Source organism: Tinamus guttatus, unplaced genomic scaffold (assembly GCF_059628265.1).
Source record: "Tinamus guttatus ecotype Peru unplaced genomic scaffold, ASM5962826v1 Tinamus_guttatus_pri_ptg000266l, whole genome shotgun sequence".
NCBI classification, from domain to species: domain Eukaryota; kingdom Metazoa; phylum Chordata; class Aves; order Tinamiformes; family Tinamidae; genus Tinamus; species Tinamus guttatus.
The window spans coordinates 85113-146060 of NW_028288800.1; the positions used below are offsets into that span (position 1 = coordinate 85113).

Consider the following 60948-nt stretch of genomic DNA (forward strand, 5'->3'; position numbering starts at 1 on the left):
ATTTTGAGGCGGGTTGTTTGCCGGTTTAAAAAAGCTAGTTCAGATTCACTGTAGATAAACAGTATGCGGACAAATCACTTCCCAACCTTGTTAACTCAGACACACCTCCAAGGTACTACAGGCAAACAAGAGTCGCCCTTTACCTCCACATGACAAGTGCCTTTCTATCATCTCATGTGAAAGAATTTCAGGCAGTCTAGGCCTCCAGAAAGTGTTAGGTGCTCTAGTCTGAAATGATGCATCCAAAGGTCTAGTGAATTTTGTTCCTCAAAAATGCTCTAGCAGTATGGTTGAAGAAGATCCCACATAGCTTCTCCATTCTTAAAATTATTTCAGAGTCATAATTTGTTTAAATGAGGAATATTCAGCCACATAAACTCTTCATCCTAAACAAGAACTGAAAATAAGAAACAATGCTTTACCTCACAGGCCTCACTCTTCCAACACGCATAAATAAAACACCTGATTCATAATGACAAGAAAGGCATTTAGAAGTTTGTCACTGGTGTGCATTATTTATAGCTCCACTCAGAAGGACACACTGTATCATCATCACAATTACTGTACTCCAGACCTCATGATGCTTTTGATTTCAGCCTTCCAGTACACACTGTATGAACTTTTCTCTTCACTGCCCTCTGTGGATCATAGTTTAACAGCAGATCATAACATCTGTGAAATGAGGGGATGAAGAAACTGTAGAGATTCCGTTTCTTAGAGCTTTTTTTTTGTTTGCTCCTGCCTATAATACTTGAACCTGCCTCAGGATCTAGAAACAGTCTTTGAGAATAAAGACCTCAAATGCAGCTACAGATAGAATTTTTTTAATAGCATAAAGCCTTTGCTGTTGTGAAAGGAAATGTCACGGAAAACAGAAAAAAAATAACTGTTTTCTACCTGCTAGAAAATTTTCAGTGATAATGTATTTAGAAGAATTAAAAATCCCATATTTACATTTTCAAAATCCCTGTTCCAACTCAGAAACCATTTCTCTTTCAGTCATAAAGATACTTTTTAGTTCTTAATAATTCTCAGCATCAGCACCTTTTATCATTCATCAGTATCAGTTCATCAGCAAGTTTACACTTATTTGAAAAACTGAGTAAAAAAGAAAAAAAAAACAGAAAAAAATTAAAAAAAACTCTTGTATGAGTTTCACAGTGAGAAAAAAACATCTTTTAGAGAACCCATCCTTTCAGAAAAGCATGACTACTAGTTATTTTCAAAGGGAGCTAATATATCAGTCCCCAACTAAAGCTGCAGTTTAAATCTTTGGATCTTCTTTACTTCATCTGTTTGAAAGAGATGTATATATTAGTGTAAATGTATATAGCAGTGCTATTTGTGGTATTACTCTCATTTTGCCACATGAGGGCAGTCATTTAGTGCTCTCTAACAATGCTGATACTAAAAGCAATTTTTCATCTTTGCAGTTAAGCTGTTCTGAATCACTGTATCATTTATATACAGAAGCATAAAACACACAAAATAAATATTTGCATTATAAACCACAATAATAAATATCATCCATTGCTTCTGAATAGGCAGCATGATCTGAAATGCATCTAAGTCAATTGATGGGAGAGAAAATTAACAATCAATGTTGGCTGTCACAATTAAAATCGATAATAAAGGAATAAGTGCTTAAACGAGATTTTTTTAAAAAAAGAACAGTATAGAGAATACTGAGATAAATCAGATGCTTTTATTCAGCTGGGCCGCACAGATTTCCCTGAAGTATTTAAGGCACTAGCTGAACTAACTTCAACATCATTAGCAGTTGTATTTGGGAAAAAAAAAAAAAAAAAAAAAAAAGTGAAAAAAAAATAGGAGTTCCAGAAAACAGGAGAAAAGTCAAACCATGAGAACTCATGAAAGCAGTGCAGAACTAGGCGAAGCAAGACAGTACAGATCTGCCAACTCATTTCAGAAATGTGATATAATGAAATAACCAAGCTCTTGTAAGGTACAGAGTAGATGAAAAAATACTAGCCTATACTGTCAAAGTAAAAACTTGTCACACCAACTTAATTTTCATACATGATATAAAAGATGGTCATGTGCAAAGTAAAGGAGACATCTTGACATATATCTTGGATTTTGTTAGCTTTCAACAACGTCTCAAATGACTTTAATGAAAGAAAGTTAGGAAAACACGGTTTAGCTAGATCAATACCTGAGATAAAATATGCTGAAAAATGTGTGTTTAAAGAATACTTACCAGCGATTTACAATCAGACTGAACTGATGTATGAAATAGCATTCACAAGCTGACATCTTACAAGAAGATGGGAGAGTTAATGCAGTCAGTCACATGGTCTTTCTTAATTTCTTTGCAAGGCTCCTCCACACTCTTCTCACTTTCAAGTTCTTTTTAAAAATCCACTTCTGCTTTACTGTCAAACTCAGACCTTAGTTTGCAGAACAAATTCCCCTAGCAATTCTTGCTGCCTGTGCACTTGACCTTCTTAAGGCTTCTTACACATCTCGAGGTGAGTCAAACAAATGCCCTCATTAGCCATTTTATTATGTATATACTTTTACCCTGAGATTCTTATTTTAATTAATGCATATGAAGTATATTAATTTTTGGCGCTCTCAATAGAAAGATATATTAATTCACAATATAGTCAGCTTTTTAAACAAATGCAAAACTTGCAATTTTGGAAGCAATTAAAAGATTACTCTTCTAGTTCATAGTTCTCAGAGATATAAACAAGAAATACTTGTGTGTGATAAATGTAAGCTATGCATATGCAATGAGGATAATCCTTGGATTTCATCAGTTATTTTTTTGTGTATGGAAGTTATTTAAAGACCCTATAGACACTACTCACAAGGAAGGCAGATATAGGAGGTGAATGGGTGAAGGGCACTTTATTTTAGTGACAACGACTGCCCTGAACTTTGATCCTGCCCTGTAGCTTAAGAAGTGCTAATTCAGTTCCACTAATAGAAATGAGGAAAACTCACACAAACCTACTAAAATATCAGAACTGTACTGAAAAGAGAGAGTGAAAATTTTTTCATCATTTAAATATACAACATCCTACAATATGAAGTATCAGTCGATAAAGAAGATGTTCAGGTTTTTGATTTTTATAATTCCTTAAATGACATTCAAACAATGTGTCTGAGATACCCCCTTTCTCTTGAAAGAACAAAGGAAAGCTTGTGACCATGTGAGCTCCACAAGATCTCCAGAAGGCTCTTCCAGAGCTTTGGTCTCTAAGGGGTAGCTCTTGGTTGAAGACAGCATCACATTTGTTGACACTGCAGATACTTGCTGTTGAAAAAGATTCAACGATCTGAAGTGCTGGTCAGGTTGTTAAGGTTTTCTTTTGTATTTAGAGCTTCCACTTAATACAAAGCAGGAATATTATTAAAATCTATTTTGAACTGAAGGGGAAGAGAGGAGAGAAGAATTGTTTTTTCTTGTGGTTAATCCCACATCGAAATGAACTGAAAATAACTTCAGGCAATCTAGCCCAAAGCCTGAGGTGCTACCCAGCTGTAACCACGGGGACCAAGCAGATCAGAAAGACCTGGAGGCTATTACCTTACCCAGGAAAAAATTTGACATAGTGATTTTAAAGAATTACACTTTCTGAGCTGACCCAGTTGTACCAATTTATTTCTAAAAGAAGAGCTCAGCGGTCCAAAATGCTTCTGAAGAAATTTTGCAGTTTTCCTGGAGATCAAGGAAAGTGACTGCTGAGCTTAGAAATGGGCTCTCTGAAAGTCTGAACAGGGGTGAGAAGGCTTTGTTAATTTTATTTTATTTTATTTTTATTTTAAATTTTGGACTTAATGTTTCCCTAGTACAGTACTTTTTCACATTTTACAGAAATATCACCAAATATGTACTCACACGTAACTACTGGTTTTTTGGTTATTGATGGTATGTGTGTTTGTATTTTTCTATTCAAGTTAAATAGAACTCGCTGTAACTGTGTGACAGAAATATATCACCATTGTTAGTAAAACTGATATATTACCTTTGAACAGTTTGACAGCATTCTTCTCAGGATTTTTGAAGAGAAATGTGGTGTTACTGGTTTAGATAGTTAGCTAATATAAGCCTATCTCATTTTAGGATGGCATTCAATAGTTCTCAAGCGGAGGCATGCATTACCTAGTGTTAAGCAAACTTGACCAAATTGTAAATTACTTAAAGGAAAATGTAGCTCATACTGTCTGAAGATGAGCACATATACCATTTGCAGCCAGGCAAAATATAATTTTCAGAGAGAAAATTAATACCTTTCCTACTATTAAGTCAAATGTTTCATTAATTAAAAACTTGGTAAGAAATGAAGAACAAAGTAAATTACTGGATTCATTATGCTAGAGGAAGATGTTAGGTTATTATATACTGCAAGAGAACCATCAGCTTCTAATGCACTTTAGTGAAGAGTTGGGCTTTTTTGGACTAAAGCAAAATTTTAATGAAAGAATGAAAAGCCCATTAGCCTCCAAGTTATAAATCATTCACTTGAATATATTACCAGGGAAGCGGTGGAGTCACTGTCAGTGGCATTGTTCAAGAAACCTGTAGATGAGGCCGCTAGGGACATGGTTTAGCAGGCATGGTGGTGATGGGTTTACAGTTGGACTCGATGATCTTGAAGGTGTTTTCCAACCGTAATGGGTCTATGATTCTACGATATCAAACTCTTTGGGCCAGGAACAATCCCATTCAACGTCAAACTGCCTGTGGAAGGCTAAACATTGCCAAGGCCCAGCTCTGATGGTTTTCTGCCACAGCCCCGCAGGTCCTGGCTGCTAGCATGCTCCATGACATTGTTTTGGCTGGATCCAGCCTGCCCTTTCCCAGACCTTGCACAGGGACAGTCTAAGCCAAACTGGCAGAGCCCACAGACCAGCTTATGCCAGGTTCAGATACAGGTATATTTAGCAATAATTGGTTGATAACAAGAACATGAAACAAAAATAAAGTAAGCATAGTCAATGGTTTATTAAATGGGCTGCACCCTCTATGGAAGCATTATAATGGATTTGGAATCTTTCTTCATTTGTTTAGGTCCTGCAACATCACTATTTTTCCTCAGGAGCACACCTGCTTTGTTTCGCTCAGCAACCATTCTGAGCAAGATTCTGAGAGATCTGCTTCATTTGTTGTCCATACTCTAAAAGAGGAACTTTATTTAGCAATGAGCTTCAACATATCACTTAACTGGCTTTGTGCACAGATACTTAAATTATCTTCCTCCTAACTTCATTTACCTGCCTGTGTCTAAATCCACACACCTATAAAACAAAATTCCAAGGGTATATGACGATACTATAGACTATTGCTGATCAGTCTTCAAAGTGTTTTGTTGTACAGCATTACCTATTGCTGTACAGTGCAGTGACCTATTGTCCTCTTTTTGAAGGACTTATCTTTTTATCAAGAGATCACCTTTATTTCGTCTACTGTTAGTATGAGGAGAGGGAAAGCTGTATCATCCCTGGTTTTGCAGTATACCCAGACATGCATATTGTCTGAAGTCAAATGCCATCTGCTTGATATTGAATAATATTTCATATATATACATTTCTAAAAGACTGGGAACCCTAAAATTCTTTAGAAACCTAACAAAGAAATAATTAAAACCATCATTGAAAAGGATTATTTTAAAAATAGATTTCCAGAATCACAAAGCTGTAGCTGGGATAACCCTATACATTCAGCCCATTAGTGTTAAATATTTCATTTTTTATATTTATCATAATAAATTATGACAAATACTTAAATACTACCTATATAGATTAAAATAACTGGAACTGTCTATCCAATATCAATGGATTATGGCGTGGACAAAGAACAATAAGGCAGAGTCTTTTATTATTATTATTATTATTTGGTCTTGGGTTTCAAGTTAAAATCTCCCGTGGATCACATCTACGATGTTGGGAAAATGTTATGAGGGCATGTACTGAGTGGAATATATACCTCCAGAAGGATATGCTTTGTACTTTCTGTAATCACAGATATTTTGTATGGTAAACATAGTTATACTCCTTACTACATTTTATGCAGAGGTATTTCTATTGCTTGCTTATAGAGGACTGTCTGAAGCAGGTTAGCTCACAACCAATGCAAATCCTACAAATAATTCTAGGTATCTAGGAACAAAGGTCTTGGTTTTGTGTTTTTGTTCTTCTTAAAAAAATGGTAATATGCACATGCACAAAAGGTGATGCAAAATCAGCATAACTATACCATCACGTCGTCTGGAATTAATCACTTGGATCATTTGATTGTACCACCAAATTACATAGGATGGCCTTCCAACAGAACCCATGTCTAAAATGTTACCTCTTGGTATGACCAAACTTTGTGTGTGATAAACAGACTCATAAAAAACAGTTGAGAAAAAGTATTCTCCCCTACCTAATGCTATTTCAAGGAAGGAAAATATAAAATGATTTCTGATAGTGTCACCTTATTAATGTTTAAAGGAAAAACAAATTCACTGCTTGATGCATCGCTTTTATGAAATGTGAAAATGAAAATGTAAAAATTATTCAATAAAAAGTAAAAAAACATTCAACCAGTCTTCACTTGGATAAGATCTGCAACTGATAATGTTAACACTGGGAGATATTATTCTGTCTGCAAATTAATGGAAAATACCAATATTTGCTTCCGGCTAATTGCCCATTTTCTACACAGTAAAACACACTGAGTCATATATTGATCTTGCTGATGATGCAATAATACCTTCCAGATACCTTCCTCATCTTCCAAAATTTCAGGATAATGGGAACTATATCACTTTGTCAGCCTCGAATACCTAGAAATGATGTGTATGTCCCTGTATGTGAACAGAAGTTCCTTACAGCTAAACTGAATTTAAAATATTTTGTGACCTTCCAGTATTAGATTTGTACAATGAGAAGAAATTGCCAAGACGCAATTTTTAGCCTCTCTGCTAAAATTAAATAAACTTTCCATGACTAAGAAATATGCCTGTTCCGTTTATGATGTAAGGCATTAATTCACAGTGAAGTAACAAGAGAATTTTGATGACCAACTATTTTTTCAGAAATTTAGTTCACCTATAAAACCATAACAAAATAAAATAAAAATAAAAATAAAATAAAATAAAAAAATGAAAGACATTTATTACAGCAACATATATTGCTCTCAAATGCCTAATTCGACATTCAAGTTTCAGGAAAAAAAACTATTCTGTCTAAAAATATTCTATGTTTATTTTACTTCTCAGGAAATCATTAGGATTATCACAGGGCTGGAGTCTGACAGAGGGCTTAATATAAATTGTTTGCATATATTTTTAATTGAGAGACTCAAAAGACTGTGTAAATTAGGGAATTATTTTTCTGTAAGTCAGATTTTCTCCATTTGTTAACTTTATTTTTAGAATTTATTGTGTATTTCTTACCCCAAATAGAGTATTCAAAATAATTCTTTTTATTGTAAATTGTCTTGCACAGATTGCATAAACTTGCTAAATATTGTTGAATGTCAAAATTAATTTCAATTACATAGATAAACAAATAATTTGACTTTTTAAAGTACTGAAATGTATCAAAGCTGAAAAACATTTAAAAGTAATTTGAGACATGCTGACTTCTATATATGAGAGCAAGAAAATAAGCACAAGAAAAATAGTTAATAGTTTAACTATATTAAAATAGTTAAATTTTAACTATAGTTAAAATAGTTAAATTTTAACTATTTTAATAGTTAAATAGCTGAAGGAAATGGTGTTTTTTTTCTAGAAAGTCCCCTTAAATAAAAAGCATTCTTTAATTTTCCTTGTAGTTATTTTTTTCTATCCCCCCAAACTTTTTGCAAGTTCCCATTAGTTCTGACAGAAATTTCTAAATGCAGATACTGATTTTCAGTCTTTTGTGAAACATGTACCTGGCAATGACATTTCATTTGTGCTATTCTGTAATTTAGCAAGAATAAACACAGATCAAACTCTTATTTTACATTTCTTCTTCCTTAATACGAATGTCCATTAGCTCACTAGATTATATATAACAGGGATGAGGATAAGGTTTGTGTAAAACCATTTTTTACCATAAAGCTCATAGCTCATTCCAGTTTGTAATAAGAGGGACTAATACTACGGTGCATCAATATCCACTGTGGTGCATAAAGTTTATAAACTAACAACTTAGAATGCTTAGCATTAAGAATCTGTATTAACAAAGTCCGCTTGTCTCTTTTAAAATATTTACATAATATATGTAAATAAGTAAAGAAAAAAACTGTAAAGTTAATCAACAGACTAGGAATTAATAAACATCATGTAACTAGTGAGTATACTTTGCAAATGAATCAATGAATAGCTTAAGCATAAACAACTTTTCCTATTAATATTCTTCCAAAAAGAAGTTGTCATATTTTAATTCTGAAGGTTGGAATTATGTACTTCTTCCTCACTACAGAATTTCTTCTCTATTTTTTTTCCATCTATTTTGGTAATCAGGATATTTGGAGATTCAGGTTATTATTTATGGGATCCATGGAGCACGTATTTCTGTTACATGCTTATCGTCTATTAGGTGTAACTGCACCACAATAATTTGTGTAATTTACCCCAGTAAGCTATAAAATGTATCTAATTTCTTTTTTTTTTTTTGCTTTTTTTTAATCATGCATTTTATATCCCTGAGAGAAATGGGCTGTTTCTAGCAAATTGGACTTGTGCCTATTAATTAAAAACTATCTGTTTTAGGCTACTTTTCTAATAGCCTTTTGCTGCCCTGGTGCTATTGCTCCCAAAATCTCTTGTGACCTAGAAGATCCTCTTTTGTTTCTGATTTATATATTCCGCTGGCTCTGGCAGCTGATGAATCCCTTGCAGTTATTCTATCATTTTACAGATATCAACATTGTTCTTACGCTGATCAATGTGATTTGTCAGGAAGTACTAGTCTGTCACATATTTAAGGTTTGAGCTTTGTCTCTCGTTTTGTTTGGACTATCTTTTTTGATATTTTTGGTCTTCTCCCATGTTCATGCTAATCAAGAACTTGACTTTTCTCATTTCCTGTGCTTGGCAAATTTTAATTACTCCTACAAAAACTAGTCTTTTGTTTCAGGGATCTGGGACAAGTTACAACCTGATCTTCCATAAATCCTCCAGCATTCTTGCAACATTAGGTCAGTTCTACACCCTCTTTCTGTCTTCTTTTTGTATGGACTCTTAAAAGTTTCCCTTTTATGTATATTGCTTTCAATGTGTTTCAGTGTACTGAGTGCTTTAGATACTGGTTCTTCAGAGGTAAATTTGTTTTCTGACTATTCTGCATTTTGTTGACATTAATGAGAAAACAACAATTCATCCTGTTTTAAATTCCCCATATTTCAAGTTTTCTGTTCTTCTGCGTAAGGCCTTAGTCCCATCCCGGTATCACGCATTGCCGGCAGCTATTTAGAGCCTAGCAATCTGACAGTTCTGATTCACTCACATCTAAAAACTGAATGATATTGAGCCTTACAATACACAGTTCTGAGCATGAGTATCTTCATCTTTACTCTTTCGTGGATAGTAAGAAAGAATGAAAATGCAGTGACCCATGACATAAGGGCTGGCCGGGGGCTTGTTTCATATCTATCACAGCTACAAGACCCTTCAGCAATGAAGAAAAGCTCCAGCCTTCATAGCTGTTCATAAACCCTGGCTTCTTTCTGTTGTTTCAGCTAAGACGGCCACAACACGTGTTTTATCATCAGTCTTCTTTTAAAATATAGGAGAGAGTTTTTCTCTTGAAAGTCCAGTGGGACCTACACAAGAACCTATACTACCACACCTCTGCTAAGTAGGAAAGGCTGAAACAGAGTATAACCAAGATACTTTCTTTTGAGGGACTAAGCAGCTCAAATATCTCTGATACGCCTCCAAAATTTTCTCTGCTACTGGTTGTTCCAGTTTGCTTTTTTGCACTGTGTGACAGATATTTTTTGGAACGGTTTGCTAATTCAGCTTTTCTTACTTCACTAGAAAGTAGTTAAGTACTGTCTTTCTAGAAAAAAAAGAAATCTTTTGCCAGAATAAGAATTTATCATGCATATATCTGCGAGATGATAGAGAAAAAAAATCATGCATGTTTTGTTCCTTTTGATGAAATGTGTTCAGAATAAAATATAAATTCTGTGTAAGTAAAACTGTCAGAATGGTAAGGCACTAGATGTACAGCGTTCAAGACAAAGACAAAGCATGTACTGTAAAAATATTCATGCATAGTGTTCATACAATGCATATATTGTAAATCAAACAAGGAAGGAAAGAGAGCTGCCCAGTTCATTTTAACAGCCAAAAACAGAATGCTATTGTTTTTCCATGGCATTGTTAGGGACAAAGAATGCTGACTAAGTGATCTTCGAGTCATTAAATGCATGAGCTCTATTTCCAAATTCCAACAGTGAACTAGATGCTTTTCACCTACCTTTCCAATTAAATATTCTTCCATGATTCTCTTTCACATAATGCAGATTTTAATGCCAGCACACAGCACCTACCTATCATAGAACAAGTGGGTGTTTTTTAATATCATACTGTTTCACATCAGCATCATGTGAGATATCACAAGCCATCAAAATTATGCTTATGTGACATGACACATCATAAATTAATGCGAAATAACCTAAGGAAAAGAAAAGTTCTAAGTCTTTTAGTTACTTATTTCTGGCATCATCCAAATACTTTCCAGTAATGTCAGGAGAAAATGCTCTAAGGGTTTGTTCATTTTTTTTTCTCTGAACAGTAAATAAACAAACAGAGGAACAGAAGAGACAAACCTTGCTATTCAGAAGAAATAACATGTTAAGGGAATGACTTCTAAACAAGTAAGGGCTACCAATTATTCACAAATACATGTCCACAATTATATTTCCTACTGTGAACTGTATCAACAGTACTTTTTACTTGCTCAGTTTTAGTTTTCTCCCCTCAAGGTATTCTCTGTCAAAAGAATAAGAGAACACCATAAAATTCTCCACTAACTTGCAGGTTTGTCATTTTGATAAATACCTTTCCTTCATAGGGAATATGACCCACATTTAATTAGTCTGAGGCATCCTGGTCTCTATTTCACATGCAGAATCAATACAGAGATCCATCCACCATAGCCCTCTTACATAACTGTTTCCTTCCCTGAGGCTGTATTCAGTTTAGAATTGGAATAAGAAAGAGTCAATAGAGGCTTGGTAGGGACAGGAAGTAATGGATGAATTTTTGCCCTGTCATGATTTTTGTTTTGGTGATCTTTTGAGAAAATTTTTGCAAAAGCTTTAAATTCATATCCACCTTACCTGGCAGACTGAAGCAAAAATTTTCAACAGTTCCCAAACTTTTAGTGGCGAAACACTTACTAACAACACAGAAGCAATCTGAATGGTTGCTACCTCTTATAAAAATAAGGACTGAATGTCCTCAGTCAATGAACTTCTTATGTCATAAGGCACAAGCATTCAACAATTTTTTGATAACTACTCTCCATCTGTAAGCGACGACTAACTCCACAATATTGTCTTTCATGATGCAAAAATAGCAGCTGTTGAAAAACTGAAATTTAAACAGCAATGCAAATAGCACTTATGGTGAAGACAAATACAAGTCTTCTACTGATAACTGTTAGAGTGGGGAAAAAAAAAGAGAAATGTAGAAAAACAATCAAACGACAAACCCACACATCTAATGGAAAATAGCGGTTAAGGCACTCAAAAACCTCAGTTGTTTCTAGCTTTGTCACAGATTTATTGTGTGACTTTGGTTAATTGCTTTCAATGTGCTCCAGTTCCCCATCTGTAAAATAAGCAGAAATGAAAAATGCCATCTCTTTTTCTTCTGCATTGATGATCCAGACTATAAAATATCTGAGATCATAGATATCACTATATATACACTAATCACTTTGTAGAGCAGCTGTGTACCATGACACACTTTTTAATGACTCCAGAGCTGTCAGCATCAGTTAGCTGTTCTCCAGGCTATACAATTCCCTTTCCACACAGGCAAGCAGACAAACAAATTCTAGATTGAAAGGGCTTAGGGAAAAGAAAAGCCTCTCTGTTCTAAAGGAAGGCTGTTGAGGAACATTCCCAATGACTAACTTGTACAGACAAAGAATTCTCAGGACAGTCAGGGAAGGTCAGTTGGCTTTGGAAAGTTTGTGTGGACAGGATCTAAGTGTAATGTAGACAGAAGCATGAAAGATGAGGAGTTTTAAAGCCTTAGCTCTCCACAGATGCCTAACGGATACTTTGAATTAACTTGGCCTACACATGGTGCATAAAAGCAAGGAAATGGTTTCTTAATCACTGCAATACATTCTCAACTACATACATTTTAGATTTTTTTTTTTTTAATACAGATGTGTCTCTGTGATCACGGTTCTTTTGGAGAGTTCTTTTAGATACTTGGATTGGTCTACCTACATCCACGGTTCAGTCCAGCTGTTTCCTAAATACAGTTTTTAATTACAAGTGTTTAAATCTGTAAACACCTAAATTCACTGGACTCCACTGTAAATCTAGAAAGAGCATGTTGGAAGGAGCTTAATTCCTCAAAAGGCAGAAGGAGGCAGCAGTGCCTAAGGTACTTTCCAAGCCTCCTCCAAGGATGAGTGCCCAAATCTCATAGCTCTATTCTCCAAAGTTCCCAAAGGGTTGGGTTTTTTCCCCAGGGTCAGTATCTTTTACTCTAATTGAAAGTCACAGCCTACTGACACAGTACAACAATCAAGCAACAGTTTATCAATTATGCTGGTTATATATATTCATAGAACATCAGTGAAGATTGTTACAGCTGCAAAATAAACTAAAGGACATTAACTGAGCAAAATGTTTGCTCCTAACTAGCATTAACCATACAGATGTATAGAAATCTTGGAAAAGACTGTCTTTAAACTTATCTGCTAGTTTCCATTAAATTTAATTGATGTTTCATAACAAATGTAAAAATGTAATATTACAAAGAAGTGCCATTTGTGGTATACTTTAAATTTAGAGAATATGCTTTCTACAGTGATTAGATGGATGAAGAAGAGGACAGTGAGTCCAGGTGTCTTAGAAACATTTAAAATAACAGAAACACTTGTCAAAATTAAGATTTTTATTCTCCAAGTAAGGATAACTGTCAGATAAAAAAAGACTGCAATGTAGTAGTAATATAACTAATAAATCCCCCAAAACTCTTTCAGAGTCTGTCTTCAGAACATTTCTAAAACGTGCTGCCTATGTAGCTACGCAGCCAAAAATCTTATTTAAGTTCTTATGAATTACTGTATTTTTTTTTTGTTTTGACAAACACCCTGCTTGTGCAAAGTCAGAATATTTTTACAACAATGAATTTTGCATCTTGATTGTTGGACTGTTTTACTCATTTCTGGGAACTCCTGTAACTTCTTTCTTTCTTCATAAACCTAATTTATCCACTTTTAGAATGAAAGTATCATTTTTAATCAACATTAACATCTACTCTCACTCACGTCATTTGCTACATTTCCAGTATCAGTACCTGTCTGTTTTCACTTAAAAAACTCCCAAGTCTAAGATAAGCCATCTTTACAAGTCCCCCAGTGATAATTTCATTGTCATCCCTATTCTGTGTTTCTTTTTATGGTGTCTTAGTAATGTGTGCTTCAACTGCTTCTGTGTTATGGATCTTGCCTGTCAGACTGGCCACTACTGAAATCCTAAATTGTATTCCTCAACTCAGAGTCTGATCTTTTGTATGTAAACCACATAGGGAAAGATCTGATTTTGTGGGTGGTTTTGTACCATGCCTAGTCTAATCAGGTCCTGATACAGTATCAAGGCTTCTTTGTGCTCTGGTAATTCACAATATGCTTTTTAATGGCATTTCTGGTAAAATGCCAATCTCAAAAATAGCATAGTTTGGATTACACCTACCGATTGTATTCTGTTTAAAAGACAGTAAAAACTGCAGTATGAAGCTAAATGGAATAAAATTCTGATTTTGGGAATCAGCTCCAGAATTCTGAGTTGGGAAAACTAGAGTTGAGAAACAGTTGGATTTCCAACTGCTGGTTCCAGGTCTGTGCTATCCAATTACCCATCCATTTAATTAATCATTTACTGCCCTGAAATATTTAGCATATGCTCTCCAAGGGCATCCAAGTGCTCTTCAGAAACAGCACGCTCTGCTGCTCCACTGTCTTGTAATTAGATACTGCTCTGGGGAGATAATAGCCTTAGTAGATAATGAAAACTCCTTCATATACTTTTATCTGGCTGAGCATCCATTTCTATACAAGAACAATGAATTCCCACATATCATAAAATATCAATGTTCGATCTACTGTATAAGTTGTTCTGCTGGCATTCCAGTAACATTTGTCACATTTGTGCCCATTTCAAGCGGCAACTACACTGCCTTACAAATTCTTTCCTGGTAATCCTCACATTTCTGACCAGAAAAAAAATGTTTGAAGGAGGATTTTATAGAAGTTGTATAGCTCCTTTTTCTTACTATCCTGCAAAACAAACTGCTAATTAACCCATAGTTGAGAGAGTCATCCCAAAAGTTTTTGTTTGTTTGTTTGTTTTAATTTGGTTTGTTCTGAATGACATAGTTTGCTGTATGAACATAAAAGGACTCAGAGAAACCCTCAATAATAACAGAGGAGAGGCTTGAAAAATGAGTTCCAGCAGAGGGATTAAGCTTGCTAGTGGATAAACACAAAGAAAAGTTTTTTTCAATGAACACTCCAAAAAGTGAGACAAAAATAAACAAACAAACACAAAAGAAAACAAAATCATCAATTACAGTTAATGAAACTGTGTTTTGGAGGAAAAGATTTATTGGCATTGATACAGAATCACTAAACCACTTGGTTTTGAGAAAGAGCTCTTTGAGAAAGATTTCTCAGGAAACGGTTGAACATTTTAATCAATGCAAAAATATTTTTAAGGACGACCATCAACTACACTAAAATCTGGCAATCCAGGACTATCCTAACCAGACTAAACTCAAGAAGAATTATACCTTTACAGAAAAAGACAGGAACAGGTACCTCCGCCAAAGGTTTCTGTAGATGGCACCTGCAGAAGTGTCTGACAAATGGCTGATATTCATGGCAAATGCCTTGAAAATCAGAAAAGCTGCATAAATTTAGCTGCCACCTACTCACCAACAATTAAAAATCTACCAGCAACCCACAAGCTTCTGCTATTTAGGAAACTGTGATTAGCCACTATCCAAGATTGGACTTTGTTTTTTTTAATTTTTAATTGAAATTTGCCTCCCAAGAAGACTGAACAGAAAGAAATACAGTAAGGAAAAGAAGAAATAAAGCTAAAATGCAGAATCAAAACCTGCATTCTTTAGTTTTTGAAATTGCTTTAAACATAGTTTTAGAGATGCTGGCACATTACTGAGAAATCACCCAGTTTACATGTCATGCCAGACATGGTCTTAGGCAGAAATTGAGATATATTTTCTCTAGTCAGAATGACAGGTTGTTTGTTGGCTGGCTTCAATGGTTTTAGGCAATAAATTACACCTAAAATACACAGGATCACCTGGGCACCACTACCAAATTCTCTGCATCTGCAAAAGCGCCAATTTTGGCAGTTTTGGCAGCTCTCATAGTCTTTGCTGCTCTCTTTCATGCTCTCTTTGCTAAAAATGAACCAGTGGAAACTGCACACAAGTATATACTGGAAAATGCTGAGTAACCTACCTATTGTAAGCGCTGAGTAGCCTACTCTTGATTATAACCTCACTGATTTTAAGCATTTGATCTACAAATTTCAGTGTTGGATGCCAACTTCAAATTGCACTCTAACTTCACTAAAAAAGTCCTTTTTTTTCCAAAAATAAAGTCAGTAACTCCACGTAGTATAAAAAAGTAGCAGTCTTTCTGTAGTCTGAAGGCTTTAGGTAAGGAACTTAACAAGCCCCTCAAATTCAGTCATGTTCAAATCTTTTAAAAATCTGAGTTCTACACATGGAGAAATGGTGAGTTTTATCAGCAACCATGCTAAGATCCCATTCTCATAAAGCATGCAGCAGTGTCAATAGGGTGTTTGGTCTGGGTATCTGTTCTGGGAACCCAAAGTTTTCAGCTCTTTTGTTCCCTCAGTGACAGACATCCATCTCAGCTGGTTTTGCATGGAGAGGAAGATGTAGAATTCAACTGGAAGGGAGACATCAGCCAGGAAAGTCTTCTGGAAAGAGCCAGACTACACTGGGTCAAGATTTTCAGAAAGGGATGAAGGGGCATGGGGTTCACCAAAATGACACTTGGCAGCTGGGAAGACGTGAAGAGCAAGTGAAATTGGACAATGAAGACTCTTACTTCTTTGTTTCACAATAAACTGTTAAGAGGAAAATTCCACCATCTGGTGAGAAGCTAAGCTTAATATTGGCAGAAGGAATGAAAAGCAAATTAAGTTATGAAAGAAATGAAAGGGAAGGAAGATAGAATGGGATTCAGAATAAAAAAATGAAAAAAAAAGAAAAAAAAAAGAAAAAAAAAAAAGAAGCAGCAGGATATAGAGGAGAAACAGAAACCAGAACTAAGACCAAAATGGGACATATCAAAGGAACTGGCAGTGGATAGGGGGACACTGCAAAATAAAAGAAGTGATTACTAGATTAGGAGGCTGAGATAAGGATTCCTAGTGCTGACATCTGTGGGGACTGGTGTAAAAAAACTGAAGATGGGACATGGGCTGAAGATACAGAACAACGATGAAATGGAATGAAAAGAACGCATGGACAACAAACATCAAGGTTCTCCAATTTTACCGTTCCACTTTTGTGAAATCCAGAGGCAAAGCACTATCTCACTTCAATATCCATTCACATAGGTAAACATGCTGAAGACTTATGCAGTTATCAGAACTGTCAAATAATAAGTTTTCTTAGTTGTTATTTTAAAAAAAATAATTACACATACTATACCTAAAAAGTCTGAAAAAAATAAGGTTGGCAAGACAAAAAATAATAAACTCAAAAACTCAAAAAACATTATAGCTAAGGCCAGAACTAAGATTGCTAAGGTAATTTGAATTTGTTTCCCTATGGTATATGCATTATAACAGTATTATACTGTCACAACTATTTTCCCACTAGGAAAGATGCTTTATAATGCAATGTTAATAACACATTCTTAAGCAAAGAAAGTGTTATAGTGAGACTCATTCCTATAAAGTATAGAAAATGTATAATCAGTCAATAAAGCTGACAGTGAAAAATGAGAAAATACAAGCAATATAGCCATTAAAGTGTTAAGAAAATCTGACTCTTTCGTAGGAAGACAATATCCAACGCCTCAAGGGGAAAAAAAGGAGAACACATCTGTTCCTGCTGACGTCAGGAGGCTAAGGGCCAGGCTCTACTCTTGTTCATATACAACTTTCATTACCTTCAGCTGAAACAAACTGTGACTTAGGGGAGAACTTGGTCTTGTGCAGAAAAGAAAAAAACATCATATCAGAAATGCAAGTGTCATAAATTCTCAACAGTGCATTTTGCAAGTGCTCACCAATGTTGCACAAACCAGAAGACTGACAGTTCCTGCCCTGCAAATTTGACTATCCCAATCTAAGTACGCAACCAGCATTAAGAGGCGGATACTTTTCATATTGCCAATATGGCACATTGTAAGGAGAAGACCAAGATTATGGAAGAGAGGGAATGCACTTGAGTACATCTCTTCAATCTAAGCTTTCTCTCACTGATTAAGTAACTACAATTTGAAAATAAATAGAAATTTGTATTTTTATTTTTTTCATCAAACTGAAAAGGGCACACTTGGCCCTTCTTTGCATAAGGGATTGAAAAAATGACCTTCAAATGTCCCTTCTAGCTTAAATTATTCTACCATTCTGCCAACATTTGAAGTACTTTCAAGACTAATAGATGCCTGAGCACATTATAGAGGAATCTGGTACAAAATTAGGAAAGCAAAGACACATTCATTTTCATAAACTGATGTTAATATACTAAAAGGGATGATTAAAGATTGTTATGAGATGATGCATTCCTATATTCCTTTCAACAACATCACTAAGACTCCAGTATGGACTGCATTTATTATATTCTCCTTAAGAACTGTAAAATAACACTCAAAATTCTATGTTCCTTGCATGTGACACTTGTTTTGTTTTGTTTTGTCATGTCTGTTTGAATGCTTACATACTTTTTTTGCCCAGAGCAGTCGTAAAGCTAGTAAAATTTCGTAAGAATTTTTTATTCATTGTCTTCATTTTAATGAAGTTAGAAGAAATCCAGTAAATCCCTGTTATTAAAATGTACATTAGCATTTAGCTGATTATTAAAAGGAAAAGGAATGCTTGTGACAAAATGTGATAAATAAAGTGGTTACAACAGAATTATCTATTGTTGTTTTCCAGGAGAAAGCACGCTGGCTTTCATTGCAGAGACTCCAAAGGCAATCAAATTTTGGAGCACAGTAAGAAAACCTAACACACATAAAGGCCACACAGGCATGTTAGTAGGATGGGTCGGGGTATTGTTTATACTTGACACAAAGAGCTTTCCTAGTTTCAGAAATACAGCTTTTGAAGTCTTGTATGCAGCAGTATGTTCATCCTGTCTTCTTCACCATATAGAATAAGATAGATTTCCTTGCTCAGATATACAATTAATTAGTGAGAGGTCTTGTAAATCAGAGGCACTTCTACCAAGTCTCCTGTTCTGAGACAGCTCTAGGAGACTTCTCTTTATTAGGAACTTGCTGAACATCCTAACATTTGTAAGACATTCTTATATATGCCTGCAGAAGTATAGCTTAAATGGAAAGAAAAATGTGATGAAGTATTTTCTAACAAGAGGGCTTCAGAAAGCTGCAATAAGCTATGAGATACTGCTATTTTTACTACTGCATGCATTTTTCATGTGTCAAATGCCTAGGCAAAACTGAGATGAAAAGCAGGTCCATGGGACATCCTTATGCTGTTTCTGAACGTGTACTGAGAGCTCAGGAGAAATACGTAGGAGGTCAAACCTCCTGAGTTGCGCAGATGCTGAAGTCAAATCTAGAAGTAATGCATGGAGTGATCTGCTACTCCACTTTACTGTTAAAGTTCACAGCTCATATATACATAGATACGAGTGATACGGCCTACATTTTTCAGCCCATCCTCACAGAAAAGGAACTCAATTTCTGCCGATATACAAGTGAGAAATGTTTTACTATTCCTTTTATTTCTATCACATCTCTCACTTAAAAGAAAAATCTTCCAGCTTTCACTACATTGAGCTCATCAGCTGATTTCAGTTAGTTCCTTTTTTTCCATATTTTTATTTCTCTTCAGTTTAAACTGAGTTAATCCATGACTGATAATTCCAAGATTATATTTGCTAAACAGAATAGACTCTGAATGTTGCTAAAGGATGCAAACCAATCCACTAAGACAAAATTTGTGGGTGTCTGCACCATGAGCCTTTCCTTTCTTTTGATAAAGATGGTTAGGCCATGAACATTAACTTTCCATGTGTCTGGAATGTAGTGCCAGTGGAGAAATAATTATTACCTTTGCACTGACCAGAGCTTTACAGTAAACAAATCATTTAATGAGTTGTGTTAGAAGTTGATGAAGTGAGGGTTGCCACAGCTCTCTGTTCCCAGGCCCAGGCCAGAATGAGGTTGAGCATGTGAACACACAAGCAGCGTACATATATGCATGGCCTGTCACACAGTATGGATCCCTACAGTAACTGGCCTCAAGACAGTCTTCCCAGTAGCCAACCTCAGAGCCTCTAGTCTCCAGTTACCTCCAGCATAGCCACATGGCTCTCTCAGATGATCCCTGTGATCTCTCCAATATCTGCTTGGACCTCATGGTCCTTCCAAAAGCCAACTGGCAGACCCTTGGGTCTCTCCCATATCCAGCCCAGACTTATGTCTGCGTTAATACTGACTCCCAAGCCACTGCCATTCTGCTTGATGGGTAATCCAGTTTAATATTTGCTAGCAAACACACACTGACGTATAAACTCACAGAATATACGTCCACTCTGCTCTCTCCAATATCTGGCACCATAGACACACAGGTCCAAAGAGCAGTGGTCCTCATTCCACCTGCTCACTCTTATACCCTCACTCCCTCTCCAGTTACAAGACCCCATGCTCAAAGTCCCTGTGGCTTGTGGTCCCCACTGCAGGTGCTGCTGTTTAGACCTTCACATGCTCTGGTGTTTCCAGTTGCTGGTACCACAGACACGCAGGCCCCTATGTCTCATGGGCTGACTAGCTACTGCCACTAAGACTCTCACCTTTGGTTTCTCCCCTACACATTCTGTAAGTTTTGTACAATCCCAGAATCTTCTTCCCTGCAACCCATCATGTGTCCCATCCCCATAGGCAGTGATGTCCTCAGGCGGTCGGGTGCTCCTGGGAGCCTTGCCGGTGACTCTTCTTGCTGAGTGTCACCCCTGATCCGTGAGGATGATGCCCCTCTTGTGACAGCTCTGCAAGGGGTCAGGCAGGGTATCCTCCTCTCCAGTTTGCCTCCAGCCTTCTGCTTGTGAAGACGAGCTTTAACAACATAACTTAACAAACTGCAAACAGAAATTAAAAGCACTACTTTCGAAATGCACCCAACTCTGCATGTTCACATCTGCAGTTCCAACTAGTGTAATAGTTCTGAAGCCAGATTAAAGAGGAGCAGCCCACAACCACTGCAACTGTGGGACTGCACAGGAATGGGCAAAGATACTAGCACAGTTAACAGCCTTATCATAAAAATAAATACATGGTATTTCCAAACTGGAATGAAGGTTTTATATTTCTGGGAGATAGAAATTAAGGTCCTTACCTTAATGAGGTTCCTTTCCTCATTTCCGCTTCCTTCCGTCATGTCATCCAGCCTGCAGGGGCAGCTCTTCAGAGTTCTGCTTTTGTTTCAGACCTCACCACCATGGCAAATGGCAGGTTTTCCAACCCAGGTGTTTTCCTAAACCTTTCCAGGGCATTACCTGGCTGCCCATGCAGGAGAAGGGGCCTCTCAGTGCCTTGTGAACACCTGTGTGCAGTGCGTGCTTGCTTCTCTGGGAGTTTCCCGCCAGGATTTTTTCCTCAAGAGGCACAACCCCACATTGCTTGTGAAACATGAACAGCCCTTGGGTGAAGACACGGCCTGGCCATACGCGTATCCGAACGGGACTGCCTGCTGTTCTTTATGCAGCCACATAGCTGTGCTCCTGGGATCTGCTCCTGGGGTTGCAAACGGTGACAGGCACCCAGGCTGCTTCATGCGCCTGTTGCCCAGTACATGCACCGTGCCCTATAAATAACCAACACTCGCACTGCTGCCTTCTTGTGGACCTCAGAAACGCGAGGACGCCCGTGTGAAGGGCGGCGTTTGTCCCGGTGACCTTGAAGGCAGCAGGGCCTGTGCCCTGCTCGCCTCCCCCAGCAACAGCTGCAATTTCGGGGCAGGGCTGCGAATCCGGGGGGCGGGCACCCGCACACGAGCGCGGAGGCTGCGGGGGTGGTGGTCGCTGCCGTGGGGGCTGCAGAGGGGGGTTTAGGGACCGCCAGGGCTCGGGCGCGGCGCGGGGCGGGCAGGATGACTTCATGCGCCGTGAATTTAGGAGCAGCGGCAGCAGCTGCCGGCGGCGGCGGCGGGATGTGGGGGTGAAGTGACAGCGGGAGCCGCTGAAGGAAGGAGGAGGGAACGAGCAGGGGGCGGGCGGCAGCGCCGGGCGCCCCGCGCCGCTCCGCCCCGCCGAGCGCAGCGCTGCGGCCCCCACAAGCAGCCGCTGCGGGAGGGAGGCTGCAAGATGCGCTGAGCCGGTCGCTGGAAAGGTGAGCGGGCGGAGAGGGAGAGAGCGGGTATTTCGGCAGCTTCCCCCGAGGAGCCCGTCCTCTGCCCAGGACCGTGTTCCTGCGCGGCGGTTTGTGCCCCGCTTCCAGGATGCGCAGCGGATCCGCGGCTCGGCAGCCCTCGGGGCCGGGGGGGATCGGCCGGGCCCCGGCCCGCAGGTGCCGCGGGAGGCGTCTCGGGACAGGCGGAGGGGCCCGGGGAGCCCCGCGAGGGGCCGGGGAGGGTCTCGCCTCCTCGTTGCCTCTGCGAGCCCCTTCCGAGGAAGCTAAAGGGAGCGCAGAAGTTGGAGAGCAGATCCCGCACCAAAATGGAGTCTGCTGGTTCTTCGGAGGCTTCTGATTGCGTCCTTCTTTCCCCCTTGCTATCTTGCGTGGTAATGCTTGGGACAGAGCAGAATCAAAATGCGTGTATTTGGTAAATGGAAGAATAACAGTCATACAGGCTTTGGATGTGAAAAAAAACGAACATGCAGCATAGCAGCTTGGCCATTGATTCTGCACCGTGTCTGTGGTACATACAGTGGGCTTGCCATTACGTGAGTAGTCTTAGAAATGAGTGAAGGGAGGGAAAAAAAAATCATCTCTCCTCCTCCCTTCCTCCTCCCCCCTGGCTCTGCTCTGCCCAAAAGCAGCATGTTCCAGAGGAGACATGTCAATGCAAGAGACTAGGCTGGCGTGCACAGGCACATCATTGCAGTGAGAATTTTCTATAGGTGCTAATGGTTAATTGCTCCATGTAGTTTGGTTTGGAAGAGAAACCAGCGATTGCACCTCTGGGAAGAAAAAGACTGGGTATTAATTTGTTATTAATGAAGACAGGAAACAGAATAATAGGAGGAAGTTTTTCTCTATGTCTTATTTACTTAGATGACCAAATATTGGGGGGGGATCCTATTATTCCATGTCTTTAGAAAGCGATGGGACCCTAGTTTTGGTTGCCAGTGGTTGAAGGTTGACTGGCCACTGGTCATGACGCTGTCCAGTGATAAAATAGAGCCTACAGAATCAACAGGAGGTTGGTTGGACTGCTCTTGTTATTTTGGGGATGATCTTTAAATATGTGCCTTTGCCTCAGGACTATTGCTGACTAAGCAGGAGGTAAATGATAGGACGAGAAATGAGTCTTCTCAAAACTGAAATAAAGTGACTAGTGAATTGCAATGTCAGAGGCCAGTTCAGCCTGAAGAAGCAAGCATAGACCTGTATATGCTTATCCCTTTAAAGTGCTCTGTGGCACATCCTATGTGTGTGTTTCAAGCCAGAAAAAGTAGTATCTCTTTCTATCAAAACTACATCTTTCTTTTCACAAAAACTTACTTTGTTCTTGTAAAATACTTAGGAGTCTTAGTTGTGATATTTCTGCTAGGCTTTTTTTTTTTTTTTTCTTTCCCCTCCTCCCCTTTTGGAGGCTAGTAAAGAGCTTGGCCTTTTGGAGGCTAGTAAAGAGCTCGGCTTTCTGTGTTTAGCTGTTGCAATGTTGCAGACATTTGGTGATTTCCCCTCTAATTGTTCCTGGCTGGAAAAGAAAAGAAACCATGTAGCTGAACTCAGACACTTCATATTAGTCCATCCAGTCTATAAATTATAATCTGTTTCTTTGCCAAGGGAGTTTATTGAAATAGTTTCTTATTTGTTGTTATAATGTAGCAAAGTGTGAGTAATCATTAATAGTGATGCATCATTAGTATAGTAAATATAGCTGTTTGTGCTTCCCAGGAAACCTAAATAAAATTTTAAAAGAATGTTTCACTTTTTAGCAAAGGTGGTGGCAGGATGGAAAGAATAGCTGATTAAGAGCTGTGCATTATCATATTTGTGAATGTACATCTGGTGGGTTTCGGGTTTTGTTTTTAAACCAAAACTTGAATTACTTTTGTTTGTATCTTTTGTGTACTTCAAACACAGATGCTATAAACACTTAAAACGCAGGAGGGCACCTGCATGTGTGTCCATAGAGAAAAGCAGTTATAATTATCACCTTGAATTTAGTTTTGAGCAGTGTAACTCGGATTTTTACGAGTTGCTCTCTATAAACTGCTCTTACAGATCCACTCTTTCTCCTTCTGTTACAGTAACTTCCATATCATTGCCAAGCAAAGAGAAAAAATCTCTGTAGTGGCTAATCTGGGACAGTAGCCTTGCTGACTGGAAGAGCAGCCGAGTTGACCAGCTGGCTGATGCCAGACAGACTGGGTAGCAGCTGAGACCTAGCTGCTTTTTCCTCGGAGGGTCTGCTGTTTTGGATCTCTTCATCTGGGTTAGTTCCACAAATTTGTAGAAGCTTAATTATCTTGGAGATTTCTGGGCCGCTGTCAACCTTCGAAACAGCCGGTTCATTTGACCAAATTTATGAGTGTGGGACAGATGGACATGTTTGCATAAGGCATGTTTGCTTAGGAGACCAAACAGAAAAACCCCAATAACCTTGAATGCACTTGAAGCTACAGAGGTTTGATTTCACTTTTAGTCCTTTCTGAGGACCGAAATGAAACAATTCATTTTACATATATATATATACATATATATTTTAATAAAAATATTTAAAGCTGATGTCTCTAAATGTTGTTTGAATTAAGTAACCATATCCCAGAGCAAGCATATAATTTTTAAGTTGCATTGTTACTAGATTTTGAGCTGGCTTATTTTTTCCTGTTTATGAATTCCTCTGAGAGATTAGAATACCAAAAAAAAAAAAAAAAAAAAAAAACAGTCCTGAGCTAGATGTGAGTCGTCAGATTTTTTTTTTTTAAAAAAAGGTATAACTGGATATATACTGTAGATTTAGGTCTATGTACCTTAGCATGTGCACATGCTACATCAATAGTTTATTTTAGCATGAGTTGAGCTATCTTTTCTTCACAAAAGAAACCTGTATTAAAGGGCACACACTGGGGAAGCAGTAGCTCATGTTTCTAGACAATAGAATTAAGACTTTCAAATGCCATGTATCAACTTAAATTTCTTCTCCTACTGTGTAAGTGCATTTCCTGTTAGAATCTTTAATTATTTTCAATAGAAGATCTTAATGTGAGTAGTTGGTCAGCTACAAAGGTTGTTCCCACCATTGGTGTACTATCAGTGGATAATAAGATCAGCATTGAATGCTTTTGCTTATGCTCCTAGTCAGATAAGTCAACACTTTACAACTTGCATGCTGAGGGCCGAAATTTATTATCTGAAGTACAGGGAAATTAATACAGTCTTCATGTATGTTTTTGGTGAAAGCAAGTTGATTTAAGCATTTTCCTTAGAGAAGACTGTATATGATAGCAGCATATTTAATTTTTAGAGTAAGCAGTCATCAGCTTAATTTTATTAATTTCGTGATGATACAAGGCACTAGTTTTGTGAAAAACTTGTATACCCTTACATAATGACGTAATAAAAAAGATGATCTTTTTGTATAAGAACTTTATGCTTCCACTATATATCCCTGTCATTAAAATATGAACATATTAGGAAGGGTAAGACAAAGTGGAATCTCAGATAGGAGAATGGATACAAACGTCCCAACCAAATGCCACATCAAATAATTTTTCATCCCTTAGCTCTTACAGTAGAGTCAACAAAATATGACATATTGACAAATATGAGTGTTTTTTGTTCTCTAAAACATACTGAGAAAGCTATTTTTTTTATGGTGGTAAAATGATTCCAGGGTAAGCCTATCCCACTTCACTGGGTAAACTAAATATAAAGCTTGTTTTATCCAAACTGCTTGGAGTAACTGTAAAGGAAGAAGTTTCATGTCACCCAGGGTGTTCATTCCTATATCAGATTTTTTTTTTACTTATATTAAAATGAATTCTAAAATAGGCTATGTATATATACATACATGTATACATATATATATGTAGGCTTTACAGAGCTGATGGATAATTTAACTTGCCCTGTTTCAGGAGTATTTCAAAGCAACTCACTTTGTAGAGATGTACATCCAGTGTTTCAGTGTCATCAGTGTTTCCAGATGCCCCAGTGTTTCATCAGAATCGATAGGTAAATAGCTTCAACTCTTGACGTACGAACTTTGCTTCTCTTATTTTGACTGCTTCTTTTGTGCCACCTCTTTGTTCTAGCAATTATTCCAAAAGATTCAAAACCGTAGCAAAGTTACTTTGGCAAACTGTTAGATAGTCTATAAGATGTTCTGCATAAAATATATTTTAGTTTTATATATCTCTATATATGCCTATATATATGTATACTCTTTTCTAAATATTCCCTCATTCGCCTGTGTACCTCCTACAGAATTTCCATTTACACATATGGCGAGCACATAACTGGTGAAATGATCCCACCACCTGTTGTTTTAAAATAGCACAGATGCTTATTAATGGTCCTTCCATGATGCTGTTTATAGTACATGTTAAACCTCCCTTAAAATGCTGTGGATCATATTGGTAAAGGATATTATTACTTCAGCAGCAGCTTCAAAAATGTTTTCTGTTCAGCATCCCTGCCTAACTGCTGATTGTTCATAGGTAGGAGAGAGGCAAACTTTGTTGTCTAACCCAGACAAAGCAGACGTTTAAATGCATTGCTGCTTTAAAATCACCTGAGCACAGGTGGACCAAAACTCATCATATTCATGACAGTTCCTGTTCACTTTCACTTCATCGAGATGTACATTTAGGAGAGTGATTAGGGAAAACACAGCCTGCTGCACTCAAACTTCCCAGGGTGCTTGCTGGAGGCACAGTACATCCTTCATATTAAGATGTTGCTAGTGCATTCCAAGAAAAGACTATTATGCACTGAAAAAATATATGACAAAATAGGAACAAAGGATACATCTTATTTTTAAATTTAGCAAAAACTCTTAGGAACTATTAGTGTGAGTTTCATTTTTGGAAAGCTAATAGAATACAGCAGATATGGAGACCTTTTCTTTTTTCACCCCGTGACAATTTGGTGGTTACATTGACTGGTTGTGCTTAATATAGCAGGTAAAAAGAAAGCAGTCGTTAACAGTAGAACACTCACAGTCAGATGTCAGCTCATTCTCTATGAGATGAACCTAAATCTCTTCCTATTCGGAAAAGGTGTGCAGATATCAGTTTAGAACTAGCCTATAAAAATAGAAATCTGCTATAGGAGTAAAAACACTAGCAAAATTTCCCATAAAGGAAATTTTATTTATTTATTTCTTAAGGAAAGAATACCAAAATCGGATACAAAATCATCTTGCTTTTCATTGCCTCCAGCCTTTGGGGCTCAGCATTATTTAGGAATTTCTGGAGTTTAATGGAACATTTATACCATTATATTTTATATCAGCGGCCATGCTGTCTTCACCAAATGTGTGTAATTGCTCTTTGAGCTTGTTTACATTCTCATTCTCCATAGTGTCCTCTGGCAGTTCAGTGTATATGAAATACCGAAAGTGGGTCTCTTAATTTTACTTTAGATCCGTCTCTAGTGATTTCATTTGGGACTCTTTTGATCATCATATTGTGAGAGATGCTGGGATGAACATTCCTTTATCAACTTCTCACTAGCCATGATTTCATAGATTTACTGCATACTTTTTTTTCTGCAAGAACAGAGTCTTGGTCAATTTACTCTTTCATCATATAGACTCTATTCTGAAATTCTGATTCTCTGACTTTTTTTACATACCTTTTTTCCTACCGATTTATTTTTGATGTGTCGTAGTCAGAACTTAGGAAATCTCCTTAGCGACATGATAATTTCTATTTCTGCTTAGTTCCTTTCCTAATAAGCTCTTACTGTGCAGATTTTTCTCAGGTGTCAATTGCATATTGCAATTGGGCTGACATCTTGCATCTGCAATAGGCTCGTGGTAAGATCAGTGCAGCAATATGTCTGCAGTGAGACTGGAAAGAGCAGGTGCCTTCGCAGGCATTAAATTTGATAGCGTGGTATCAAAACCACTCATCTGACAAAGGTAAGAAAGAACAAAATGCAGTGTGTAGCTTTGTATAGATCAAGAGAGATTCGGTCATTCAGCCTTCCTTTGTTTCATGTGTTTTAAAACAGTGGGATGATGGCAGCCTTATTGAGATGGGCTAATGTTTGTGAGCTCCGACATGGCAAGCAGAAAATGAGAGAGAAAAAGGATTTGTTAATGCATGAAAGAATTGGAGCATGAGAAAAATACCAGAATTTAAAAGGCAGACCTAATGTGAGATACTTCATAACAAAAAAAAAAAAGAAAAAGAAAAAGAAAAAGGAGGGGGGAGGGAAAAGGAAAATGGCATCAAGCCTAAAAATAGACTGCTACATTTTAAGTAACTGTTATTTGTAAGCTCTGGTGGAATCAAAGGATAAGAGATATGAATGGAATATGCATGCATATAGAAACTGTTACTTGAGAAAGAGACTCTGCTTATCAAAATTGATTACAACATGCATTAAAAGCTTAAGGACACCATAGCTATTTTTTCGGTGAAGTAAGCTAATTTTATCATAATTTCTTTATCTACAGACTGCTAATATTTATATTTAGGTCCTTTAAAAACAAGCACACCAACCTTTTCCAAATGGATTATTTATCCTGAGTTGGGGATTTCCTAGATTATCCTGAATAGCTAGATGCATTCAGATCCTTCTTTGTCTACATCAGTCTGCAAGGAGTTCTGGTGTTGATCAGCTGAATGGCAGCTGTAATATGAAGTAGAAGAACTGTATGATACCAGTGTCATGATACCAGTGTCATTTACTCAAAGTTATAATGTGCAAAAATAACACTACCACCTCCATGACTTTTCAGAGTGCAGTTTTTGTGGCTATTCTAAGTGAAGTGCCACTAGGGCCTGGCTTGGCAATGCCAATATTTTCTTAAATTTTACAAATTTGAAAACACCGATAAATGGTGAAGATCATAGGTAAACTCAGCCAAGAGTGTTATGTGTCATACACACCTGTTTCCTCCTTCTTAGCATTTCCAAAGCAATAAGTATCTGAATGGCTATTTATGTAAAATGAGCATGATATCTATCCAACACAGACATCATAAAAAAAATTATGGGCATGCATCACCATTTCCTCATTAAACTTTTCTATTCATTACGTGATTATGCAGCAAAAGGCACTAAACAGACAAAAGATTTTCTCATATACTGGTGAAATGTATTATTTATCTATTTATTGGAGGATCTCAAAACACTTCACAGCACCTTCATTTTCTTCGATGATATTTTCAAAGAGGGAATGAAAAGGTGTTTAATTTAGAGGTTGTATTTCCACAGCTGTTCAGCCCATAAGACTGCAGATCAGGGAGTTTATGCTAATCCTCAGAAAAGAAATACTGATTTCTAAAGACTGCTGCAGCACACTGAACCTTGCTATTTCCACCCAAGCAGAAAATTCTCTTTTCTGTCGCTTTTGTGTGTTATAGAAGTAATTTTTGAAGGCCATTGATCCATTACAGGCTGTAGCTCTCCGCTCCTTAAGCAGTGTTTCTAGAGGCGAAACACCCTATAACAAATGCATTTTGTGCAAGGTTAGTAGATTTTTCAAGCCCGGCTTCATTATAATTTTTTCTTCCCTTCTTGGTCTGGCTGACAGGTACTTTCATGTATATCCTTAACTTATTACCAAGGATTTTGGTGCATTTTTGGCTGGGTCGGCTAATGTTCTCTCAGATGCATCTAGAATATGGTTTAGGAATTTGTGTGGGCTAGGGGCCATTTTCAGTAAGCATTCTGGATATTCTTTAGAAAATAATTTCTCCTACTAGAAAGCTTTCAGTTTACATTATATTTGTGTGGTTGCTGTTGAGTCATGCCAGATTATCATCAAATTTGTCAGGGTCTTTTCTGTTCAAACTGATGACAATAGGGAAAGCTTTCTGTTTATCTTGTGAGATTTCACCTTCATCTGCCATTCTTTCTTTGACATTTTTCTTAAACACTTAGTTAATCGTATTTGTCCATTGGCCTGTTGAAGAAATTTCAATTTTCTAACTAGCTTTCTAAAGTATCCCTGCTCTGTTCAAAGAACAATAATTACAGGAAAATGCTTTAAATCATCTCATAGTCTCTGGGCACACCTGAAGTCTTTATCAAAAAAGCCTGATATACCAAAATACTTCATGTGACTTCCACAGTAGCAGTTGCAAGGCTTTATCAATTATTTTACTCCTACCATGTTTTTATTTTGTGTTCAGTTGTGATGTGAAGATGTAAGTCATTTTAGTGTCTCAGTTTTGTTGGTGGTAGAAAAGCTAGGAATTTATTCCTGACCTATGCAATGGTACATTTTATAAAATAATTTTCTGTAGCAGTGCCCTCCCACCCCAGGTTGATTTTAGACATTTCATCAGAACTGTTGGCCATTTAAGGTGCTGTGGATGAAATCTGAGAATAAGACATAGTAGAAGTCAGTCATGGTGTGCTTTGATAAATGAAGGTTGCCTGGAAGGCCTTTCTGAATGCTGGTTGGTCATACCTGAAAGGACATTCACAAGTTTTGTTCAGGTCTTCTTCTCCATGTCCTGTTTATTGCTCAGAATCTAATCAAGGCATAACATGGGCCATTTGTTCTGTGTCACTCTCCTTCCCTCTCTACTGGTGGCTTCAAGAGATTCCATAAGAATCTCTTGAATCTTTTCATTTATTCATTAAGAAGATCTTAATAAAAACACATTCTAATTTTTGTAATAATTTGCTTGTCTTCATCTAGGAAAAGCTGCATGCTGCTATAACTGAAAATAATCAACTACTCTAAAAAGATCTTATGTCATTCTGTGAAAATCCTGTTGTCTTTGAACACAAGGAATAAACCAAGACTTGAATAAACGCTAAGTTGCACAGCTGTGTACAACTGGGATTATCCATAACACATCCTCTTGGACTGTATACAGAGCCTTTCAACATCTGGAATTCATACATTCTTTCTATGGAAGCTGCGATAGTGATGCAGAGACTGGATATACCTAGGTCTCATCCTGATATTTAAACAGGAAAAATCTGCAAAGTATTTATGAAGAATTAAACTTTTAATATTAGTATTACCATTTTTTTTTTTTACTGTCCAAGCTGTTGTTGGCATTTCTCATACACATCTCAAAATGAAAGGAACTACCACCTGCACTGAGCAGTTTTCCCATTTCTTTCTTTGCTGTAGCAGCTGCAGCAGGATCTATCACACATTATGGCTTAGCTCTAGCCTTGTGATAAAAATACATTTTGGGTACTAATTTCCATTTCTGCTGCTGCTTGGAAGAGGATGTGTTTGGTGCTTGCTCATCTACCCTGAGCAGAAGAAAAAAAAAACTTACCCAAGTGAGGCTTAGCTCCACATGGAAGCATTCTGCCAGATACTTTGAAGAAGTTAAATGACTTTTCTGTGAGGAATCCATTTCAGGAAAAAAAAAAAGGTTTACTATCTTGCCATGCATAATCTCAAATTTGAAGTGCCTTTTTGATGAGATACTTCATCTCGTCAACTGAAATAATTTTGGCTTTACCACCAAACTTCTCAGGAAAACCACTTAGGTGAGGAATGACATTTTTTATCTGCAGAAGAGACTTCTTTGCCACAAGCCTTAGATAAAGTCCATTTACTTCTATGGAACTTTTATGGCATTTTCCTCCTCTTCTTATGGGCAGGATATCTGTAGCAAATTTTCTAGTCTGTTTCTGTAAGTGTGTTTAGACAAGCTAACAAAATAAAAGGGATTTGTTTGTCCCATGTCATTGTCTACAAACACAGTCGTGCCACTCAAATTTAAATGAGATGGTCCACTATCCTATCTTCCATTCTTATGTTCTCTTCAGCCACAAAGATCTTCTAACGCCAAAGAAAATTCAGAGTCTGAAGAAAGCTAACGTAATGTCTTTATTCCAAGAGGGTAAATAGAATGATTTATAATCGCCAAGTTCTGTCATTTTGATATTAATTTCAAATAAAATAGTAGAAAGAGCAATAATGCTTTCACTTAAGGTATTACAGGACGGCAGTATAGTTAATGTCAGTCCTTGGTGGTAAACAAAAAAAATGCCTTGTCAGTGAGATATATTTGGGATATACAAGTTTGGATGAAGGTAAAAAACTTGTTACTATGCCTCACTACGTGAAAAAGAACTAAAACAATACCTTATCACACCTGCCACCTCAAACACCTCTTGTACAAAGTCTGCCAGATTTGCAAGTTAGTTCCCAAACTAACAGATCCCTAACAACATGGTGGTGGATGGTTAACGTGTTAAATTTATGCTTACTCAGTAGAACTATTTTATAGCCGTCATATATGTGTGATGAATGTCTTCCCCCAACAAGTCTACTGTAGTGCTTAGGTGAGTACTAACCCAGGATAAGAAACCGCCGAACTGCTTTTGGGACCACTATAAAAAAATTCGGAGAGATGGAATAGTTACAAAACTTTGTGTCCACTCCAAAAATACCAGAATATATCTACTAAATAATGGGTTGCTTTCCCCTTCTTGCTCAGTCTCTGCAATGCTCTGCAGTCGTGGTGGGTGCACCCTTACTCTCCTCTCCCTTCCCTGCCCACCCCCAGGGAAAAGCTGTTTCTACAGTAGAAACAGAATTTGCTAGTACTGTAAAGAGCTGTGAATATCTGGAGAGCTATGCAATTTTGTACACTTCCCATATTTATCCTACTGATGGAAAAGCTTGTTTTCCTCCTGCTAATTTATCTTGACATACAACCATTCAATTTTTCTCAAAATAAAATTTGCATTTCTATGATTTCAAAGTTAAGTCTGCTTGTTCAAAAGTGTTGGCATTCAGGATTTTGTTTAACTATAGCAAATATCCTCAGTGCCTTAAAATACCTCTTTCTAAGGCACCCGAAGTGTATTTGATTACCAGAGGACAGCACAGAGGATTCAGAGACCTCCCAGACCTAAGGGCCTGGGATCTCTGCTTCTTTGTCTGTTCACGTGTAATGCAGACAACATTTTTCCAAGTGTGTTTGACTGCTACCATGCAAAGGCAATGAGAAGTCTTTGCAGCCTTCCATCAGTAATTTTACAGAAGCATTAAGCCTTTAAAAAAGCTGTAGGTTATTGAGGCCTGAAAAAGCTTCTGAAAATCTATTTTAAAACCACTTTTTTTTCTGTTTTTCCTTTGATGTTCAAGACTTCTTTCTAGTTACAGGGTCTTTAGAATAAGTGGATTTCTGTGGTTGCTTGTAGAAATTATGACATTTGGCCTTTGTGATCCTATTTACAACCATCTATCTTCATGTTGACTGTAAAGTCACTTATATGCCTCAAAATGCTGACTTTCTTGCTCAGAAAAATATGAAACTGGGCATTTTGCTTTTTTCCTTTTTTTTCCTGTATGACTCATCACTTTCCTTGCCTCATTTAAATGTTTCACGCGTTATGCATTCCTTGTGACTACATTGTATGTCTTGGTTCTTTCTATTCTCACTGTATCACACAATATAAACTTTCAATTCATTTCTCTAGTTGCATTTTCAACCTTGATAGAGACTATTCTTCACTGCAGCTCCCTGTTCCATCTACAGTAGGGTGAGATCCTTTCAGGCATCAGCATGTTGCTTAAAGCATTGATAAATAAAACAAAGATTTCACTGCTGTGAAGTGAGAAGGCTGCTAGCTGTGCTGTATGCATGCTATCCAGTAGCATGAAGAGCACAACCTCTTGTATAAGTTGCAGTTAGAGGATCCCAACCGGCTGCTTGAAATTAATTATTGAAAATGACATGAGAGACGAGATGAAGAGAGACAAGCACCAGCAATTATGATTAGTAAGAGCTTTCAAAGACTCTTTCATAAGCATCTTTAAAAGAAAACCCCACATCGATAAACTGTTTATCAGAGATATTTTGTTTGTTTGTTTGTTTTTTTGTGAGCTGTCACCAGAGCTTCTTATGAGAAGCATCTTTATGGGATCCTTTGTCTTTAGCTGTTCCACCTTATTCTTCTCCTTTTGCATCCCTCTCCTTTCTCTTGCTTTTCTCTCAAAGAACTGAGATAAGCCAGCTTTATGCCTTGGATTGGTCTGAATTACTGCTTCGTACTATGCATCTATTGCCTATTTTCTAGACTATTCTCTTACAAATTTATTCTTAGATCCATGCATATATACATATACATGGACTCACATGCATGCTTTAAAAGTTTAAAATTGCAGCGTACAAATAAGGAGTCTTCACTGCACAAATGCCTCCTATGTAGCTTTTTCTAGGTATTGCTCATAGTTGGATTTTTTTCCTCACTACTCAAATCCTCACAAACAATATTTGACACGGTTTAAAGAAGGATCTTAGTTCAGGGTCTCTTTGCCTTGTTTTTTTTTAAGGTTGATTGTCATGTGCCAGTTTAATTAGAGATCATCATTCTGTCTTTTGCAGCACAATTTCCAGCTTATGGATAAGATATGTAACACTTTATTAGATAGAATATGCATATGTGTTATAGCAAAATCCATAGCAATATTCCTTTTTCATTTATCATCAAGTTCAAGGCCAAAGGATGTGTGTTATTGCAAATTAAGGAGTTAAATATGCAAACCCTCATCTTCTCTCAAGAAATTACATTTTGACTCTATGGGTGGAATCTAATGAGAATTCAATCAGTACAGCTTCTTCGGTAAAAATAATTTAAACTGGTGTCCTGAGAAAATGTAGGAAGCTCTCCATTAATTTTGTTTCGGCTTACACTTCTACTCTTTGCAACCTTAATTAATTAAATATTAGTGGTTACTTAATCTGCAGCACTGTTTGGGGCTTAGAAATTTCAGGGGGCATGTTTCTAACTTAATGTCAGCATCCAGAGGGAGAAGCACTTTTTTTCCAAAGGAGGAGTCAGTAGACTCTGAAGTCTAGCAGGAGGAAGAGAAAGAGGTAAAAGACAAACTGTCCTTTGGGACAGGGAGTAGCCACAGAAGACAGACAGAAAAATAATTAACAATTATTCTTCCAGAAGAGGAGGTAACCTTTACAATGCCTAATTATGCAGACAAACCCTAATTTAAAACATGCTGTCTTGATCTCACAGTTGGATATTTCAGTGCCTTGTTTATGCAAGGAAGCCTGAAGTTTTAGGACTGGACAGTTACCTAAGCAGTCTCTGCTTGAGATCCCAAGCTGAGAGGGCAGGTCGCCACATGGGTAGCTGGCACTCTCATCCTTTGTGGATTAGTGTTGTAGATTCTTCCTCTGCAGAGCAGCACCTTTGCACTGAATGCTAACAGTTTGAACTGCAGCATACAAAGCGTATGATATTGACAAGGTGATTTAAAATATATGCATATATATGTAATACAAAGGTACATCAACTTCTATCTGGGCTGTGATCCTCCAGCAAAAAGAGAGCTAAAATCTGATTTTATAAATCCTGTGCATATGTGGTTAAAAGGAAAGTACCTGGTTATTTAGAATATATATCAGAAACACGCATGTCTAGAGCAGGCCAAGGTAGTGTCAGGAAAAGATTCTGCCAAGACTCAGTCAGCCAGTACTGTAATTATTTCCTTGTTTCCCATCTAAAGTCCAGTTTTGGAGCCCTGGATGCCAGGGGAGTATTGGTATGTCGAGTCTAGTAGAAGCTGCTGAGATGATCTGGAGCACATGATGCGCCTGGAAGGCCCCCATCACTGCCTTGCCCATAGTGGGCTTTTCTTGAAGAGATGACTGCTGCTTTCCTTACAGTGCCATGCTAAAGCATACTAGTAAGTTGAAACCACCCATAAGACAATGGGATCCCCAATTAGAAATCTCATATTTAGGTGCAAACGAGTTTGTTGTCTTTATGCATTTTACCCTGATGCAGAAAAATAAAGGTCTGTGATAACGGTCATTGCAAATTAAACCTCTTTTATCAGATCCACTCATGTTCAAGATCTCTCATGTAAAGCCCCAACACAGGCTACCACCTAAAGCAATCTAAAGCAACCCCTAGAAGTATATTAATTAGTTTGAATGCAGTTAATAACTGCAACACTGGGACTGTACTAGTCTGACACTTGGCAAGAAACAGTAAAAAAAAAAAAAAAGAGTGCAAAAATGGGACTTTTTTTTAATATTTTGTTGTGGGTCTTGCCAATGCTGTTCCAGGAGACTATAACTTCCTGTCCTGAGGGGGATTAGTTTTCAACAACAGCCAGAGGCTTTCTGCACTGGCTTGTCAAGGAAAGCTCACGAAAAAAACATATATTTTATTTAATGTGAGCCTCTCTTTCGGAATCAAAAAAGAAGGCATATTTGCCAGTATATCCCCCCCATAGTATCATGACACAAAGTAATTTCTTTATACAGAGTGCATTTTTTTTTAGTCTAATCATACTGAACTATTTCATTTTATGCTTTGCTGTTAGATACTTTAAAATTCTTGCTATCTTTGAGAAAACCAGGATATGATCTATGTTGAGGTATCAAGTATACCATAGTTAATCATAATCAACACATTATTTTTTGAGACTTCCTAACAGCAAATACAAATCACCTTGAAATAGCACTTGTGTGAATGTCTTAAGGTAGAAGACATTTAGCTTTATATCAGTATACTGACAGAGCTGACTTAAAGCTGGTGGTCTAAACGTACCTTATCAGTCTTTTTTTGTCTTTTTTTTTTTTTTTTTTTTCCTTAAAGCCTTCTCTGTATGTAGTATCAGACATGGTTCTGTCTCTGCATTACTGTTGTTTTCAGGTGCCCAAGATTAATAGGTTTTGTCCTTTGCCTCTTTGAAATATAAGGCTGAGAAGAGTGAAAAATGACCAAACTGCTAGAGTTTAGCTCTGAAATAACTGATTTCTACTGCAGGTAACATCTAAAAGGTATAATGCAGCTTTGTAGAAAGTTTATGCAGTAATATTAAAGCTGAGGGTATTTGATTACATACTTAGTCATCAGACCGAAGCAGTTTGCTTTTGTTGGCAACTTGTTCACTGCCTGTATTTACTCAAAACAGAGGTGGCGGTTTGTTTTGCTTAGCTTATCTGAGTCTTGCTTTGCTGTTGTTTCTTTACTAATTAACTTGAAACCCAACTGAAAATGTCTCAAACAGGCTTTATTTGTTAAAAGTGTTTGTTTGGCATTTGTTAAAAGTTATTTTGTTTGGGATATAAGTCTGTGAAGTGTCATTTTTTAGGGGTGGGGAGGTTGGCTGTTCTGCCTTTGCATTTATACTGCTGTTGACCTGAAAATGGCATACCTCTTGATTATTTTTAATCCTGTAGGCTATTTATATACTGTTAGGATTGTTAGTTTCAGAGAATATGAACACCTTTATACTTACCTACTCCGAGTAATAAAATTAAGCAGCAGGATTTCTTAGAAAAATCCTCCTTTTTTTTTTTCTTTGTCAAGTTTTTTCAAAAACTTAATGGAGTTTGCTTTCATTTTCTATGGAGCCCATCAGCTTTGATGATAGTCTCTTAAACATTATAATGATGTTTGCCAGGCAGAGAAATAGTTACCCAGAATAGCTCTATCAGATCTAAGAAATCACTGTGTTATGTAATGTGGAGTTTCAAGCAAACAGCAAAATTCCCTTTGACTTTAGAAATTCGATATTGCCTCAATTGCTCAGAATTGAATAGGATTGGTAGTGATTGCTAAAGAACATCTTCGTGCATGCCCGATCCTTGCCATCTGGGCACACATGCAATATTCCAGTGACAACATCGTGTAAAATAGCTCTATGGAAAGGAGGACACACATGTCAAGACATGTGTGGATTGAGCAATGCTTCTCATAGATGTGAAACATGCAGTGTGTGAGCTTTCATAGTGCCCATTTCACCTAGTCTTCCACACTCTTGATCCCCTACACAAACGTATGCTTTCTGTTTAGGGTATTTTAGTTTTTGTTTAAAAATAATTTAAAATATTCTAAGTTTTCATTAATTATAATATGTAAGTATTAATATGTTAATCTCTGGAGCAGTCTCAGGAAGAAGAGTGTCAAAATATAGAAGTGGGAAATGATTCCCTGTTACGAATTGAAAGTCAGATATTCCTGAAAAGAGTTTAATGTACAAATTGATTTGAGGTAGGGGCGTTTTTTGGAATGAGAGCTTGTTTTCGTTGCTGTTGTTTTGCATCGACCTCAGGAGACCTTAACGTTTGTACCACATCTTCAATCTTCAGGGTTTGTATTCTGCACTTCAAAATTATATCAAACCAATTTTTCAGAAGTTCTAAGAGACTTTGGCCAGCTTGAGCACTTCCCTAAAATACCTTATTTAAAAGGTTTCTTATTAATTTCTGAAACATGAAATAGTTTATAGTATTTCATGTTCATCACTTCAAAATGAAAATAGGAAGCTTTATATACTGTGTTCGCCTGAACTTGGCTTGTTACCTGCATATGTGTCTTCTTTACCTGTTGTTCTTGTGAAGTATTCACTTGTAAAACAAGCTAATCAATGCTGAAAATAGCCCACAAGCAAATATGCCACCTCTTGAAACATGCTGCAACCTTGGCAGTTCTTTCTGTACTGACAGGCATGAGTTAAACTGGATAACATGGTGTCATTTTTTTAAAAAAAAGAATTCATAATTCTGTTACTATAATGAATGCTTTCTTGGAAGCAGTCTATAGGCATGAAAAACTGGTATATACTCCTCCATCTTTCACAGTATAAAAACCTAAAAATGTCAAGGCTAATCTCAACTTTCAGAAATTTAAAATAACAGGAAAGATTATTGGGCCTCTTCCATGTAAAACAAAGGCTTCAGTCTTGAGAGAAAAAAAATGTAGCTTTACTATTTATAAATATCATGATTATACGTTTTGTGATCTTTGAGAGCTCCGAGATCTTGTTCTGCGCTGGTAGGGATGCAAGGTGATGCTTGTATCTCTTACTCGTGGCATTTAGATACTTTCCACTGCCTTCACTTGCAGTGATGCTGTCTCACATCAGCCCTGTGGTATCAGGAACATGTAACAATTAAAATCACTGGGGGCCTGTGATTTCCCAGCCTGGTTTGGAAAGAAAGTGTCAGGAGAGCAGTTTTGGCAAGTCAGTCAAGTTTTAAAAAGAAACCGGAAATAGAAAGTCCTTCCTGTGCTCATGTATGCACATCAGGAGAATATCTTGTGATAAATACACTCTTTTAAAAAAAAGCTAATTATTGAACCAAAATTCATTTTTACAAAGAGACAAACATTTGGAATAAGAGGCAGTTCATGTACACCAGATAAGAGTATGTGAAGAATTACAATTGCCTGTTATCTCTTAACAGCAGGTGGAAAGCTCAGAATCTCTTTTTCTAACTTTGATATAGCACTGCATATTATTAGGGAAAGGTGGCTGGGATCAAGATAACATGCTCCATGAGCAGCAATGGTCAGCTCGGGACGTGCATGCACAGTTCATGCAGTCGGTCTGCAGCGCAGTCAACTCTTTCGAAGGGCCATCATAGCTCTTGGCCCTGGTGAGAGCAAAGCTGAGGGAGTGCTATAGACAACATTTTAAGCAGAGGTGTGTGGGAGGAACGACAGGAAAAGAAGCACACCTTATATGAAGCCAATAAAAAAAAATTGAGAGACTAGAGAAAATACAAGAAACTGTTATTGTTAGTTCAGATGCAATAATTGTGACACTTGCCCAAGTATATATATAAAAGCCTCAATAATGCAGTTAATATTGTTGTATTTCTCCAATTCCTACTCATTTTCTCCGATGTTACGTACTTTTGCATGTTCATCTACGTTCTAAAGTGACTGTTTTAGTACAGACGATGAGGGAAGGTTTACAGCTATCCGCCAGCATCCTGAGGTCTTTGCTGGGAGGAATGACTGTAAGGGGGTTCCTTTTCCCTCTTTGCCAAGAGGCAAACGAAGTTGTTTCTTTCTTCCTTCCCAGTCCACCTTGGCGTTTATATGTTTTCTAACCACAATCTGCCCATATATTATTTATGGGTTCCCAATTACTCCGTTTTTCTATTCTCTTCAATTCTAAAGCTAATTTTGTCAGAACAGTGCAAGGCTATTATACTGGCACTGCTATAGTAACTGTGGATTGACCGATATGGACTGTGTTTACAGCCTCAGATATATGGTATCATCCCATGCCTGCACTCCTCTTCCATGCTGCATTTAATTCTTGAGTCATAAAGTTGACTCAGCACAGAATAGTTACTTATCGTTATGAAGTAAATCAAAGCAGAAACAAGTTAATTCACTATTTACCTATGAATGAAACGTTGTTATCACAGCTAACTCACTGGAGTTGTCTAAAAAACTAATGACGGAATTACGACACCAGGTTCTCTGGTAGCCTAGGTCATATCACTGAATCTGCCTGAGACCACTTTTTTTTCTATTCTGTTTAACTTGATAAGTCTTTTTCTGTCTTTTCTGTAGTCATTTTTATGATATTGAACAGGTTATTAAATCAGAATTGCAGTAACTTTTCATCACTTTCTTTAGGTAAACTATTTGCGTTAAATATAAAACACTGTACAAATGACTCTAGGAATAGTGAAGCATAGATAGAAAAACGGTTGTATGATCAGTGCCAAAGTTCATAGGCACTTACTTTAAAGAGTACATAGTAGTTTTTGTATTCATATACTTTTTCAGTCCAGCTCCCTTCATATTCTTCTGCAACCCTTGAGGACAGCCAAGAAGCATATCTAATAGAAACTCCTCCCCAGAAACTCCACCTGGTAGAAACTCCTGCCCAGAGAAGGTGGTTGCACTCTGGAAGGAGTTGCAAGCAACTGCAAAGTCAAAGAACTCAAGTCCATGTGTAAGCTGATAACTTTTAATACTTTTTTTCCCTTCATCTTCTCTTTCTGTGTGCAGTATGTACAAGCAGAAAAAAAAAAAAAAAAAAGTTGTGTGAGATAGTGGCATCTCTGAATCTTCCTATACTTATGAGTTTAATTTTGCAGTTTACATTGTGTAAAATATAACCTATAAGTCTAACCTAAAAGACATAAAACTTTAATTAAATTTGAGAAACTTGTGGGTTGTGTAGTGTGGCGGTGTCTTTTTTTTTTTTGGTGGAATTTTATATTTTCTCTTCATCTCTGCAAAGGTGCTTCCTCCCGCCACCTCCACTCCCCTGCTTTTTGAGGACAAATGATAGTGAAGGAGCAGAAAAGCCCCAGAAGGAGAGTGAATCTACCACAGTGTGTTGGTGGGAAATGCAGGAAGGAAGAGGACCCTGGTGTAAAAACAACCAGGAGAAAATTCAGTATTCCTTTTAACTGGATTTATGCATGAGGAAAACAAATCAGCAATCCCACCCTGTTTATAGCTCCTTCTATAGTGTAACCAGGGTAGCAGGTACCTAGAGTTGCAAGCTGCTGGGAACAGTTGTTAGAGGCTTAGTTTTTGGATTAATTCAAAGGTTGTCATTATCCGTGGAAGTTTATGCAAGTTGTGACTCTTTCAAAGCAGCATTTAGCCTTCTGCTGTTTGTCTTGTTAACATGTTTGTTAGATGCTGCCTCACCCAGGCATCCTTTAAAACTTGGACAAACCCTCAGTTCAGATTGGATAAATAATTCTAGAATATTTTTTAGTTAATGTTGAGTGTTTTGAGTGTCTTAAATCACAACTATGTTTTGCAACTTCAGGTTTATCAATATCAGGACATGTTAGTGCTGCTGTTCCAGAGAATCTCCATGAGGAGTATCTTCAAAACAAGCTGAAGAAGGTAAAAGTTTTGTTGAGGGAAAGCCTGGAAGCGCCGTATGTGTGTTTTTCTGTTGCTTTAGGTTTGAGGCTGCATCAACACATCTATGTAGCTATCTTCTTTCTATTAGAAATCACAGCAACAGCTTACCTTTTGTGAAAAAAAGGGTATTGAGAAGATCTTCTATGGGTGGTTGTTACTCTTGAGACTTTTTTCTCTTCACTAGGATTTCAGAATTGGAAGTCTTAGGAAAGATTTTTCCTACAAATGCACTCATACTGTAAGCAGGCAGCTGGTATTTCCTTTCACTAGCCATAATACACCGGGAGGTAGATAAGAGGCGTGTGTCTATGCTTTGAATGGCCTCTGATGTGTCAGGTAAGCTAATTAGGTCAGGTGTGCAAGTACACATGTGGCCTGACAGCATGAACTCCTCCCTCAGGAACTTTATACAGTGGCAAAGTTTTTTCTAATTTCTCCAGTCTCTGTTCATACCTGTGTATTTATGACCCAGCTCATGTATCAAAAACACAGCTTGCTAAGTTTATTGCATTTTATTGTTTGTGCATGTAGGTTAGAAGTGTGTTTTCAGATTCTTTTGACGTTCTTCTGACATTTTTTAGTACTCAGCTACTGCTGTGAAAAGGAGAGATGTGAGCTGGAATAAGGAGGTTGGGCTGCAGAAAAAAAATGTGTTAGCTTTGGTTGGGTAACTGTTCTTGTGGCATGAGTATAAAATGTCTATTGTGTGCTGATGCTTTTTTATTAGGCCATCTCTTAAAATGATTGAGCAATTCTGTTATGGTTGGCTAAAATCAGTGAGCTCTGTGAGAGTCAAGGAAGGTCTGCCTGGTTTCTGTGCTTCCACCACTCCCTCTCGTAAACAGCCTGTCCTGTTATATTCTTGCTTTGGTCCTTTCTTCTTTTAGATGAAGAACTAAGGTATTAGAGGGACCACAATTAAATATGTGAGCTTTAGTTGGCTTTAAATTGGTAATGAAGAAACTGCAAGTCTCTGGCTCAAAATGACAACTAGCACTAATTAATGTTATGTAACTCTTCCCAAGAATTCGCAGAATTCTCACTTGAGGTTGGTCATTATTAGGGAGGAGGCAGAGTCTGGTAGCCTGACAAAAATGAGGCTGCTGCAGCACCATATCGCCCTGCCTAACCAGTAGGCAAACCAAGCATGTATTTCCTACTAGGTGCACATGCAAACGCACATATATATATATATACATATACATAGAGCTGGCAACATGAATTAGCTCAGACATACATAGCACTCACACAAACATTAATAGTATCAGCAGTCTCATCCAGTTCTCTTCTCTGGCTAATCAAGAGGAAAGCCCATGACTGGGACAAATCCCTTTAGTCCTCAGGCTTAGACAGTCTGTCCACCTTGCAGCTGGGCCCAGATTCCTGGTCTCTCCAGCTGCTATCAGCTTGGACATGTGAACGCAAAGCCCGCAGTCCAACTCCAGAGGCACACTCGCACACCTGTGTGCATGCAAACACACAGGAGGCATCCAGTTGTTGCCTCTGGACACATGGTCTACCCAGCAGCTGGTCCCGAATCTTTGCTCTTTCCAGGCACATGACCCTTAAAGCAGACATATGCACATGCACACCTGGGTCTCTGACCCCCAAACTCTACAGTTTCTTTGAGAGTTGTCCTGAACTCCCCTGGTTCTTCTGGTAGCCAGCTCCCCTGTAGTCTTGCTGTAGATTCGCACACATATTCTTGGCTTCCAGGTGACCTAACTTACTGGCTAGTCTAGCTTGATACTTGCTAGTGATCAGACCCTGATTTGTGTACCCTCTCACTGCAATTGCTGGCAAATCAGATACTCTCCTGAGGGTACCTGGGGGCCCTCCAAACCATGGTCCTACTGCGGTTGCAGGTACTTAATGTCGCTCACTCCAGCATCTTCAGTACCTGGCACTGCAGACAAATAGGACTGCGTGACCTCTGATCTGACTCTGGTTACTGGCACTCAGACTCCCCATAAACACACACACTGTGCACAAAATAGTGTCCCTCACCCAGGCAAAATAGAAGGTAATTTAATAAGAACAGAAAGACTGACCCATTCAGCCACGGGACACATCGAGAGAGGCAAACTGACCAGCAACCTGTTTATATGTGACTGGCCCCTTTTATCCCCCTTTTTTTTTTTCTCCATATTACCATGCTCATTTGACTCCAGATCACCTAGATCTTTATCTTTCTTTGATTTCTCCCCTAAACATGCCATATTATGTCGTATGCAATCCCCCAATGCTCTTTCCTGTGTCCCATGCCCCTAGACAGTGACCCCTCAGTCTGAGAGCTGCTCCAGAGAACCCTTCCCTGCTGGAACCCTTCCCAGCATTCATCCTGCTGGGTTTCATGCCTGGCCAGTGGGCCTGATGCTGTCCTAGGACAACTTCCAAAAAAGGTGTCTGTTCCCCGGAATAGATAATCTGGGTTCCCCCACCTGTCACAGTGCCTCTTCTGTGCTGGGGAAGATGAGTCCTTGATGGGCTGATTGCCTTGCAGTGGTGAGCCTGGGAATAGCCAGGACAAGATATTATTTGGATTCTCTCACCTGCTGTCATCTCTCTGTGTTCCTTTGTATATGTGTGTAGAGGAGCTGTGTATCACATAACTCACCAGGTATCATATTAATCAGACTACTTGGGTTTGTATATAAAAACATGTCTTAAATTTGAGTCAGGCAAAGATTGTGTAATACAGCACAACTGCTAATTAAATATTAGTATATTCAAGTCACTGTTTAGTTTCCATCTGTTACCAGCACATGAAAACTTGTCAGTATTGTTAAAGACAGTTCTGTAAAATGCAGATTTTCTAGTCCCAAGCATTCAAAATGATCCCAGGTCATTAGGGATTCCTAAGGGAGAGGGAATGTTTTTGTTTTGTTTTGTCTTTTTTTTTCTTTTTTCCAGATGGTAACAATTATGCTTTCAAATTTACCATTGCAAATGTGAGGTCCTTATTTTGTCTTTCTATGTAAGGAATTCCTTAGGACTTTTTTTTTTTCTCAATCAGAAGTGATCATAAACTCTACAAGTGCGAACTGAACGTACTATGGGGCTTCCCTATAAATCCCTTTCTCTCCTCTAGCTTATGGTTCATAATTTTTTCAAGTTTTAGGTTGCTTGCTTATCATGAAGGAGGTCCTGTAAAATGTTGCACTTCTCAACCACTGAGCCAAGGTCTCAACCACTTGGCTTTCAATAATACTGACACTGATTTACACATAAGCTATGCTTTTTAATATCAGCAGATTTGAAGAATAAATATTTAAAGGGAATCACTCTGAGAGAGTTACATCCAGTAACCCCTGTTGAATAATACCCTTGGATAGCTTGGCTACCATGCATGTATGTGACTACACAAATGCAAATGGGAGATAACCCCTTCATGCCTTTATATTCAAGAAGTCAGTTTCTGGGCCTACCACAGCGTTTCTTAAGATGAAGTTCTCATTGAGACTTAGAATATTGCAAACTATATAAAACTGCTGCTCTCTTTTCCCCCCTGCTTTCTATCACCCCCCTTTGTTTATTTGTTTTAAGATTGCGAGCAGATTTGCCTCTACCAAGGTCTTTGAGCACCTCTGGTGTAACTGAAAACACAAGTCTTCATATCTGTGTTCCCTGGGTCTGGAAGACATCTTCCCTGCCCTTCCTTCAATTCAGGACTAACACCTAGTTCTCCATAAACATAACTGCTAATGGGCTTGCTAAAATGGACGACAGCAACAACAGCAAAAGATAAGGTATTTCCTGGAACTTAAAAGTCCCCAGTTTTGAAATATTAGACCTTCTTTTATATCCCCTCAACTTGGCACACAGTAAGAGATTTGAAGTCAAACATGTGGAACTGACATGCTTGAACAGTAGCCCTGTGTTTATACTGCTCTACATAATGTTACAGTACTGAATTAACTTAAAATACTCACATGAGTCATCAATAAGAAAACAAAATATGCTCTTCCACCCTTGCAGCAGCAGTATTGGGAAGGCTGTAAGAAGAAAAGAGCCGTTTGTGGCTGGAAAAGACAAAGTCTCTCGGGAGTTGCACAGTGGTATCTACCCAAAAGGCAAGTGGAGCCCCAGTTTATGATATCTGTTTTGAAATTTAAAAAAAAATGGAGCCTTGTCCTGGGGAGTTCTGAAATAATCTTATTTTATTCTGAATGGCAAAATGGAATATTTGCATATAGATTCCTTCTATTGAGATGATTACATTTATAGTAGGCTGCTTATACAGAAGGTTTGCTTATTTTTGTCTGACTGATAACTTAATCTCTGTTAGGTAAAGATTTCTTCTCTTCAATGAAGTATAGAGTAGGAGAAACAAATTGCAGTTGAGACTTTTATTTCTGATGAAGAAATATGTGACTCTTATACCTGGAGAACATGTGGCAAGAATATTGAATATAGCAATATTGAGATGCTTATGTCTTCAGATCCTAAATATAGGTTGTATCTCTTGAGCTTTGCTTTCAATGACATTGTTTTTGTCACCTTTAGTACCTAGCAAGGCTTTCCAGGTGCCCACTCTCTAATCTTATGGTAATAAACGCAGTGGTCTATTACAAAAAAGCAGTAAGGTACTCCTGCTGGAAAGAGGTCTAAAAAAAGCACATTTGAGATTATGATTATTTCAGGAAGTCCTAAGTAGGCTATGCTGTTGCGTAGCAACAGAGCCAGGCAGCCCTTAGAATCTAAAGCAGCCTGTGTATACATGGGAACAGAAAGCAAAGATGACAGAAACCTCGAAAAAAATGTAAGGTTCAGACCGAGAGAAATTAGAGTGAAAAGATGTGCAGTAAGGAATGAGAATTTATCCTAAGAGGTATAGTAACTTAAAGGGATTGTGTTTTAAATCCCTCCCTCCCACTGCCCCCCCCCCCCAGAAAAAAAAAAAAGGGCACCTAAAATACTGTCATCTACATTGTGCATCTTAATTGTGCTAAAAAAAAAAAAAGGCAGAATGTTAGGTGGCTGGGGAAACTAATTCAAATGTTAAGTAGATATTGAATGCCTTTCCATAGGAAAAAAATGTCCAGGAAAGTTGGATTTATTTTTGAGGCACCAAATGTCGACCAAATATAGCATGAATAAAATACTGATTAATGTGTTACAAGATTGTGACACAGAAAGATTTAAATGTTTTTATTTATGCTATTAAAAAGCTAATTGTGTCATTTTCACAGGTAACCAAGGTGACCCAATGGTATTTATCTTTGCAAATATCGAAAAGGTGCTAGTGCCATTGGGGCATTCTTGGCAATCTCCAAGCTTACATGTAAAATATGGAATCTTACCAGAAGCACCACCTAATACCATAGCAAATTTGTTTATGCAAGAGCCAATTTGCTTTCAATAGAAGAGAATGAACGAATCAGTATCTCATGATTGGTAACACACAGTCATGCTATTTAAAAAAAAAAATGCAAATTCCTCTCCTACTTCTCATTCCCCAGTATTATTTTTTTCTTGCCACTGCCCAAGAAACAATAGTATAACCTCAAACTCTTCTGCATGTTGCAACATATACTGCGATAGTGAGTCAAGGGCTCATTGCATGCCACAACCTACCCAAAATACATGTGACACAACAGATAGCTTCCTGTGGCTCCAGGATTTCAGCCTCCCGATAGTTACTTGGTCCTTAGGAGTTGAGGGTAATGTCTTGAGGTGGAGGATGAAGGTTATTCTTTAAACACTTGCTAAGCAGAGTTTACAGATAGCTAATCTGTGGTGCACTTGGGTGCCTTGAATACTTAATTGCTAGACTACACATAGTGCTGGAGGAGCATTGAAGAATCCTAGCAAACAGGTTTGGAAAAAAACTCAAGAAGATGCAGGTGCATCCCCTGTGTGAGCAGTGATGACAGTAGACAGTTGGCTGTTCTGATTTCATGCTTTCCTCTTCAAAGTCCTTTTGTTATCTAGAAACTGATGCTGTAGATTCTGCAAACGTACTCAAACTGTCAGTTCTTACACTTCTTGTGGGAGACATAGAACCTTGATCTGGCTTCTTTTTTAATCCTTTAAAAAGTCATAATACAGGCTTAACTAAAGTTTGCATTTTGTGAGCTTGTTAATGGGAGCGACGTAAGAGAAACAGTATCTTTCCTAATTCACATCTCTTGCAGTGAGTCATGAGATGGAAGATCATCTAAAAACTTCATCCATTATTTTTTTTAGAGGAAGGTGAGCATGGAGTCTCACCTGGAAATGAAGTATATACCATAAGTGGTTGGTCCAACTGCAGGCAGTGGAATCGTTCCACATGTTCCAGGCAAAGCCAACACAACAGATGCCTAGATAAGAAATAAGTCTAGGCTAAGTTGGCTAGTATCTTTCTGCTAACCGTAAGCTTTAATGGCATTTGAAAACAATAGAGAGTCAGGTTCACATTTATTCTTACCCTGAGCTTGAAGTTATCAGACTGGGCATGTATTAATATGGAAGAGAGAGTCTATGTTTATTTTCAAGTTACCTTATTCACTGTTAGGAATTGTAGCAGCTATAATAAATTACTTGTGGATTTGACTGCCTATACACCACTAATTCAGCTGAAATTTTCAGCTTGTGTACATGAATGGATTCCTCCTGCACCATGGAGGCATTTCTCATGAAACACAGCTGGTTCCCATTTAACTGGAAAAATATATGGCAAAATGTGCTGCATATTGTCTGTATGCCATTTCTGCTTTGATTAACACCTCCTCCTTTCCCCACCCCCTGGGAGTAGTTCTTTGGTCTGGCTTAGAAAGCAGTTGCACTAATAAGCTAATGAATATCTGCAAAGAAACTATGATGCTGAGGTCCTAAACATTTATATATGTTGAATTAAAAAGATTCTGGCCACCTGAACTTTTCATGACATCTAGAATAGTATTAATCCCACCTAAATTAAGGCCTGTACAGTAATGCTCTTGGCCCACCTTCTAGACTTCCTTTATACTTATGAGAAAGAGGTAAGCACATCTACAGTACAAGTTGCATTCATTTATAGACAAACACTTAATATAGGTTGGATGAATCACTGCATGCAAGTACCTACCTACATATGTGTACACAGGCACTGAAAATGACTTAAATGAAGCCCATTCTTGGTCCCTTCCAGAACACTAAGTTTCTGTCTGACATTGGACATGGAAGTGATGTGACAGTAAATCAGGTGTGACTGGTCGCCCATTACTGCCTGTTGTGCAGTTGCTCATTATGGTTAGACCTATACACATAGGTCTAAATCAGCAAATTGCTTTGCTGTAGGACCTCCAGTTAAAACTTGCCTAAGTTTATATATACATATATATACATATGTGTGTGTGTATATATATATATATGTTCAGTTGAAAGTTGTCTACAAGAATTACAGTGTCTCACAGCAGTTTGGCCCCAGAAGTTTGCAGGTCCTTGATCCAAGACAGTTCATGGTTTTTTTGTTCTTCCTTCCCCCCTCTTCCTTTAAATCTGTACCCATGCTGTTGTACAGAGCATGACCAGGCAGGATATAACAGCTATAACCACAGTAGTGACTATTTTTGTTACGAGTTTAACTCCAAAGTTAGTCACCATAAAATTAGGTAGCTTTTCTAACATGATCATCTTTCTCAATACTTCTAACACACTGCAGGATGTGCAGACTGTCACTTATTAATGAGGGGAGTGTCTGTGAGCAGTAACTTGCTTTGCAGTGAGAATCCTTCTGAATTGAGGCAGAGTCAGGTTGATACAGAGAAGCTTCATGATCAAAGCCCATATGGCTATGTTTTTTTTCTCTCCCTTTTTTCTTTTTCCTTTTTCTTTTTTTCCTCCAGTAAGCCTCCTGGTGCTAAGTGGGCATGGACTGTACTTTTCTGCACAAAGGTTTTCTTTTTTTTGCACAAAGCGCTTCAAACTTCCAATTTTTCTTGAATTCCCAATGGACTGGGCATTTCCTGCCATACAGCAGTCAAGGAAGTGCTTCTCTTTACTGTCAAACTGTGTATTTTGTGTCTTAATACTCTTCCTTGTCCTTGCCTTTCCTGCTTTCCTCCCAAAGAAGTGCTACTGACTGCCACAGAGAGGCCCGGTGGACAGACTTTCCCCAAAGGCCAGGAGGACTCTCATTCTGTTTGAATGAAACAGCGTATTTATTTAAAATACTCTGTTAAACCTGCTGCTTGGATAGGAGCACCACACTGTGTTCTAAATAAACAAACTGCGATGTCATGTATATGCCCTCATTCTTTCACAGCCCTATAAAATCAGGCTCTCCACAGCTCAGCTGGTTATGGGATTGCTCTGTAAGGCTGCCAGATGTATCACATGAGGAGCTTGCCAGCTCCCATCTTGCTTGAGGCCCTGATCTGTCTTTACAGCTTGAGGTGCTATAGCAATATGATCAATCATTTATAGAAGTCTTAGAAGCCACGTGTTGAAGCGATGCATTTACCTTCTCCTCCCCTTCAGAAACCAAGAGGTTCATTCATCAACTGCAAATAAGTCATGTACCAGAGTGATGCCTCTTTTTCTCAAAGGTATGTTTCATTGACAATTCCATGATCTCTTACTTAGGAGGGAGATGATGTCCTATACAATACTATACTTCCTATACTATAGCTCATGGCAACAACCTCCCTTTAGGCTGTCAATATAATCAGAACAAACCTTCAAACACATTAGTGTATTTTAGCATGTAATGCACTATTAGTGTATAGAATGAAGAGATTATGTTGAAAACTACTGATGGGAGATGGTAGTTCATTTTCTTCCATTCCTAAAATAAAGAGTCCATGTGAATAATTAAATATCCTGATTTAGTTCCTTCATGGGTGTTTATTTCTACTTACCAAAATGTTTTTGTTATTTATAATTATTCCCAACAACCTCAAGAGCTGTCTATTGGAATGATAATTTGTATATATCTTGCAAAGAATTAAAGCCTTGTGTTGCTTCATTTGATCATCTCTGCTGTTTTGTTTGTTATTGTTCTTATTTCCCTATTTTTATAGGATAGTGAAAGAGATATCTGAATCTGTGGGCTGAAAGTAGTAGATGAGAAACCAGATAGTTATGGTCCTAGTAAAATACATTAGCTGAATTTATGGTCTCTTCATTGGTCTCTATTTGCTTTGATATTGCTTGGATATCCAAGTAGTAATACCTCAATAATAATTTTTTAATGCAGATATAACAGAGTTTTATAATTTATTCCAGTTGAAAAAAGATATAACAGAGTTTTATAATTTATTCCAGTTGAAAAATCTGGATTCATTCTTTTTTATTTTGTTTTATCATTTTATCAGTTGACGTTTATTAGATACTTTTCATACTAATAATACATATGTTATATCCACAGTAAAAATAAAACACTTAAAAATGCTGCGTGTCTGATTCATTTCAGAATTTTCATTCATTTCATTTCATTTCAGGCATTATAGAAATGTGAGAAGTGTCAAAACTGCATACCAGATTTTCAGAGCACAGATGAAAACACAAATAAAATAATAGCCAGCTCAATGACACAAACAAGGCCCTTTCAAGTGATGTCTTTCACTTGTCCACAGTTTGGTTTTCAAAAGCTAACAGTGTTTTCTTGCTCTACTGGTGTGTGTGTTTCCATCCCAAAGGAGCACTGTTGTATAGTGCCTAGGATACCATCTCTTGTGGCAGAAGTATATTTCTGCTAATTTGTTACTATTTCATTAATTGTCAATAAAGCAGAACATGCACTTGATGAAATCCAGGTACAAATTCTTTCTTCATGTGGCAGGGAGCTGTCTCCTCACTGGAAAGAGCTCTGTCTCTAAGCTAAGGCTAGATTTGGAACCACACTTAATTTTAAAAGCATAATTATATACCTTCTCCAAAACAGACACACTATTAAATGACATGTTCTCTTTCTTTTTATTCCCTTATGAAAGCTGAATATAGATAATTATGTTTAAATAATGTGCTAATCATGATACAACATTTAGCAGCCAAAGCCTGCTAGAATTTTATATGAAAATTCCATATTAATCCCCATCATTAAGCGTATATGGAGAAAGAGGGGAAGTAAATACTGTAGGATCATACCTGTTTGTCTTACATTGCAAATTTGCCAAGAAAATGGCAGTAGCTTCTTGTACTAGCCAACAAAATATGCCAAATCCTACAGACAAGCCATGTGTTAAATGCCCATTCTTATTCTCTCTTATTTTTTTAGTAGTAATAATAATAATTAAATGCCTTGGAGTTCTATTAGTAGCTAGTCATTAAACAGTACTGACAGCCTTGGTACTACTAGCCCATAGACTATAATAGTCACTGATTTTAATATATGTTGTTGTGTCACATTTCTGTTTTCTCATTTCCAAACTCTTGAGAATAAATTCATTGTGTAAAACCTGATTTTATGGAATTATTATGGCATCCAGTCAATTTGAGGTTTCATTCAAAGTCATCACTTTCTGAATTTTTTTAAAAAAGAACCTGCAGAGATTTACCTTAGGAATTGGAGGAATCTGTTTATATATACACACATATATATGCATATATATATATATATATAACCCTCAAATATATATATATATATATATAGTATGGAAATGGAAAATTTAACACAGAAACTGGATTGCAGAGACGAAGAAGTATTCAGGGAGCTTTCTGAAAGCTGATTCTTTCTTTACCTATTAATTATACTCCTTCTATCATACTTCAAAAGGGTTTTTTTGTTTGTTTTGTTTGTTTATTTGTTTTTTCCCTTCCTGAATTCTCTGGATACCAGTTCTAGTTAACTTGAAGCTTACCAGTAAAATCCCTTCAGTTTCCAATTCTATAGAAATACAGGCCTCTGCAAGTGTAACAGTGTGTATTATCTGTGTACTATTAATGTTTATTCTGGATACCTTATCACACTAGTTGAAAATCCAAGAAAGCAAATCTTGCATTTGTATTGTCCATTATACTTACTTACCTTTCTCCCTTCCTCATTCTCCATAATTCTTGAAGTCCTTCACAAATTCCTGTGGGAGGAAGGAGTGGGAAGGGGGAAGGGACAGAAGTCTCTAAGATACCTGAGTTGCCAGAAGTTTTATGGAAATATGCAGAGGAAAGGAAAACTGCTGTCTGAAAATTACTAGTGCACAACACAAGCTCTAATGTTTAATCAGGCAAAATGACTCTACCTGGGGCAAAGCCAAGGCAAAGCTGAGGAAGCTCCCGATGGGGATGGTACCTTCCCAGTCCACAAGACCGTGAGATAGCAAGTTCTGTTAGTCCCGAGGTTCACAGAACTGCATTAGTTTGCCAGTTCGATAAACGGAAAAGCAGCCTTTTTATTTCTGCTAAATGCCATGCAGAAGAATGCCCTTCCATAGCACATCAGAAAATCATTCAGGAGCTGCTTTTGCAGCTCTTCAGAGTTTATTATTATTATTTCTTTAATACTGGAATTTCTGGGACGAGAGTCTTGCACACAGGAGAATCTGATAACACAGTTAAAAAATTCAAATTAGGTTTATGGACTATTAGTAGTATTAGCAAATTCCGCTCTTTCCAACAAGGACTGAAGTAATGAGGGCATTTTGCTGTGTCTTTTTTTTTTTTTTTTTGAGGGAATGATTGGTTCAGTGAATAATTGCAGCTTGCTGGGCACTGAGCCATTCATTGGAAGGGGAGCTCTCTGGTGATGTCAGTGACGTTCCATATTTATGCAGTAATGTCTCAAGATAATGCCAATACAAAACAGAATGGTGTTTGACATTTAAGAGAAAATACAGGCAGGAATATTTGGAAGTGTTAATAAATGTATGTTTGAAAACAATCCTTTTTGATCAAAATGTTGCTAGTAATTCCACATTGAGCCTATAGAAAATAAATCTTTCAAGTAATGCTCTCCACAAGCACATTTTTCTGCTATTTTATAGCTTTTTTTATTGCTAAAATTAAGCAAGCAAGCTTGATAATTCCCCAAGTGCTCTTCATGTTTTTATGGAGCCTCTCACAAGAGATATAATCTCACAGAAGAACACTCTGTGGAGTGCAAAGTTCGTGCAGTCCCCCCACACCAAAAGTCCCAAGTGACTTTGGATTTGTGCAAGACTAAAGCTAAAATCTCAGCTACACCTTGATTAATTACAGGTTTTGCACTTCCTTTCTGCAAGTCAGTTGAAGTAACAGGCATGGACAAATATAATTCGATTGAGTAAAGGTCTTTTGTCTTCTGATCTTGCCAGATATTTTTGTTTGTTTGTTTGTTTTTGCTGAAAAGGTCAGAAAGATCTGAAGATTTGTGAGGTTTCTTACCTCACGGTAACAAGTATCCTCACTGGTTTTCCTCATTTTTGCATGTTACAGGCTGGTTGATATATTTGGCTTTGAAATTTCTACACTTTGGGGACAGAACAAATGAAAAATTTCTTATTTGCTTCAGTGTTTCCAAAGGAGGACTTTTTACAGGGAGAAATGCACATCCTCTCATGCCCATTACGGCATTTGCTATTTAAGAGGCACTGCGCCATTTTATGTATGTCAGTCAGGCTTTTGGTCAATGCTGACCTCTTTCCATTCCTTGTTTTTTCCTGTTTTTTTTTTTGTTTGTTTTGGTTTGGTTTTGTTTCAAAGCAGCTTCTTGTTTCATGGCTCTTGTTTGCAAGAGTAAAATTATCCTGACAGCCATTCAGCATTTGGCATAGGACCTGAAGCTTGATAGCTCCAAGCCTCTTTTTAAAAGAGTCAGTCTTGCAACGATACTTGATACAGATATATTTAGTCTAAATAAAATATGATGCAGAACTCTCTTCTTGATTTCTCAAGATGTGACCCCCTGCTAAAGTTGAAAGTGAATTTAGGACTAGATTAAAGATGAAAGAAGAAAGAACAAGATTTGCAAAGATTCCAAGCTGAGGGTTAGGAAACTCTTATTTGTTGTATCTTATGTATTTGCTTTAAAAATAGATAGGTGTTCATCAAAAAATGCGGTTTTCTAAAGGAGAGGAAGTTGTATCTTTTGCTGCTGCATGGAGTCACTGTGTTGAAGAATGCCCTGCAAGCAGCAATGTCCACCAGCTGCATGCAAGAGGACTGGGTTAAAAAGATTTGCACGCTCTACGGAAACATGGACTTTGAGCTGCTCTACAATAATAGCTAAACCTTGTCACTCCATGCAGTTGTGTGTAAGGCTGCCCTTATGGCTACGTCCTTTCTCTGCAGTATGCAAAAACAGAGAAACACTGCACAGAAATAAAGTATATAGCTGTAGGGGGGCTGCTTTTGTGTAGTGGTTCCCTACTGCCTCTTTTCTTCGGAGTACTGCTATAGCAGAGATCTTACTCCATTTTCTCCTACATCCAAAAAATAAAAGGGGAGGGATAGTTAATTTGAAGCATGGTAATCTAGCTTTTTGCAGACAACCTTGTGTGAGTATGAACAAAACTACCATAAAAGAAGCATGATCATCAGAACAAAAACCTGTCTCTCCCTCCCTTTCCTGCCTACTTCCTCTCTGGTTTCTGGTTACAATTCTGTATTTTAAAAAAATGAACTCCCAGTACATCAGATACTCCGGGAGGGATGGAAAGGATGAAATAAAAATTTCCTGGTCTCTTTGGCATTATTAATGCATGTCATTATGTTATTTCATAATAACATGAAAAATAGTTAGATTCCTATGAAAAGAAGTTCTAGGCTATTTCTAGCTTGCAGACATAGCTTTCCAACCCCCTTCATTGTAGTTCAGCTCTTCTGCTTGCTCTAAATTAGTGTGTCTCCACTGATTTTAGTGACTTTTTGATAACTCACTCACTTTGGTGCAGCTACCACACCAAAAAAAAAAAAAAAAAGACTTTCAAGAAGTCTTTATACAATGGCAAAATTAACCTTATTGCAGGAAAGGAAATAATAAAACTTAGCTGGAAGTGCACTGTGCTCAAGCACACAGACCTGTGTCTGAAAGCATTGCCCGTTTATGCTTTCTTACTCCTTATGTTCTGCGTGTACAGAGAAGAACTCTGTTCCACCCCCTGCCTACCTCCCACTTCCCAGCTAATATTAAAAGCAGAGACAGCTCTATAGAGAATGTGTTGTTAAGATGAGGTCATTGCTTTCATAAAGTACTCACTAGCAGTTATGAAGCATATAAAATGGTTTAGATTACTGCTGAATACATTTTGCACAAAATCCACACACTTTTGTTGTTATTTTCTACTCCATTCTTTCTCTTATTTTGCCAAATTCTAATGAGTCATCTCCTTTGCTTACTGCATATCTGGCAAATTGTAACTGCCTTCTCCACAGGGAGAACTGCCTAGTCCTCTGTTCCTGTTCTGCAACATCTTCTGACTTTTGCATGTTCTAAATGTTGTTCTTTTTTTTTTTTTTTCCTCTCATCCAGGTATTGCTATGTGGATATTTGTTAGCAATGACTGATGTGGAATCTACATATGCAGATTTTATTGCTTCAGGAAGAACAGGTAGAAGAAATGCACTACATGACATACTTGTGTCCTCCACGGGTGGGAACTCTAGTGAGCTAGCCTTAAAGTTATCAGAGCTTGATATAAGCAAGGCAGGTGAGTACATTTTGTATTTATTATTATCTAAAACTGCAATGAAAAAGTAGTGCAAAAAAACATGGCTTTAGGGCATGCATTATTCCCTTATCCCTCACCAGCAAGACTCAAATGCTTTATCTGCTGCTGGGAGATCAGCTGGGATTGCCTGCAATACAAATTCCAGATTGCACAAATAGGAATGATGGTTATTTGCAAGTACAGCATATTATTAAAATAGATAAAGACTTTATTCAGTGAGTGTCTGGTGGCAGGGTTCATGTAGGAATAAATATTACAGAAAATCAAATGTAAGGAAAAAAAAAAGGACTAGTTTGGAAGGTGTTTATTCAGACAGAGCCAACTTCTCTTGATTATCTTTAATGGAAGCTCTGTTTTGAAGCTTGCAGGAGAGATTGTGTCTCCGCCTAAAAGGTTATTATAAAGGTTAACTTTGTTCTCAGCTGCTAGAGGACACAGCAATAGCAGTTCATTTATACTTGTACTTGGATTTTGTTTCCAGTTAAATTGTCCTGTTCTCTTTTAAAGTGATCAACACTAATACACTCCTAACTCTAAGACTCTTACTCTAATTTCAACTCGTTGTGGAGCTTCAGTTAGCAGGAGGAAGAGACAGTGTATGGTGAAGAGCCTTGCCCTAGATAAAAATAGTTATTCTGTAGGTATTGTTGTAGGTTTTATTTGAAATGCATAGTGCCAGTCTCTTTCTTGCTTCTTCAGCCTCATATTTAAACTTATCAAGATACTGTTTTATATTGAATATTTAGAAAGTTTACACTATCCCTACTTTTCACTAAAGCTTTTGGAATAATTGCAAGACAGGACTATATTTTCCTATGATCCATAGGAAGAGTGTGACATAGTGCCTGTAGTATGTCAGTAAAAATTTTGTTCATGCCATTAGCTCTGTCATGATGAGAATGGTTAAAAAAATTATAAGACTAAATTTGAATAGATAATTCAGGAGTCTGTTTAGTTTGTCCCTTTTTCTCCTTATGTAACTGTTAATCATTGTAGAAAAGTATTCAAAATGGCTTTTAAAATTATACCAGCACACCTTTTGGTAAGTCATGCAGTTTAAATTAGGTACAGTGAAATATTCTTCAGTTTTATATTATTAGTATACTTGGTGATTGTTTACAAAGTGGTAAGGAAAAAGTGTAATGAAGAATGAGCCCCAGCCTCTGCAAGTCTAAACCTGCTTTTTGGGATATTAGTGGACGTACCGGAGAACACAAACTCAGTGCAGAAGTTGAAAGGAGGCTTGTAAAAGAAGAGTTCTAGTAAAATCTGAGATGGTCCTCCTGTCTCTGAAAAACTGGGGATAGTGCAGATACTGTACAGATCTGCACTGAAGGACTGATTATTGAAATTTGTCCTTAAAAGTGAATTTAACTTACAGTAGAAATGCTTTAAGTGTAACCACTGGGAACAGTGGTTGATATTGAAAAGTCAAGAACATTCTGGGAGGAAAAATTAATTAAGAGTTGCCTATTAGTAGAATTAATAAAAGGTACTCCTAAGTTACTAACTGACACAATTGTGTTGTAGCATACAGTATTTTTTTTTGTTTGGTTTTGTGTTTTATTATTATTATTATTCTGCTCATTGGAACCAAAATGGTGCAAAATAATTACAGCTGTTACTCTTAAGAGCTTAGAGTCATTATGTTTTGAAGGAGAAATGATTCTAGACTGTGTTTAGTCAATTTTTGGATTCTCAGAACCCAGAAACAAAATTATTTTCTCAAATATATTTTTAGACAGTTATCAGTAGAATACAGTTGGTAAATCCAAAGAAGCGTATTACAGATTGAACAGATTTAGGCCAGTAAGTGTGTCATTTTATTGAGAATCTCTTTAAAGAAATGGTATATTAGCCATCAGCGCTCTTGCAGCAAATGTGGGTAAAGCCCTTCCCATATCTTTGTTCGTGAAGCCTAGCCATGATGATGATGATATTAGAACCTTTGTTCTCTTTCTGTAAATCTTGATGTTTAATTTGGGTAGTTACATGTCTATGCTTTCTGTCCAAATGATTTTTCTTTTATACACAAATACCTTGGAAGTTTTTTTCTTTTTTTAAATCTTTTTAATTTTGACTTATTTAAATAAGAATTCAGCAAAACTTGAGTTGTCCATTAAGTATGGGATGGATTAAAGACTCTCTAGTTATCAGTATGAATGGACTACAGAGCAGGTAGAAAGGAAATCAAATATCAGATTCTACTCATCTGTATTTTTGCAATAACTGAACAAATGTAGGAGGCTTTGTAGAAAGCATATGGACAAATCACGCAAAAGGGATTTCTGTCCAGCAGGAATTCACATGTAGATCCATCCTGTTGGAATCATTTCTCTGTGGGAGATAACCCTGAGAAACAAAGAAAGTCTCCAGATTTGATAATATTCAGGTTTCTGAGAAAGTGAATGGCAAAACATTTTTATTTTTAAGTTGACCCATAATGAAGAGAATCAGAACAAACCTCACCGTAGTAAATTAACACTTCCTATAACTTCTCATTAGGTTGAATTTGATAATCACTAATACTTGAGCTGTATTGCATAAAATGCAGTACAAAATTTGAGCCTTTTGCAACAGAACCTCTTTCCATTAGTTGCTGTTTCATGTCTGTAGAAGGGAGAAAGCGTTTACATTTTTTTCTTTTAATAAACAGAAAGAAAGTTGTAAACGTATTGTGCAGTTTGAAGTCAGGAAATCATAAATTATTAACCTAATATATTAACCTAATATATTAAGGTTGAGGCGCTGCTACCTCTGCTTTGACTTCTTCATAACATAGAAGACCTGAACATGTTAGGTCTTGAATCATTACTCAAAAGAAATCATACAGTACCTTGTATGTAGGTACTTACAAACACTACCAAGCCACCTCTTACCCATCCTTAGACAGTCCTTAGGACTTTTCTACTTGCTTTTGCCATTATAAAACATCTTCCATTCCTCAGATCATTTTGTGGCTTGCAGTGAGACAGCTGGATTGAAGGCTTCGATGGAATGTGGTACTTAAAATGAACACACAGTGTGGGCCTGTTGAATTTTCATCTCTTTTCAGTAAACTCTGTTAAGACTTGGGTTTTCTCCTACATATTTATAGTAAATAAATATATAAAAATGCACTCTCACTTCTGAAAACTTCTTTTATTTTAGGTGTTACTTGAAATTATAGCGGGAGATGCAGCCAGGAATTTGATTTTGAAGGTGTCTTTTGAGATAAAAAAATATTGTGTATCAGTAGTAAATGATTTTATAATTACAGATTTAGCTTTGAATTTCTGTTTGTAAGAGTGATGGATGAATCTCTCTGTTTGGGAGTGAATCACCCATCTTTTTTCTTATGTCTTTGTAGAAGGAGAAGGAGATGCACAAAGAAATCCAAGTGAGCAAACTGGGGAAACCCAAGGGGAGACGGCAAAGCAAGAAAGCTGACATCCGACTTTGACCGACTGGAGCAGCTGCTGGATGTTTTCAGAGTACAGGAGCATGCTGGAACAAATTTGTTTCCATGAGCAAGCCTATGGAAAAGAAAGTGCATGTGTCTTCACTGCTGGAACCCATTCAACACAACGTTAAAAATGGGGGTACAAGCTGTGGCAGAAGACAGAATTTTCTCTACCTCTGTCATAAGCAATGGTTGAACGTGTATTGATTTTGGAGATAGAGTCATCAGATGGATCCCTTCACAGTGACTACTTGATGGGAATACTTTTAGAAAGTAGAGCAGGTAAATCTTGTAGCAAATGGCCTTTGAAACGTCAGAGGATCGATAGTGTATCTTAAGCAAAGGCTTGTGTGATCCTCAGAGTTTAAAATTCTCTGGCCAAAGTGTTCACCCATTAAAAGAACTGTAAAGAAAGCACTGTTTTTAGAACTCTGCGTCTGTGTTTTACAGCTCTGTTATTTACAATGGTTTTTGTATTGTACAACTTAGATGCTCCACACTGCCCCTTCTCAACTGCTTATGAAGAATATTTCTGTTACTGTGAATTTTTCTACCACTCGTTTTGAAAGGGCTGTTTTTTGCAAAATGTGGTGATGTGCTCATGATAGATTTAAAATGTCAACAGCTAAATTACTTATGCCTAAACATAAACGACTCAGCAAAACTCTAATTTGTTACTAGATGAGCCTTCAAAACGATTCATTAATGTGAATATTTGGTGTGTTTTGTGTCCTTGGTACAGTTTTGCCACTTGCCTGTAGTTAGTTGCATATCAAAGAGTTGAACTGAATCTCTTACATTATTCTTCCCCTTTTTTTCTAATTTTACGCCCAATTTATTAATCTTTCTCCAAACTATTTTTTTAAAATGGTAGTCCAATTATTTTACTATTATGGTAGTTTTAAGGATACATTTATAACCTTATATGGCTTAAAATTCAAATGAATTCCATGGTGCTAGAGATTTTTCTGGTTCACATTGTCAAAATGGGTGTTGTTTATACATGAATAAATAACCAGCATAGATACTGCCAAACATCTATTCTGGAATGATTTTTAGACTGCAGAGTAGTTAAACTAGTGGATCATGACCCAGCCACTGGGGCTAGTTGCCCTGTTCCTTGCCTTCATCTCTGTTGATGAGGCTGTTGGGTTGAGGCTTAGCCAGCATCTGGTTACTGATGCAACCAAGTGCCAAGTGCTAGAAGCTACTACAGCAACTTTGTGGTCAGGATGAGGACAGAGAAAGTCTCTACTTGGCATTTAGCATCCCAAAGATTGGATTTTTCCCGTTTCAGCTATTCTGAAATGACAGTCCCTACCGGACACTCAGGAGAGCTTGTCCAGCCAGAGGATTACTTAAAACAGCTTTAACTGAATAGCTTACTTTGCAGTAGCTATGCTGGCAGACTTCCCCCCTTCTCCTCATGTGTAGATGAGGCCCAAACTGAGGCTGAATACTGCAAAATGGGCAGTTGTGCCTCTCTATGACTAAGGTGAGTATAGAGTGACTGACAAATAAACCATGGCAATCACATAAGCACCAATCA

At 37.5% G+C, this 60948-nt stretch overlaps 1 protein-coding gene across 3 annotated transcripts; it reads left to right on the plus strand.

The window, feature by feature from the left end:
- Positions 1-21685: 21685 nt before the first annotated feature.
- Positions 21686-60095, plus strand: PKIA (cAMP-dependent protein kinase inhibitor alpha). 3 transcript variants are annotated; one of them, XM_088527223.1, is made up of 3 exons: positions 21686-21795; positions 55759-55936; positions 59307-60095. In XM_088527223.1, the coding sequence occupies exons 2-3, from the start codon at positions 55786-55788 to the stop codon at positions 59384-59386; spliced, it is 231 nt and encodes a 76-aa protein (XP_088383349.1). In that variant the 5' UTR covers positions 21686-21795; positions 55759-55785; the 3' UTR covers positions 59387-60095. The 3 variants fall into 3 exon arrangements, with proteins under 3 accessions (XP_088383349.1, XP_088383351.1, XP_088383350.1); XM_088527225.1 differs by lacking the exon at positions 21686-21795 and adding an exon at positions 24056-24070; XM_088527224.1 differs by lacking the exon at positions 21686-21795 and adding an exon at positions 27464-27721.
- Positions 60096-60948: the final 853 nt, after the last annotated feature.

What these genes read in the sequence shown, in the direction of transcription:
- PKIA (XM_088527223.1), top strand. Translation starts at nt 55,786, where the DNA reads ATGACTGATGTGGAATCTACATATGCAGATTTTATTGCTTCAGGAAGA. An exon ending in GCTTGATATAAGCAAGGCAG is followed by an intron (nt 55,937 to 59,306) that starts GTGAGTACATTT and finishes ATGTCTTTGTAG; the next exon opens with AAGGAGAAGGAGATGCACAA.